General features: G+C 37.3%; 7 protein-coding genes and 1 long non-coding RNA gene across 11 annotated transcripts in view; 2 read left to right on the top strand and 6 right to left on the bottom strand.

The window, feature by feature from the left end:
• LOC110854884 (phenolphthiocerol synthesis polyketide synthase type I Pks15/1) overlaps positions 1–6591 on the bottom strand; it is an 8715-nt gene extending 2124 nt beyond the window's left edge. Inside the window, exons 1-4 of the mRNA XM_022103312.1 lie at positions 6253–6591; positions 5772–6119; positions 4831–5596; positions 91–4256 (exon numbers count right to left, since the gene is read on the bottom strand). Of these exons, the coding sequence (XP_021959004.1) occupies positions 91–4256; positions 4831–5596; positions 5772–6119; positions 6253–6591 (5619 nt within the window). The remainder of the gene's footprint in view (positions 1–90; positions 4257–4830; positions 5597–5771; positions 6120–6252) is intronic.
• A 26202-nt stretch (positions 6592–32793) lies between these two features.
• LOC110854883 (carboxypeptidase Q) lies at positions 32794–38186 on the bottom strand. Of its 3 annotated transcripts, none has more exons than XR_004835848.1 (6): positions 37789–38186; positions 36778–37176; positions 35280–35416; positions 34665–35218; positions 33403–33572; positions 32794–33317 (listed from the first exon to the last, which is right to left on the bottom strand). XR_004835848.1 is itself a non-coding variant. In XM_035855785.1 (6 exons), exons 3-6 carry the CDS (start codon positions 36863–36865, stop codon positions 33482–33484), a joined length of 870 nt encoding a protein of 289 aa, XP_035711678.1. In that variant the 5' UTR covers positions 36866–37176; positions 37789–37902; positions 37989–38186; the 3' UTR covers positions 32794–33481. The 3 variants fall into 3 exon arrangements, 2 of the variants coding, with proteins under 2 accessions (XP_035711678.1, XP_035711677.1); XM_035855785.1 differs by having other exon boundaries at positions 32794–33572; positions 37789–37902; positions 37989–38186; XM_035855784.1 differs by having other exon boundaries at positions 32794–33572.
• On the bottom strand, positions 36990–38153 carry LOC118432885 (carboxypeptidase Q-like). The gene is made up of 2 exons (XM_022103311.1): positions 37789–38153; positions 36990–37176 (listed from the first exon to the last, which is right to left on the bottom strand). The coding sequence occupies exons 1-2, from the start codon at positions 38151–38153 to the stop codon at positions 36990–36992; spliced, it is 552 nt and encodes a 183-aa protein (XP_021959003.1).
• An 11268-nt stretch (positions 38187–49454) lies between the features above and the next one.
• Positions 49455–51286, bottom strand: LOC110854815. Its single transcript, XR_002548377.2, has 2 exons — positions 51229–51286; positions 49455–49520 (listed from the first exon to the last, which is right to left on the bottom strand). It is a non-coding gene; the product is annotated as an uncharacterized LOC110854815 (long non-coding RNA).
• A 1142-nt stretch (positions 51287–52428) lies between these two features.
• On the bottom strand, positions 52429–55558 carry LOC118437087 (zinc finger protein 320-like). Its single transcript, XM_035855876.1, has 3 exons — positions 55258–55558; positions 54778–55185; positions 52429–53923 (listed from the first exon to the last, which is right to left on the bottom strand). The coding sequence occupies exons 1-3, from the start codon at positions 55369–55371 to the stop codon at positions 53531–53533; spliced, it is 915 nt and encodes a 304-aa protein (XP_035711769.1). The 5' UTR covers positions 55372–55558; the 3' UTR covers positions 52429–53530.
• An 877-nt stretch (positions 55559–56435) lies between these two features.
• Positions 56436–57739, bottom strand: LOC110855027 (zinc finger protein 768). Of its 2 annotated transcripts, XM_035855870.1 has the most exons (4): positions 57613–57739; positions 57406–57542; positions 56936–57343; positions 56436–56867 (listed from the first exon to the last, which is right to left on the bottom strand). In XM_035855870.1, the coding sequence occupies exons 2-4, from the start codon at positions 57517–57519 to the stop codon at positions 56565–56567; spliced, it is 825 nt and encodes a 274-aa protein (XP_035711763.1). In that variant the 5' UTR covers positions 57520–57542; positions 57613–57739; the 3' UTR covers positions 56436–56564. The 2 variants fall into 2 exon arrangements, with proteins under 2 accessions (XP_035711763.1, XP_021959154.1); XM_022103462.2 differs by having other exon boundaries at positions 57406–57682.
• Positions 57740–58866: 1127 nt separating this feature from the next.
• Positions 58867–60766, top strand: LOC118437096. The gene is made up of 2 exons (XM_035855888.1): positions 58867–59151; positions 59859–60766. Exons 1-2 carry the CDS (start codon positions 59064–59066, stop codon positions 60374–60376), a joined length of 606 nt encoding a protein of 201 aa, XP_035711781.1. The 5' UTR covers positions 58867–59063; the 3' UTR covers positions 60377–60766.
• Positions 60767–62356: 1590 nt separating this feature from the next.
• Positions 62357–63231, top strand: LOC118436917. Its single transcript, XM_035855581.1, has 3 exons — positions 62357–62650; positions 62718–62880; positions 62959–63231. Exons 1-3 carry the CDS (start codon positions 62412–62414, stop codon positions 63229–63231), a joined length of 675 nt encoding a protein of 224 aa, XP_035711474.1. The 5' UTR covers positions 62357–62411.
• Positions 63232–71128: the final 7897 nt, after the last annotated feature.

Here is a 71128-nt window from a genome sequence, read left to right as displayed (position 1 = left end):
ATCGGCAAGGGCAGGGGATAATTCTCCATTTCTGTAAAAGTTTAGCACCGTGTGAGTGAAGGGTATACTACTTTGCTTTGAGTAACTTACGTGGTCGTCGGGAAAGGATTTCTCTGGTCCAAGTGTAGTTGAATAGTCCCATTGTAAGTCCTCGAGGGCGCAGGATTGAGGAAGTCTTAATTGGACAGGGTTCTCTGTTTGGCTTAGCGGTAGGGTGGCGAAGGGAGACACGAATGGGGCAAACTTTCCTACATGGCGTACTCCCCCTCGATAGGCTACAAATGGCTCCTCGCTACGACCTCGTAATTTTTGTCTATTTTTAATTTCCATGATTATTTCGTTGGCCCGCTGGTTGGCGTCTTCATCGTTATCAAGGTCTATCCACACTATGTCAAGTTCCAGCATTTCGTTTGCGAGAGATCTTGAGAACCCACGTATTGCTCCAGCAACCGGATAGCGGTCCTCTTCATCTCGGATTGGCATGATTCCATGACTCACAAGGAAGATTTCCACCTTTCCAATCGATAGTAGGGCCTGCGAAAATGCAAGGAAGTGCTTCAATTGTTCTCGCTCCTGATTCAACTCCCGAGTATAGTACGTGTGCGAATGTGGGAAGCAATACACGATCTTGTCGCCTGGTTGTACATAAATTTTTTGATTATTAATATTGCACCTTGTCCCATGTCCATTATTTGAAGCTTGTAACTGGTCCGCAAAGTCATCATCATCAGTTGTAGAAATTATAAGGAAAGGTGATGGCTCATCTTCGTTGGCCGTAGCGATAATTACTCCAACATCGAAATCAGTATTTTCTACAATTGATACCTTTTTATACCCTGCAGACTGAAGGGATACCTTCCATGCTTCTCCATCAATTAGGCAGTGGCCTGATCTAACGTCGTCCTTGAAGAGCCAATATCCCTTACAGTGTCCGAAGACGATATCTATGAATGCACATGGGCGGAGTTGTTCGGCGACGAATATGTTACCGCCCTGTCGAAGCAATAAACGCAGATTGCCAAGCACTTTTCCTAGATCAGTAGTGGCATGCAATACGTTCATCGCAATTATGACATCGAATGCTTCTTTTTCGAAGCCCTGTGCAAGGACATCTTTCTCCACGTCTAGGATACGGAAGTCCACCTCCACCCCAGGGACGTGGGGTAAGGAATCTTCTGCTCTATTGAGGAAATTTGTCGAGATGTCCGTGAAGGTGTAAGTTGACGAGGAACCGTGAAGATAGTGTAGAAGTTCTCGTGTAGCCGCACCAGTGCCTGCCCCAACTTCTAAAATGCGCAAACCTGTATAGTTGTTTTTCATGAAAGTGGCAAAGATGGAAATTAAATTTTCGGTTAGAGTGGAACACAGCACGGTAGTCCGGTACAGCCGTTCCGCGGAGAAATCAGGGATTGAAACTGTTTGACTATTAACATTTCCAGTTGGTTGTTCCAATGTGGGAAGGGAGGGAGGGAAGAGGTGATGAAGAATGGATTCCGTTCCACGAAGAAAGTTGTCCAATTTCGAAATGTAAAACTCCGTAAAAGCCCAGTCATCTCGCAAAATGCTGTCCTTATGATGTAAGGGATTCTCGGTCATACCAAAGTCCGAATGCGGTAATGCGACGTATTCTGTTGCGGACACTTCATTCAAGAGGCCTGCCTGACCGGCATAGTGAAGCAGCCTTGCCAAAAAAGCTGGTGCAATGTGACATAAGCCGAGACGGGAAGCAATTTCGCCAAGTGTGAAACTCTCGTAAGGTAAGAAACAGAATCCGAGCAACTTTAATGTTACAGCAATTCGTGTCCTTATGTATGAAGCAATTCGCTTATACTCTTGAATTTCTTCGCTATTCCGGGAGATTGCCTTAAAGGTCGAAAACTGTTCATGTATTCCAGTGCTGCTCATGGAAATAATATTTAATTTGTTCTCTGCAGTCCATTCCTCTATAAATAGAGGTAACACGTTGTCCTCCTCAGCACGGTTATTGGTATTTGTCCTTACGTTAGTCATTCTTTGAATCGCTTCTACGGTTGTGTTGATTGTGGTCAGGTTGGTAATCGAAACCTGGGCATGCCATACTGAATCATTTCCGTGGACAAACAACGTGCTGGAATTCAATCCAGCCTGGACACGAAGCTGATGATCACAAATAGGCTCGAGGTTATCGCCAGCAATATGGTGGGACAGTACATCCACTGACGAAATCTTTATCGGCACCCTCAAAGTTGCCAGAGGACCTGGTTGTGCAATAAGAGCGGCCTGAATTAAAGCATCCAATAGTGTGGGATGAACCACAAAGCTTCCGACTTCATCTCTATCATGTTCAAGTGTCGGTGGTGTTACGTCTGCTGTGACCGAACAACTTGCGGGGAGGTTGGACGATTTTAAATTCACCAATGATTTGAATTGCGGACCGAATTTATATCCCAAGTCTGACATCTCGATATAAGGTGACGGCATTGATGCACCAGTAAAGTTCTCCAGATATTCTTCTTGGTTTAGCGAGCCAAAGCCAGGTTGAACTACTTTGGCATTTAACGATGCGTGTAACTGCCACCCACTGTTCTCAGTCTCCCGCCGGCTGGATATGCAGATGTTGAACATTTCACCATCGTAAATCACATTTGTTTGGATGACTGACATCACATCTAGGGACAGAACTGTTTTAATGACTATGTCGGACAAGTTGATTCCACACAGCTTTTCCTTTCCTATGCTAAGCGTGGTCACAACCGCAAACCCCATCTCCATATATCCAGCTGCAGGAAATATATTGTGGGGCCCTATTTTATGATCCCGCAGCCAGCTTCCCGCTCTGTCCAGCAAGTCCTCCGTAGAAGTTTCAAAGACTGACATACGATTTGTTATCCCACATTGAGCCACCGGGAACATTAAGCCAAGCAAAGGGTGAATAATTTTAGATTTATATCTAACTCCAGCCTCGCATCTTTGAATTGCTGAAGTGTTGAACCAAAAAGGACCCTCATTTTGGAAAGGATATGTAGGTAGAAGATGAGGTACTTTTTTATGCAATATATTGACACCAACCAAGCTGGTCCAGATTTGTGTCCAATCGAGCTCAACACGATGTAGGTACAGAGTAGCGATGGCCTCCGATAAAGTGGTCCAATTCGGAACATTTCTCCTGATTGAGGGAATACAGACGAGCTCAGGGTCAGAGCAGTTCTTCACCATTATAGGACTGATCGCAGGTTGCGGGCTAATTTCAAGAAATAATCTAGCACCAAGGACAGCGGTAGCAGCGACAGAAGATTCAATAAATTTTACAGGTTGTTTAAAGCATCTTGACCAATAAGCAGCACCCAAGTCTTCCGAGTCCTCCAATTTCCGTCCATACGTTGACGAGATATACTCAACGCTACGATGTCGGGTAGAAAATGCTAATTTATCCAGTTCCATTTTAAATACAGTCGATCCTTTCTCAAACGACCGTGAATGATAAGCATGATTAACGTGATTAATAAGGGTGGATTTTATAGCATAATTTGTGCGGACGTAGGTGGCAAATTTTTCCATGGTTTCCTTGGGCCCTGACACAACTGTCTGATTCGAAGAATTAAAGGCTGCAATGTCGATCCAGTCTTCCTCGGATTTATTCCCCAGAATATAGATCGATGAATATTCCTGAATCATTTTTCTTGTCAATGACTCATCTGCCATGAGGACGACCATACGCCCTGACTCCATTGTCTCCAAAACATTTTTTCGTAGGGATGCCATCAGTTGCACTGCGGTAGCTAGATCCAGCTCACCAACAGCTGTAGCTGCGGCCACTTCCCCAGATGAGTGACCAACGACACACAAGTTGGGTTTTACACCCCACTCGATCCACATATTAAATAGTGAGTACTCAACAGCAAACGTGCAAAGCAGAGGACAGAGGGGTATATGAGTATCACCCTTTAGCCATTCAAGGAGGTTTATCCCTGTGAATTGGATGAAGAGGGAGTTTACTTCATCAAAGTGGCGACGGTAAGAAGAGCATGAATCATACAACTCTAATCCCATGCCGACATATTGACAACCTTCGCCAGGAAAGAGAAAAGAAATAGGAGTATGTCCAGCGGTCGAGTTTCCTTTGGGCTTCTTTCGACCAACTGACTCGGAGTTGTCCAGCCGCAGAGCTTCAATTAGATCGGAACGGTTGCTACCCATTGAAACTGATCGATATTCATCAAAGTGGTGTCTACACGTGGCCGCCGAGTAGCAGTAGGCTGCTAATAGGTCGTCGCCATCTACAAAAACAAAAGAATTATGAATTGTGTTAGTTATGTATGCATGCAAAAAGTAATTCGAAAAATATTCATGAATGATAAAATCATTTCGCAATCCGGATTTTTCGAAATTCTAATTTAATCCGCTTTGAAAAAATAAAAACGACGCATCAAAAACGCACGAAAAATTTTAGCTAGCCTGAAAGTTTGGCCGAAATCGCTTATTTCAACATTATCTACTCCGCACTGTAAACTTTGTTGCTAAAAATAATTGCGAAATTATGGATTTTAGTAGTGCTACGATTTCTAACAATATGCAACGGCATAAGAATATTCGTGTTCTCTTTCAGAAACAAGTGGTCAAGATTAAAATTTCAGGATTCTTGAAATTTTAAAATTCAAAATCAATAGAGGCTTTTTTAATAGCTTGGTGAAATAATTTCTCCGCAGTCATTTTACCCGCCGGCAGCGGCGCTTGAAATCGATTAAAAATCTCTGATTGGAGCTCTGACTTGGTGTAGACATCATCAAAAGAAAGAGTCTGAAGGATTGCGTGAAAGGATTCGGTCAATTATTAATTATATTTCAAAATTACCCTGCTCCACCAACAACTCCAAAGCCTCGGCATGCTTATTTCTCAAATCTGTAAGTGCGGTAGCAGACTTTGCTGATATGGGGAGTATGTAGAGCGGTACACGTTTGTTGAAGGGCAGATTACTTATTTCTGTTGGTAGTTGACGGACACGTTCCACGATTAAGTGAGTATTAGTACCCGAGATGCCAAATGAAGAAACGCCGGCAAGTTCCCCCTTCCAGCCAAGTGACTCTCTCGGTATTATTAGCCCTTTAAAGTCGATTTCTGGATTGAGGTCGGCAGTTAGAAGTTGAGGTGGAATGGATTCGTGCTCCATTGACAAAAGGACTTTGAGCAGGCCAGCCCCTCCTGACACGCTTTCCGTATGGCCAATATTCGCCTTGATAGAGGTAATGATCAATGGTCGCGTTCTTTCGCCTGACGATATTTGGTATGCTAGTCTAGTAGATGCAACCTCGACGGGATCACCCACGCGAGTTCCGGTTCCGTGCATTTCCACCCAATCGATATCCACCGGATTGACCTCTGCATCTGCAAGGGCCAGTAGCATAGCTGCTGATTCGCCTTCCACGGTTGGGGTACCTACGTTTCGGCTTAGAGTATCTTGCGAACATCCGGAGCCCTTGATGACTCCAAGAATGTGATCGCCATCCTTTATAGCATCCGAAACTCGCTTAAGAACGTAGATAATTCCACCATCCGCCCTTGCAAAACCGTCAGCATCTGCTTGATAAACCTTACACCGACCAGCGGGGGATAATACTCCCTGTAATAACAAAAGACACAATTTAAACGAGTACGATTAACCTTATAGCCCATAAAAAATCACGTGATGCATTAGAGTTATTGCTATACAACACATAAAAACAAAATTTTGCAAAAAGGATTGTCAATAAATCAAAAGTAGGGTCTAACTTTTATTCGTTACCCTAGGAATTTACCTGGAAATCGTGGTACTCGTAAGGTTTCACGATGAGATTTGCTCCGCCAGCAAGGGCCAAATTTGACCTTCCGCTTCGCAAATGACGAATAGCGGCATCAATTGCGCAAAATGATGAAGAACATCCGGCCTCAATGCCTTCGGTCGGACCTGTTATTCTGAAAAATTGAGCAATCCTTGCTGCAGCGTTCCCTATTGAGCACCCCAGGTAACGGCGTAGCTCCTCCCCTCCTTCCGTAGATCCAGAAGACAACATCAGATCCTTATACTCATCCCTCCAACTGCCTACATGCACAGAAGACGAAGTTCCACGTAGGGAGTATGGGGGAATTCCGGCGTCCTCGAGGGCCTAGAAAGGCACAGATATTTGAATATTTAAGACCAAATTTACAGAATCCAAGGAAAGTCGACACATCAAAACGCAGGCTTTCCAGCAAGAATGTCACCCAGCTAATACAAATTATCAATTTTCCAGTACCTACCTCCCAGCTCAATTGTAGCATAAGCCTGGCCTGTGGGTCGATGAAACCCAACTCCAAGGGTGACAGTCCCCAAAAATTGGCGTCAAATTTACCCACATCCCAGTCAATGAAACCCGCCTTTATTGGCACACTTTCCTTTTTAAGCCTTCGACACCCCTTCTCCTTTGTCCACCTGTTGCTTGGCACCAAACCGACCGAGTCCTTTGCACTCATCAAATTACCCCACAACGTGTGCCTATTGTTGGCCCCAGGCAGACGAAATGCCACCCCAACAATTGCGATTGGTTCCTTAGATTTCCCCCCTGCCTCTCTCTGGGCTCCCTTCACGTAGCGGAACATATTTTGAAACAATTTGTGCTTCAAACGTATTCAATGAATGATACAAACAAGTTTGGAAGAAAATCTTTAATTCGTTCCTGGTGAAGAGTAAAAACAGCTCTGAGCTTGGCAAGGAACAAGGGCTGCTATTATAAATGTTATTTAATTTTTGACTTCCCTGTACAACGACTCAAGCTCAATCGCACCTTGTAATTAAAAAATTTAGTGCCAAATTTCACGCTTTAAATCTTGGCCCAGATTAAGCAGAAATCCTCAATCTGATTCAATAAGGTATGCAGGATGCGGTATGGGGTGATAGGTATCGCCGACACGTACGCAAAATTAGCGTTTACATATAAATTTTTTAACTGAGGTACAAATTAAAGAGTGGTGTGATACAAATAAGGTACCATGTAGACCATGCGGAATAAAATGCGGCGGTAAAAATAAGGGCATTTTATTAACACTTGAAGTTGAAGCATTCACACTAAAAAATAAGATCTCTTATTTTGTGGACAATATGGAATTAATTTCTACGCAAAATGCTAAGCTTATCACAATTCACAAGATTGTATATCGTGTCAGTGTAATTCGTCCAAAACTACCTAAGGATGCAATCCCCACCCCACCAAATAAAATATTGGAATATATGTGTGACATGGGTGACAAAAAATGTACCCAGAAACCCTTAGCGAACACGCCGCCTTAAGGAGGGGTCAAATAAAAGGTTTATGTATAAAGTGTTTCAGAGACGGAAATCCGAAATTGTCCTTAATCTGCCAAACCCTTTGGGTCATGGTGAGTGGGAGTTTACGTAGATTTAAAAATCTCCTGGTCACGCCACTTACTTAGGTACAGTCAGAAATGAAAAATGCTTGGTGTTATTAGATATAAAGTAAAATTTTTAACTTTGTCCATCCGTCCGTCCGTCTGTCTGTGAGGAGGCAAATGGGAGAAGAAATCGAGATAACCACGATGGGTTTATGAGCCGAACAGGAAAATTCTATGAATTTTTGGGGTCACGACCTAGGCTCCCCCCTCCCCCCCCCCCCCCCCCCCGTCTCGCCTCAGGCGTTAGCAACACATAATCGGGCAAATTTCCGGTTGCACCCTATTATTACATGTCCTTCCTACACTCTAATTTTGACACTTGGGTTATAAGAGTGTAGTTTGAAGGCTAGTACCTGAAACTACCTAAACTAATAGTACCTGATATTACCTGAAACTGAGAGGATATTAAATATTAAATCATCTCGCTTCAATAATGCACTTCACTTTTTATTTTTATCCAACATCATAAAAATATATGAAGGTACACTCTTAGAATTCTGACAGGTATTTTTTCTCGGTTCTAAGGTTGTTATTGCTTGCTGCAAAAATTATGCCGGTCCGTAAAATGTTCTCGCACACGGTAAAACTTAAATATGGAGGTATTACTACGCGGTATTACTTATCATATGAGTCACATATGAATTACGATTTTAATTTGTTTTAACATTACATTCTTAAGAGTCCATAATACGTTTTAAAAAAATTTCCTTATACCTTGAGGAACCTTCTCGAAAAGAGTTTGGTAGAAATAAAATCACTTTGATGGAAATTTTTATGGAAATCTCCTTGGCTCAATTTATTACGAAGAGATCGAACCACATTTGTTTTACGCTTTTCATAATAAAAAATTTACGCTCATTGCAATTTGCTACGTAGAATAAGAAATAATGCGCAATAATTCTGTGCATATTTATTAATGGATTTAATTTTTTTTGTGGAAAGGCTGTATAATTTAGCTTAGAGTTTAAATAATTCGGAAACAAATCGTCACACACAGAGGTACCGTAGTGCTCTTTTTTGGGTAGTAATTAAGGAGACGTTTTGTGTCAACCTGCTGGGAATAAGTCAAGAACCCGTGTGATTGGGATGCGAGTTCTTAAAAAACGAAAAATTAATTAAAAAACTCAATACCTCTGTATTTTTATGAGCACAATAGTTAACATGTAGTTAGATACATAAATATGCAATATTTTTAACTCAAATTGTAATGTATGTACCAAAAATTTAGATATGGGACAAATTTTTCATGTTTGACAATCTGAATTTGTCATATTCACATTTGCAATATTTGTCATATATTTTCAGAATAGTGCTAAAATTTCATTTCGTTGTTGGATTACAGAAATATGCACAAAACTAAATGACGGTAAATAAGTATTAGGAAGAATAAAGTTATAGTGGCAAAAATAACTCGGTAGTGACAAAACGTCATATTTGTCATAAATTCCAAATTTGTCATTTTTGTCATAAATGTCCGCCACAATGGAATTGTGGCATTAGAACGGTTAAATTGACGAATATGACATATATTCGCTTGCCATTGACAAGTCTCCTTCTAATTCATTTTTCATATTAAAAACCAAAAAATCGTTCGACATTAAACTACCTACATAGCGTGTTGAGTAGTTTCTCAAAAATAGAGGGTGACAAATAGTTTACAAGATATTTAGAGTGCACTAATTTCTAAATAAATGGCCTCATGGTTAAGTATACTCTTAAAATAAAGTGTTAATCGTCACGTAAGGGTGTGCATATGTCATGGGGACAATGTTTTATACCGCTTCCCGAAAGGTGACAAATTGTTACTGGCTGGTATAAAATTTAACACCATCAAGTGAGAAACATTATTCCTTGCCCGGCGAAGTCACATATGTACACCTTTTTTTGTTACGATTAATACCAGGATATTAAGAAAATGTAGTTAAGTAGGTGCACTCTTAAAAATATTGCTAACCTTTTTCAAGTAACGAACCTCTTAATTCTAAATACCGTAAGGTATACTAAATCCAGAGAAAATGTTACCCTTTATTAATTTAAAGATGGTCTGGATTTAGTAAAAAATTATTTAATGTAGGATTCAGGGTGCAGCTACTTTTCAAAATGGCAACATTATTTATAAGAGTGTAAATATAATTTAATTTTTTTCCTTATTCGATGATTGTTTTTGATTTGATGTGCGTCGTTAAAATTAGAAAGTACTCACTTTTAGTACCTCGCTAGTTTAAAATTCAATTAATTGTATTTATATTAAACTTTTATCCTCTTCCACGCATTGGGGAGAGCAATATTAGTTATATCCAATTTTTACAATTTTTAAACAAATTTGAAAATATTTAAATTTACAATTTTCCATAAATTGTAACACAAAAATCAAAACCTGGCTACCCCATTTTGTCTAGATTAGCTTTTTTAGTTGGATTTTGATCCCATGGTGTGACAAAAGTTCTTAAATAGATAATTTTTTTTAATTTGCTCAATGCGCTAGATTTTTAGTCACACTTGCATAGATTATGTTTCTTAAATTTAGTTTTTATTCTGAAATAAAATCAGCCATCACTTTGTGCACTTTCAAAACCAATATTTTTTGGAATTATGTACATACACCATTTGTACGTACTTTTTTCTCGGTTTATTTATTTTGAAAAAGCTAACACACAAAACAAACCGCTCACTAACAACCGTTCGCTGTCTTGTTTCGGTTTGCAAGAAAAATTAAAAAATTCATTCATTTTGAAACGATCCGAAACATTGTGACCCATAATCTGGTCACGGTGTAAGTAATTTTCGAATATTAAGCTATGATGGAGCAAAATTATTAGACACTTCACGTCAACCTGCGTATGCCCGTAACCGCGTAAACTTACTAATCGTAAGGTCAGGTTCCGAACAAGAAATATGCCTTTTATGTTCACAAGGTTTTGCAAGGTTCGTAAACAAAAATGCCTTCGAGATGTTCCTGAATTTTGTAAAAAGTTAATAAGTTTCGTAAGTTTGTGTAATTACGGACTTACATACATACGAAGATTTACGTGAATAGCGTCTGTATCTACATCATTTCGATTTCAGATAATTTCATTGGTAAATGATTGTGAACCAAATATTTCTAGAAACTCATCATGATAAGTTATTTATTATGCTTAAGTGCTTATTCGGATTTGGAGTTTCTAAAGTAAAAAAATCAAGTTATAATTACTTATTACTTATAATTACTTATTTATGTACTTATTAATAACCTCGTGTATGTATGTAAATATATGGGTATGGATGCATGGATGAGGTCCATTAATCGTTCACTTTCCATAGTTAAGATTAATTAATATGAGAACAAAAATAAATACCTGCACTCTTCGTATATGTGTTTTTATACGCTGATTCATTTCCGAACTTCTCGGGGACATATTTGTACGTAAGCCCATCAAGGTTTCCGGTTTAACAGGCTAACGCTTAAAATACGTAAACCTCTCAATTCTTTACATATCCAACAAATCTTAATTTGTGAGATGTTTACAAAAAAGTAAATTGCTTTTTAGCTTTTTCCAGAAGGTTGTTTTTTGATCTGCGAAGGAAATAATATAATAAATAAATAATAAATTTAGGTTGAGTTTGTACATATGCCAAAAATAGTTCCTCAGTACGGCAAATTTTTGAAATTAGACGACTTTATTCCTCAGGAACACTAATACAAATATAAATATTTAAATAATCTACCTTCAAAACAACAAGTTACTGTGTTTTATAAAAATACTTTTCAACATGTGAAAGGTACCTTTTCTTTTCCCAATAACTGTAAGAATTTTAAAATATAATATAATTATTTTGCATGGTAAAAGTAGCCCAGAACAAATTAACTAAAGAAGCGATTATCTTCCAACATTTACATACTGCGCACTTTATACTTTTGTCTAAAGAAAAGGGTTTCGCTTGGGTAGGGCTCGCCGTTAAAGGCATGATACAGCTCAAAAATCTATTCCAAAGCAAGTCAAGAGCTTTGACTGATTTTTAAAAGCTCGATTGTACGACTGTTGATATGAGTTTGATATTGGATTGAAGAAAGCAACTATCTGGGAGTGTAATGGTGAAAGAAATTTCAAAATCGGAGTAAAATTGGATTTTTGGCGTGGATTTGAGTGAGTGAAAACTGGAGTGAAAGCGTTTTTTGGGGATTTTTGAGTGGGTGTGGCGGGCGCAAATGTGGCCATGGAGTCAAACCAATTCAGGGTTTTAGTACACTCATGGGACCCTACCACATATCCAAAGGGCATCAGGATCTGTTATTATCAACCTCGCAAGCTCCCCTCCTAAGATTTCCCTTTTTAGGGGCTTGTTTATAGTGAATGAGAATGAATTTTCTGCGATTAGAATGAAAATGACTGCAAGACTCCGTCATTTGACATGAATAACCGACAACCGTGAATGAAGGGATTTCTCACTCATTTCATTTTTCATCCTGTGTATGCGTAATACATGGGAAGTAAGAAATGAAGTCGGATCGGATGAAGTGAAATTAAATGAATTGGAACGAAAATGACTGAATGACATTCAGTCATTTTCACATTCGGTGAATGTGAATGAAAATATTCAGTTATATGTAAATCGACTTGAATGAAAACTAAATTTTTGAATAGGTATTCATCAAACGTACCGACCACTTCCGATCCAATCCAGTTTGACCCGCATCGAGTACGGGTTGGCGGAAGAAAGTATACAAAGTATCTTCCGTCGTCACGCGTTTCTCCCCCTGCTCCAAGTCTTGATCGACCCTGCGCCAAATTTGACCACGCTGGACACCTCGGGACCATTCTATCCCAATTTGGAAGCATGCACAAATCTCAAAATTTTGAAATTTTGCTTCATAAGATGTTCCCATGTGAATTGTCCCGAGTTCAGCGTGACTCATGTGACCAGGATGTTGGGACAGGTGAAGGATTCCGTGACCGAGGTGGATTTGAGCTGCACCGATTACCCCCGTATTAACAAGCAGCAGGTAGAAATCTTTTCCATTTTGGAGACAATAATCATCACAAATTGAGCAAATTAAGTTACAAGATTTCGCGAAAATTTAGCTGTTTAGATTTTTTTCTTCACAAAATTTAAACAATTTAGCCATGTAAATTCGAAAGTTAAAAAATATTTCGCAAAACCACTTGGAAAATTTTCTAAATTTGTTGCCATGTTAAGTAAGATTTTGCCGTAAGTACATACGCCCAATATTTCCGAATTTTATCAACTCCGCATGATTTTCATTTACCGCAGGACCCGAACCATGGCGTTCTCCCCGTCCTGTCGAAAGTTGAATCGCTCAAGTTGAACTCGTTAAATGCGCACGTGATCCATTCCTTTTTTGACGAGGATCACTTTCCTGCCCTGAAAACCCTCTTGTTCGAGAACTACATTTATCATGCGAAGTTATCGGAACATCTCACGGTGTGGAAGAGACACCGAGGAGTACAGATTCTCGACTTAGAAATGGATTATAATTGGACGATGGACGCCGAATTTTCGGAAAAGCTGGTCCAATTGTTTCCCGCCGTTACGAAATTTAATTTACTAATGCACGTGACCTGCGACACGACCAGTCCAGAGATTGATAGGATGATGGAACCGTTCCAACTCTGGGATCTTGAAGAGATCGACGTTCTCGTGTCGCGGGCAGATGGGTCAGAAGTGTTGGTTGCTGTTTTGAGAAACATGGCAATGTGGAAAGGTAAATACTTAAGGGCTGAGGATGGGATGAGGATGTACATAAAGATTTGTTATCTCATTCTACCCCGATTGAGTGTATAAAGCTAAATTTCTAAAATTGCAGTAGCTTTGAGTTAAATGAAACGTCTTATACTTTCATGCACCTTTTACTATCGATTTTGCAAATTCGTTAAAAATTTGCAAATTTATAGAAATTTATCAGGTTAGATAAATTAAACGATAGTTTTGCACTACCAGTAATTAAATTTATGTACATTAACCTATAAAAAATTTACATTAAGCACAAAATTAATGGAGTTTATTCCACTTTAGAAGTTTTCATGACTTCAGGGTTGACCGAGATTAAAAATCTATGACTGCATTATTCCACCTTAATGTTGGTGAAAAATGTGTGTGTATAATTATTCTGAATCTTAATTATTACCTAGGTGCTAAAATTGTCCACTTCAGCAACGCCTGGATCGAAGAGAGTATCTTTTCTCCCTCAATTCCTGACCTAATCTTGCATAGTGAAGGATTCAAGAGTGTGGAAATCTCGGGGGGTGTGGTACGCTAATTAAATCAACTACTAATTTGTACTTGTACAAATTAACTGGTCAGTTAATATTTTTATAAATATATTTCCGGCTTTACATACAGGAACCGGAAATTGTGGAACGATTGCAACTTATTTTTCAAGAAAGTGGGGCACCCATTAATTTAACGGGAGGTGTGCGACGCAACGTAGACCAGTGGTGAGATTGAGGTTATTAGTTTTGAATGAATGAATTATTAACGAATTTTTTATGAAAACCTGACTTTCGTCATCACAATACAATACAATATGTGCATACATATTTAAGTAATAAAGATAAATACCCTCCACGTTCTCAAGGGTGTCATCAAGCCTTCCCTTTGCAATGCTATATTTAGCACTTATCTTCGGAAAGGGTCAAAGTTCTATAAAACTTTATTTTAAGATTTATCCAGTCGTATCTGACTTGCATGATTCATAGCCATACTGATAAATAGCTAAAAAAAATGCGACCTTTTCATCACACCAGATGAACCATCCCTCACTTTATTAGTTTTGCTTATTCATTACAGTCGTATGTAATTATAAATCAATCCCAATAATAAATACTAAATCTTGTGCTAAGTATTTACTATCCTCGTACTTCGGCGTGTCACCCCATTTGCATAAATCTCACTATGCCCATTTTCGGAGATAAATTCGGGCATTCCATGTTGAATAAACTATATGTCTTCCGCGAATGCGTCAAAATACGCAAATAAGGTAACCGGTTATCCAAATTCGACAGTATATTGGTCAAAATATTATAATGTAGTGCAACAAACGGTGTCCCACGTCATGTGTGCGTGCCCGATCATAAATACGTATATTTACATATTTATGTATGTATATCGTCTAACGCTAACAAACATAAAGGATGGACTGTATGGACGTACATACATGCATTCTTAGAAATGGGGTTACGATTATAACCAGAAAGTAAATGTATATGACTCTACCGCCGTTGGGTATGAATTTGTCACCAACTGGTTATAAATTTTTTCGCTCTGGTGACATTTAACACTAAGTCGGTGAAACTGTATATTATACAGTTTCACCGACAGTTTCAGACTAATTAAATTAGTCGATGACAATTGTAACCACTCCATGACAAATTTATAACCCGGCGGTAGAGTCACATACGTTTAGTTTTTGGTTATTGTCGTAACCCCATTTCTGAGAGTGCGAAAGACACGTTGTCGAGGATTTGGGGGTAGCTGGCTAACCTTTCTAATCTTATTTTTAACGGGAGCACGGCCAGCGGTACGGACAAAAATTCTGTTAAAAAAATTAACCCCACTACGGACGGCATTGTTGCACTCTTAGAAAATTGATCTTAAATCATTCCTGGCCGAGTACAAATATTACTCTGCATGGTAATAAAAAACGGGCAGTACCTTTAAGTAATGATAAATTTACCAATTATAAAAAACCGCTAACTAACCCGGTCAGTAGTTATTACTAAAGTAATACCAGTGCGCATGAGTCTGCCAGATTTTTAAGTGTGTAGTTATTTTTATGGAAATGACTCATTTCAAATGAGTTACGACGTCCAACTTCTATTTATGTACAAGGATTTGAATGCAAGAATCGTATTTTCATAGGCCTGTATATATTTATAGTTAAAAAATGCGACCTTTTTATCACACCACACCAGAACCACGCCAAACTCTACCAGTTAATATAACTCGCGCTTTAACGTTTTTTTTTGTATGTAAATCAAGCCAAACTAATTTAAGTTAGATTTACACTTCAAAATAATTAAGCGGTTGGTGAAAATATTTGTTAGCGCTTGATATAACTTTTCTATCGATTGCGATTTATAGCGATTCGTATGAATTTATGTAGTACAGCGAGACAAGATCCGTAACCTCGATAAACAAATTTGCTAACCTTCAGATGGATATTAACCCGGAAAAGAAATGTCCCGAATGCCAGAAAACGTTCGTCACCAACTATGCCCTTAAGAGGCACGTGGTCTCGCACGACCCGAATGCCAAAGTGAAATGTGAGGTGAGTATGTCAATTTATAAAATATTTTTCACTGTCACCCGACCACATTTTGCAATTTTGATTCTGTTTATAAGATTTGCGGGAATATTTTGAAACATCCCGCCGCCTTGGTCGTGCATGTGAGGAGCCGACACACCAGGAGGGCCCGACCCAGTTGCGATCTTTGTCCTTGCGTGTTTCGCGACTCTACCGCTTTACGCGATCACATTAACAACGTCCACAGCACGAGGGAACGACCTTGTTTTCCCTGTTTGTTTCCCAATTGTGGGAAAACCTATCGATACAAGTGCAGTGTTTTGCTCCACGTGAAAAATGAACACACCGAGAACCCGGCCAGATTTCCGTGCACCCTTTGCGGAAAAGAATTTAAAATCAGGGATCACCTTGAGCGTCACATTCTCACCCACACGACCGAGAAGCCCTACAAATGCGCCACTTGTGGGAGGAGTTTCGCGCAAATGGCAATCATGAAAAAGCACGAGGTAATATTCCATGGATACATATTTAGATGCGGCCACTCTAAGAATCCCGGTAACTAAGTTATTACCAGGCGAAGTATATATGTATGTGACTCTACCGCATGGTAATTAATGTGAGTGGTAGAAAGTAAGTTACAAACTAGTTATATTTTCAAACTTCGCGACTGGGGTTATTATCGTTTTGGTAGCAAAATGTCTACCACTCTGTAACAAATAGATTACCATGCGGTAGAGTCACATAGATACTACGCTTGGGAATAAATAAATTTAAAAAAATAAAACTAAGGCGAGAGGCGCTATTACAAACACGAAACAAGCCCTCCCACCAACACCCCCGTCTCGCCGTGGCCCCATTAATATTTTTATATCTGGGAGGGTGTAACCACAGTTTTATTTTTTGTAATTCTTTCCTGCATCATACAACAATTAAAGAAAACAATAATGGGGGATATATGCCAGCATGGGTGCATGTCATTTTCGTGATAATGTCATAAAATTGTCACACAAATGTCGGAAATCAAACTACGAAAGCTTAATTTAACTCGTTTACCAGAGCAGCTAGCTCAATTCCAAAATTTCTGAATGCAGATTTGGAATGTATTTAATTACATGATTGCCTACGTTAAACGCTGGTTTTAAGAAGTAAATATTTCATTTTTTTGTACGGCTGTTGATGAACAGAGTCCGGGTATATATTTCCCAAACTTTTTCAACAATATCAATGGATTTGAAACTTTAGGATCTTGGTTCTGGTAGGTAAAATAGATTTTCTTTAATCAAAAATATTTAATTAAAAAAATGTTTTTATACATATTTTGTCGATTTGATTAAACATTTTACACAAATATTTCGGGGTTTTTAAGAATATATCCGGACTGTTGATTAATGCTAGACTACATACTATATAAGTATTTACATAGTGGGGTCATAAGTTCTCGTGAATGCATTTCCGGTAATAAATCCCAAAGTATTAGAGCTATCTGTTCGAAATTTTTATGGATTAACAAGGTATTAATATTGTTTAGAAATCATAACTTCTTTGTCAAGATTTCGTCCACGGGCAATTAGACAAGACATAACTCGTGACGGCCACAGGTTGATCGTGGTACGCGCCAATTTTCGTGCAAAAAGTATTTCAGACTTTTCACCGTTGGCAAAAAATTTAATAGAAAAAAAGGCCAGATATTTGTTGTACAGAAGTCTGACATCCGTTTAAGTATGCGGAAGTCAATACGAAGTCATCACCGTGGTGTGCATGGGAGCAAGTTGGCTGGAGAAATGAAATCTCTGTTTTTTATCGCAAAGGGTACAAGTTGAAGCCAAGAATTATTTTCAGAGTGTCCTAAAGCCAAACGTTAATAACCTGAACCCTGGACCCTCCGAAAATCGACATTGGACCTTTCAACAAGACTCTGCTCCTGCGCAAGGTGCAAAATTGTCCAAAACTGGCTTCAGACGAATTTTCATGACTTTTTTTCATCCGTAGAACGGTGCTCAGTATCTGCAGACCTTAATCCCCTAAATTATGACTGGTGGTGAAAATTATAGGTACAAGTATGCTCTAAATTTCACCCAAGTGTGGAAGGGCTGAGGTCGCACTTACTGAAGATCTGGCGCTTTTCCCTGGAAATCCGTGCGTGCCGCGATCGAGCAGTTTTCGCCACGACTTATGTCTTGTGTACAAGCCCGTGGAGGAAATTGTGAAAACGAAGTTATGATTTCTAAACAAGATTAATACCTTGTTCATCCACAAAAATTTCTATCAGATAGCTCTAATACTTTGGGCTTTATCACCGGAAATGCATTCACGGGAACTTATGGTCGGACTATGTAAATTGAAATTAATGTAAGCACTGCAGATAATAGGTTTTAAAAGTGCAATGCAATATAAAATTGTAATATTTATCAATTTAAATGCAGTTTACAGTAGTAGTTAAAAGTTTAAATCATAAATTGCGGTTACACCCCCAGATATAAAAATATTAATGGGGCCACGATAAATTTTACTAAATTTTAACTACATTGCTGAAATCCCCTTGGCGAGCTGAGAAAATTGATATGTCACATGACCAGGTTTAAATTTATCCCTTGGATACCGATAGCCACACCCACAGGGGGTGTGGCATATTTAAATTTGAAATACGCCACTGAAATCTCCTTACCCGCCTGAGAAAAATGATATGTCGCATGGCGTGCATTGGTAAGGTATTGGCAGAAGCGCCGATAACCACACCCCATGTCGCCATGGGGTCTACGACAATGGAATGTCGTTCACATAGGGGGCCTTGGTAAGATTACGTGTATTGGCGACGTTGAATTTCGGAAACTACGGTGGGGGAAATTATTTTACTAAATTATGTGTGTTGATTTAACGGTTGACCACCCCCACAAGCACTCCAAACCAGGGGGTGCGGCCTACTAGTCGCTGAATATTTCCGCCAAGAATTTTCCCCCAGGTCCGTCAAATCCAGTCGTAAAATTTTAAAATGCGATAAAGAAGTGTTACTTGTTTTTTGACCTTGTGACCTGGATTTCGAGGGGGTGGGGCCGAATTTGAAAAATCTGAAAATATATATTTCTCCCCAAGGTCCAAGGTTTCCAAAACGGGCGCCATTTTGAAAATCCATCAAGAAATGACCGTGCAATTAATTTCGAAACTTTACATGTTATAGCTTATGGAGAGGTCGGCCATTTAGCTTTTTGGATTTATTAACATTGGCCGATGCTCAATACTTTTAAGATGCACCATAATGTGTTGTCGTTTTTGTAGTGTAACGTAACATGTGACATCCCCATCTTGTCCCGTGATGCATTCTGAGTATGGAATTCTGTCACATGTATTGCGCTGGGAGCATAGATCACCGACAATTCTGGGTGCTTCGATGCACGATCTGAGAAGAAATAAGTGGCTTGTACAGTAGGTTCCGTTTTTCCAATTTGAAACAGTTGGAAAAATTGTTTTCAGAGCAATACGAAAACAATCTTTCCCATTTCTACCAGTTTTTCCCACTGTTAGTTCCCTCGCGACATACTACTTCTAGAATGACTGGTAACACAATAAAGGGTGTTAATAAAGTCCGATCACATGCATTTTTTGGAGCGTGGTTGTTACAAATTCAGCTGGAACTTTTGAACCAGTGAAGTTATTTATTTCAAATTTTTACCATGAGAGGAACAACTAAACGTGTAAGTCATGAGCATCTTAGAGTTGAGATACAAACATTGCATCAGCAGGGGCTTAAACCTACAGAAATTGTGCAAAAATTGGGCTGCAGCCGCAGAACTGTTTGGAAATGGAAGAATACAAATTTTGTCCACGACAAAAAGCGACCAGAGCGACCCAGAAAGGTGTCACCTACCACAAAAAGAATGATTAAAAACAGACTTTGCAAGAAAACCGGTAGTTCATTACGTAATTGAGCAAGGGAGTTAAATGACTCAAAACGCTATAAAGAGAAGAAGAAGCAAATTAACTGTGTGACCGTGCAAAAATTTGTGAAAACTACGAAGTGGGGTCACACAGCTTACAAACTAACCAAAAAAACCTCTCATGTCACAAAAATATATCGATGACCGTCTGAAATTTGAAGAACTCCTTCAGAAAAGTGCCCATTTGAGTGAAAAAAGACTTGGTGAAGAATTGCGCAGTCACATCCTTTGGACTGACGAATCTATTATTGAACTATATCCAAAATTGAACCAACAAAATGTTCGTTACAGGACAGAAAACAAATCGGATGTACCATCAAGAGCGATCCCAAAATTCGGGCTTAAAGTTATGGTAGCGGGTGGATTTTGTGCACGTTGCGTGACCCCTCTACATATCATACCAAAAGGCCAATCAGTCAATGCAAAGCATTATATGGAAAAAATATTACCTATCTATTTCGATAGCATGGGGAACAAGGAAATATTTCCGAATGAAAGAAAAATAGTTTTCATGCAGGATGGTGCTATAGCCCATACAGCAAAAGCGAGTTTGAGTCTCATCAAGACGCAAGTTTCAACGGTCTGGAGCAAGGGGGTGTGGGCCGCTAACGGCCCAGATTTGAATCCCCTGAAGAACCAGTGGTCCATACTTAAGGAAAATGTATACAAAGAGCCACAACCCCGGACGAGGGAAGAGCTAGTAAAAAAAAGTTCAAGATGTATGGAATTCGATTTCCAGAGGCACGTTGGAAAAATTAGCACAGAGCCTTAAACAAAGAGTTGAGGGCATGGTTAAAGTAAATGGTAACAAGACCAAATACTAAGGTAAATATGTCGAACATTTTTTGTAAGTATCACGGGTAGTTTTTTTTATACTAGCCTTCACTTTTTTACAGGAAAAATGGGATCGGACTTTATTAACACCCTGTAGTATAGAATGAATAGGTTACATACCTCCCATCCTCATGAGGGTACGAATCACTCGCACACGCGCACTGATGCGCTTCGCCGCACACCCCCCCAGGAATATTGTCACATGGCGCGGCAATCGAGCATGGTTGGTCTAGTAGGACCGGTTTGGGGATGCATCTCTCCAAATCATGGCTGGGGTAATGTGGTGGATCATCAACGTGCATACTAATGCATTGACACGTATTTCGTGTAACTTTTTGCATACATAAGGTTTGAAATAAATATGTGCTGTTGACTGTCACATGTTCAGACCGAGGAAGTTAATAAAGTGCCATATAAAGGTATATGTATATCGCATATGTATATGCATGCCTACAGCCCAAAATGCATATGAAATAAATGTTTTGAAAAAAACAATAAAGTTTTTTTTAGTTAAGTTAAGTTTACTTTATTTCTCAACACCGGAGCAATAAAGCATTACGAATTTAAGACATTGTTTATACATAAGGAATTGAATAAAGTAATAATATGGTGGTTATATTTCAACATATTTTTAAAGATTTTTGAGCTGTCGAACTTCCAAAAATGTATGGAGACAAAAAGAATGACAATTTCGCAAAGCCAGTTTTTGTTTTGAAGAATATCAAGATTTGGGGGAATCTTGTAGCATTTCCTGTTACTAGAATCAAAATCGGCCGGAAATTTTCGTTTGGTCAGTGTTAGTGGGATATTCCGCGTAGTTGGCAGATGTTGGTTGGAAATATTGTTGAAGACGAGGTGATATCGACAAGGGGCGTCGGGCGATAGAATTGATGCCAAATTTATAATGGGCAATGCTGTCTTGGCTTCGATAAAAATAAAATTTACGGTGCAACCTAACGCGAGGAATAACGAAGAGATGTGAATTAATTCGGCCATTGTTGGCAATTATAAAATTTTTGTGGAAGGACAACGCGTGATTTGGGGGTCTGTATGGCCACGGATCTTTTTGCACTCGATTTGAGCTTAACTATTGTCTTCCTGGCCCACCTACTACCCGTGTAAGTCGAATGAAATAATAACCCCACTGGGGTATTCGATAGTTTTTTAACCAAAAATCTCAAAAGTAAATAAATAAATAAATTAAATAATCACGCAAATTTGGCCTACATTTAAATATTTTGCTTCCCCTATGAGATGATGGATTAGGAATGGATATTTTGTTGACCTTATGTTACATAGTAGCTTCATTTCCTTAATTGGTTGTATTCAGCGATTTGCAACCGTTTTGAAGAAATTATCCCGGATAGCTTAAAAAATCAGGGTGTCGAGATCTTCGGTTTTCTGGCCTCAAAAGTGGTTGAAGGTCATTTTTTCAACTGTACGTTATTGATTCATTATTACTCCATAATAATCTTCAAAATTAAAAAATAAAAGCCCGTGGTCATCCAGTTCCCAAAATCACTATAAGATTCAACAACAAAAACCTGTAAGAGGAAAGTATTTATCATACATACGTACATATGTCAAAAGATAGATAGGGAAATCTGGGGAATATACAGAGGTTCAGACATGTAATGTTTAATAAAAATTATTTATGGTCAAACGATTCGTTGTTTATGGGCGGATGAAATATTGTAAGTTTGATGAAAGTCACTGGCTATGTTAGGACAAAATGTCTGAATCATTTGAGTAAATGGATGTATTTATCACTTCGGAACCAATGTTGTCAAAATGAAAAATTTGGTAGTTGATGTATCGTCTGTTGTGTCGGATTTGACTTTGTGCAAAATAAATACCTAAATCAGCTGTCAACCTACAGTACAGAATAGCTTACATTTATTTAAAAGCTGAGACACTAGTCCCGTCAAAACTTTTGGCATTAATAACTAGGTGGCTTGGACATATTTTAATCATCATGATTGAACAGTGTTGAAAATGTATAAAACTAGTTTGGGCTTTCTACGTACATATTTATGCAGGTGAGCGTGTCATAAGAACGAAAAAGTTCGTGTTCGGTTTCATTGAATAATTTATTGAATGTACGATTCGTTGATGAAAAAGCTACAGAGCTGAATTTGAAACCAAGCTTGATGATCTAAATGATAAATCTGTATGGATATTTATACCGTGTCCCATGGAAAGTTAGACAATGATCCTTGACCTGTGGAGTTCGACCGGGTTGGAATATTTTTATACAGTCTTCAGTGCAGGGTAGGTGGTAGTTATACCAACCAGTTTTTGTCGCGGAGGATTGATCACATCCCCTTCTAGCCCTCCAATTCGAATTTCCGTAACAACCCTCGAATTTGCGATTTTCACTCGCTTTCCAAATGGTCTTGCTGATTTTTTGCCGTTAGCATTTGAATACTTCAAGCTTTTTCGCACTGCGGTTTAGGTTAGAGTATATAGTTTTGCAAAAGGCTTAAAACTTTTCGATTGGTCGCAATTGAGAGGCATTTGAGGGGTTGTCTTTTTAAAGGACAAAATCGATTCCTTCAGCCCGTAAGTGCGCGATACAAACTTTAGCGTAATGGGAGGTTGCGAGGTCCGGCCAAAATAAAATTTCATTCAGATTACGTAGTTTACTTGTCCAAAGCTGTGACCGCTTCAAAAATTCGTTTTTGTTAACTTTTGTATTTATGGTACCTTTTCAAGTATAAGGTGGCGAAATGTCGCCAAAACTGTCCGGCCACAGCAAAACTCGGAATTTCACAAGGAGTTTGGTTTTCACTCCATATTCACGTTGATATCCACATCCGAGGGGTTGGCGGAGTGAAAAAATGTCTATCCCGGTGTCTCTGAGAGATCAAATTTGCCGTAATTCTCGTCATAAATATCGATAATTTTTAATGACATTTATCGACACTCTTTTTTATAATATTTTTGCACTCTGCTTTTTTGATTGTTAACGCCCTTTGGGAGACTTTGTTTAATTTTTTTCGTAATGCTCAGTTTATGAACTTTAATGTTGCGGAACAAACATTTTGAAATTAGCAGTACCCGAGCAGCGCCACGAATTTACGTGGAACAGTTAGTGCTTAAAATTGTTTCTATGTTATTCGAGTTTTGATGGGTAGCTATAATCAGAGGTGGCCTGGAAATTTTTAAAAATTGAACTTTTTGGCATCCTCATACTTCGAATTAGAAAGGTAGGTTGCCGTTTTGTGACAGCTTTCCGCGTTGAAGTACTGTTACGTCATGTTCGAGTCACGTCAAGTGTCAATTTTGTGGTTGTAAAAAACTCGATTCGCGAGTTTTTCACTCTGACCCCGATTTCTATTGAATTTCGTCGTTTTAATAAAAAATGCTTTACCCCTGCTGAAAGCCCTTGAAATTGCATTTCAAAAAACCAAGATAGCTAAGCAACAATCTCCACTAATTGCGCAGTACACTATATGAACCAACTGTCTAACGTAACCTGGGACATGCCTTATGTACTTATGAATACATATACACATAACGAACACAAGTTCCCCAAAGGATCGACACCCAAATTGCAACATTTTGTTAATTTTTCCAATGATTCAGCCGCAAGGCACTTATCGGGTCATGCGTGTCCACTATCTTTTTATGTATTTTGCATGAAAATCAAGTTGTCGAAATGTGAAAGGTTTCGTCTTTGGAACGACTAATAATTTTGATCGCCCAAGTAGGAATTTGATAATTACAATGCAGATTGAGCGACCGAAATAAAATTTTAATAGGAGTTAGGATTCCGTGAAACACAAAAAACAATCTTCAGTTCGTGGTCAAATTTGTTTAGGGAACGTCCATAAATCACGTGACCGATTTTTGGACAATTTTGACCCCCTCCCCCCCTTGGTGACCAATGGTGATAAATTCATTACCCCCCCCCCCCCCGCGGTCACGTGACAAGATACACATTAAACCTAAAGTACCATAAAACGCATGAAACCTATTTTTCGCCAAGTATGATTTCTTTGGCGGATCTTCTTTTCCCAAAAAGTTTTTTTCGCCAAACTGACCTATTCCCGACAGGACAACACAGGGCACAAATTAATCCAATTGTGAAATTAATTCTGTGCCTTTTAAAATCCGCAGTTAAATTAAATTTAAAAATTATTGAAAGAATTATTCAATACTAATGAGAAAGTAATTTGACATTCATGACATCTTAAGAACAACTGCATACACTTATTATCTGAAAGAATAATGGTACATAGTTCTATGAATGTGCACTGAAATTTGGAAGGGTGGTATGTATATGCAAACCCAAGATTGTAAAGTAAAAATTTAAAAATAAGCCGTATTAAGAATTTAGGATAAAAGAGGTTTACGATTAAGTATGTAAATACATAGTAGCAAGTTTATTTACAACCGAAAATAATAGAAAAACTTTTCGTGGTATGTAACGTGCCTGCCGACCATTACCCCCCCCCCTTAGTGATAAAAAGTGACAACTTTCAGACGCCTCCCCTTTGATCGATCACGTGATTTATGGACGCTCCCTTAATAAATTAGTGCATGCATGACAAATGTCTGACACAAACGCTTCATGCTTAAAAACATGGTACGTAACGCAATGTTTTTGATATACATACTCGCATGCATGGAATATATGTACATCTACCTATATATAAATTGGCCCGTTGAGTTATGTCTGAATAAATACATTGTGGAAAAATCAAATTTTTGTACGAAGCCGGGATGCTATTTGTATGTACTAATTCTGATCCGACTTTCTCTCAAAATATGTAAAAATATTCACGGCAGACGGTCTCCCATATTACCTGGACATATGTAGCTACACATATTGCAGGGTTTGAAATCCTCGGTTGTCACGAAACCTATGCTTTTAGGAAATTAGTCATCACCAAACTTAAAGTTCACCATTTCATGGCAGATATGAACATGAAAAATTAATTAGCTGCTAATATCAGAGAGTGTATGCTTATCGTCCAACCAGAGGTACAACCTAAGAAATCTGGTGATAGAATAATACCGCGTGGTACGACATGAATTACTTTTTTCAAGTGGTAATATGCGTCTGTCTGTGCATAACGCAAATTAAACTGTGGGCTTAAAGTTTCTGAAAAAAAATTAACTTCAAAACATAAGTAGTCAAAACTTTTTATTGCGTGTATAGAATATTATAATTTTTTGTACGATTATTAACTAATATTTAGAGTGTCCGCCACCAGCTTCCAACATTTGTTCAATGCGTGAATTGAATGACTGTGCCAAATTTTCCAAAACGGTAACCGGAATGCTTTCCCACTCATGTTGAAATCTTCTGAATAGCTCAGCGGTTGTGGTTGGATATGGCGGTTTGTACGCAGAATCCTTAACAATGGACCATAAATTCTCCAGAGGATTCAAATCTGGTGAATTTCCGGGCCACACCCCTTTCCCCCACACTGTCAAAGGGAGCGCCTCCAAAACTTTGGTGGTCACTTTTGCAGTGTGTGCTGGTGCTCCATCTTGCTGAAAGGTGACCTTCTGTTGTTGGGGGAATAAAGTTGGGTCCTTCATGGATTTAATGTAAAGTGGGAGGATCTTGTCTTTGTAGTATGCAGCGTTTACGGTACCTCCACTTACCATATGCAGCTTTGTAACTCCTTGAGCACAGAAGCCGCCAGCTACCATAACTTTTAGACCATGTTTTGGGGTCAATATTTTCGGGATTTTTTTCGGATCCGCTGTATAGTATCTTTGATTTTGTCTGTTACCAGTTGGTGACACCTCCAGCCAGGTTTCATCAGTGAAAAGAATGTGAGAGCGTTTTTGCTGCGCCCGTCTGTCGTCACCCAAATATCCCGTTCTCTTGACTGTTTCGCCGAATTTTAATCGGTCCTGAATATTTTTTTGAGTCAAAATCTGTTTCTTAGGTCTTTTGTAAGCCGTTTTGCCCCATTTTTGTTTTTTTACGTAATTTCGAACCGCAGCACGACTTATTTTCTTCCCCTTCTTTTGATACCTCGCCGACTCGTTCAGCTTCTTTAGTGTTTTCCTCACAGATCCACCAATTTTCTCCTTCAAATTTCTTGTTATTTGCGATTTTGAAGTGGGGGAGAGTTCTGTGGGTCGGCCTGACCTTTTTTTGTCCACCACGGTACGGCGACCTTCCCACAGTTTGACCGTATTGTAAGCAACTCCTAGTTTCCTCGAAATTTGGGAGGCACCATATCCCTCGCTCAATAGAGTTTGAATCTGCACCCTTTTCTCTTGTCGACTCCTCATATTGTTGGACAACAAGGGGAGAAAAAGTTTGTTTACACGACTCAGCTGGTTTCCGAATAATATTGATTTTTATGAGGCGAGCTCACCTGATTTCACTCTTTTCAGAAACTTTAAGCCCACAGTTTATGTACCTTCGGCATAGCATGGTAAACTTAATAGCTCGGTGGTAAACTTTTACCAAACCGGAAACCAGTTTTCACTAGTGTCCGTGTCTTTGCAACTTCCACACCTATATTTTTCAGGCGCATGTGTTCTAAACTTATTTACATGAAATTGCATATTTCACCAACGGGTAAAATGTTACTACCAATTAGCGGAAAATATAAATGCTGGCAAGAAATCTCTATAAAATTAGTCCTACTTTTTACTGACAATTCGACGGTGTGAGGTGGTTGTCGCCGATATCCACCGGAATAATTTTAAATTGTTCACGTTCAAAAGTAGGTGAACCCGTATTTTTTCATTTTTCTGAATGGGCATGTTTACGCCCTTGAAGGAATTTTGAAAAAAAAATTCAGCCAAAATTCGGATTTTTAAAAACGCTGTAAATTTTCGAATTTTAACCCGATTTCAAAAATGAAACCCAATTTGTGTTCCGAATTACATCCCTGAAAATATAAAAATTCATTTTTATTTTGTGGGTAACAGCAACTCGTTACCCGCGGCAACCCCATTTAGCTGAAATACATTTTTAAGATCATTAAACTTTTAAATTTTGAATAACAAGTTCATAGCATAATTTTCCGTCATTGGCGTTTAGGAACAGCATTTGAGTAACCCTATCGAGAAAAACGGATCCAGGGAGGAGTTTGAGAGCAGATGGTTAAACAGCGTGGACATAACCTAATCACAAAATTCCAAGGATATGTATTCGTCAACGGACCCTGGCTGTTATACAGGTCGATATATGTATTAATATCCCATCCTAACCTTGTACATGTTTGTTTCGCGTTGTCTGCCTCAAACGGACGCCAAAATTGTATGCACATTCGACTCCAGGTGTGAACCATAGCGACACAAAAAAAAACTTACAAAACTTGTACTTATTTAACTGCCTCGTTAAAAAATGCATTCCATACTTATCCTTTTGGCTCTAGTAATTAGAAACAGGTCTGGGTTGAGTAAGTTTGAATCGCATTTCCTCCTCGAAAATGAGGACGACAGGATGGAAAACATCTTGACCGATTCGTCTCGTCATAGTGTAAATTTTATACGAAATTTAAATCCTCCCCCAAATAGCACTCCCTTCGCGCAACACGCAAAGCATGTTAAAAGATCCCCTCGTCCAGAAATCCTATTCATTTCAAACCCGTCATTATTAAATTCCGCCAAATTTAGCACTTTCATCAACTTTAGAACCCAATACATCCTTGTCTTTCTCCATGACCCGTTGAGCTACGAGAAAAAGCTGTTCAATGCTATCGGGACATCCAAGATCATATTTATCTGTGATGATGAAATTTTCATTCCGTGCTTTCCCTGTCACGCTTTTAAATTTGTTAAGAGGGACATTTTTTCGTTAATTCAATTTGGCACCGTCAAAACGAGGTCAACCTGCAGAGAAATATTCTCCTCACCATCTTCAGCGGCCCGTATGTTTCTGATAGAACAGCTTCTTGTGGCCCGAGCCTGAGTAAATTCCCCAGCTTCGGGTGTTTCCCATACTGCGTGAGAAATATGTTAGGAACGGGATTTAATTTCACCACCGTTCGCAGGTCAAGTTTTGGCAAGTCTGGCATTAAAATCTTGTCCATCATAATGATTTTGATGAATTCTTATATTCTGGTTGCAGTGATCATGTTTACAATATGAGACCCGCAATGTTTTTCACCTTTACTACCAAGAAGTTTAGATTTTCCATAGTCACTCAATTTCCGAAAGTGGAAAGTAGTTTTAGTAATATTTTTACCCCATTTGATTACTGGACGTGGACCTTGATTTTACCTTTTTGCAGTTTAATAACTCTTGTAATTCAATTTAACCGGGATATGCGCAATCTCCCTAAAAACAAGGCAGAATATGGTGTCGTATTCCTCCGCGATTTAATGTCAATCACGTCAATTTTGGTGAGTCAGTACGGTAGATGTATTGTGAACTCGTTGCAAAAAAGGGGAAAAGTTGCTCCGATGATTTTAGTGTGGTTTTCGGGGTGCTACATTCTTATGAAAAATTTGTACCATGGATCAATCACGTCAAGTTTGATAGTTACACCTCTTCCCGTGGTTCCCAGATCTTTGGAAGATTTAATGAATTCTAGTCTCAAAATAATCACAAGCAGCACGGTTTACTGGTCAAGGGACGATTATAAACCCCATATAAAATATTTTGAATCCACTATGGTATCCAGGTGTATTTACATTTCGCCCACAGCGTATAATTTCACTGCGATTGTGGATAAAATTTCCAACAAGGAAATCTTGGCGACCAAAGACGCGGAAACTGCGACGGACAACACATTCGCAATTCTAGAGCCGGGCGATAACTTAGTCCGATTGACGTCATCGCTAAAAATAACCGAGAAGCGGTTGGTCATAAACAGCCGGGACGACGATACACCTCTAACGTATGGCACAATAACGTATGGCAGAAAGAATTTTATTTCAACCGCAATATCAAAATTTATCGTAAGATTGACAGAATCAGGTATATACGGGAGATGGAAAGCACTCGGGAGTATGGCACGACGGCTAAACAATATGCGAGATTTTGGAGCAGATTTGAGAAAAAGGTTATTTTTAAAATTCAGTTCCAACTTTAAAGAGGGAAACGTTCAAAGGTCTAGTTCTCAGGGGGAAGCATTTCCCGCAATGTTTTATGTTCTCGCCTTATGTGGCACGATTATAGCGATGGCGGTTGTGCCTTTGTTGGTTGAGTGTCATTTTGGGGGTTGGTGGGCGGAGGTTGACGATTGGGTAGATTCAGAGGAGGAGGAGGAAGCAGAGGGACAGGGGGACATTGTCCTGTCATAAATTCCGGAAAATTTTATCTTACCCTTTTAATAAGCCCATCATCCTCACATCTCTCTAGATCAATTAGTTTATATCAGAGGTCAACGCCGACGGTTTACGCGGCGGCGGCGGCGTGAAAATGTATATTGGTCGGCGGCGGCGGCGCGCCGCGGCGGGGTGATCAAATATGTTAAGCGGCGCCTACATAAATTGCTAAACGTATATACGCTAAATAGGAAGGATCTGAAACACGCTAAATTAGCATTGCTAATAATCTAAAATCTGCAATATTTCTTGGAGAATATATCTTTTCACTAACAAGGGAAACCTCCGAGGTGCCGGTTGAATCCAGGGTTCCCACCTATACCAAAATGACCACAATATGCGATTTATGGCGTAAAGTGGTGAAATTTACGTGCAAAAATCACTTTTCGTCAATCTGTGACGATATTTATGACGAGCGTGTGAGCATGGGTATCATAGAGTTTCATCATGAGACGTCCGGCGCCCGATGCCTCGCACAAGTTGCTGACTGGCTGAACACATGGTCTGTATTCTCTTTTTCAGTTTTTCATGAAAACAAATCTTTCTCTATTTTCATTTGGTTTTTAAAATTCTTATGCACAATAAGACCTAAATAAAATTTGTGAGAATGTGTTGCAACTGGCTAAAGATAAATTTGGAATACACGGTAGGCCAACCACGACCTACAATTTAAACATTGCAAAGAAAGTGTTCTCATTTGTGGAAGACATTGTCAAAAATTCTGGGACTGATTTAGAAACTATAAGCACATTAGAATTTGATATGGACGGGGACATAGATACATATACAGATACATATAGTGAATTAGTGTGTGATAGTGATACTTTAAATAGTGATAGTTTTGATGTTGAACAGAACTCTGATAGCCTTTCTCAACAAGTGTCGCAAGAATGGGAGGAGGAACTGGTTGACGGTGTCGTTTTTACGTATCAGGAAATGGTGAACATTCTTCATTTTTACGATAATGTTAAAAAAAATAAATTCAACCAAACGAAAGGACGATTTAAGAAAATTAAACACAGCAAAACAATTACCAGATTGCGAGCATATGTAGAGAAGAAGAGCACAACATTTCAGAAATTCAAACAGGTGGAAAAATTTGTGCTTGAGCGATTTGAGAATGCGAGATCATCAATGATTCATGTTAATGAGATGGATTTAAGAAGATGGGCGATGTCAAAATCAAGGGAAATTGATTTAAAATTTAAGGCGAGTCCAAAATGGATAATGGACTTCAAAGTGAGAAACAGAATTGTTGGGCGAAAAATAACGAAGTATTTAACGATGGGTGAGCATCAAAATCTCGATAGAGTAGAAAACGAAGCATGCGAATTTGTGCAGACGCTAAATGAAAATCGGGTAGGAATTGAGGAAAAAAATATTTACAACTTTGATCAATCAGGCTTCACGTACGAATACACGCCAAGACGGACCCTTTCGCACAAGGGTGAAAAGGATACGCTCGGAATAGTTGTGTCTCAAAACGCCAAATCTCATTCATACACAATTATGCCTTTGTTATCAATGAGTGGAAAATTTTATGGGAAACTACTAGTATGTCTTCAGGAACCAAAAGGAGTATTGGGTCCTCGTGTCGCTGAAACTTTACGGGTTCCAGAGAACATATATTTAACAGTGTCAAAATCGGGAAAAATGGATAAACAGATGATGAAGCGATGGATCGATGATTGTGTTCAGCCTTTGATAAGCGATCAGCAAATAATGCTTATATACGACTCGTGGGCTGGGCAGGTCGACGAAGAAACGTATTCGTCCCTTGGCGAAAATTGCAGAAGAGAGAAAATTCCGGCAAAAGCAACGTCACTTATCCAACCACTTGATAAGTACATATTTCGTCAGTATAAGATCTTCCGACGACTTATTTTTGAAAGAGTGATGCTTGACGAATTGGCGTTGGACATGCATAATCGGGAGAATGTGCTAAAAATGCACTCACTTATTTTTAATCAAATGCAATCCGAAATATTTGTGCCAATGTGCAAATATGCTTGGTACGCTTGTACATACACAACAGAAAAGCAAGACTTCAAAAACGTTCAAGAATTGTTATTCTCATCAACATATGATAAGTGCGAAATGGATTCATGCCCCATGGAAAGCTTCATCAAATGCGCACACTGTAACCTACATCTCTGTTTCGACCACTTTTTTGTTGAATACCACTACCACTCACTAAATAACGACACTAATTCACATCTACATGATCCTGCACAGAATTCCGAATAAGGTGAGAATTAAAATTATATTAATTTAGAATTTGGATAAAGCGAGAGTTCGTTGCCATCTCCGAATCGCACGGTTAGCCGCTTGAACCTACTCTCAACCGTGGTCACACGCTCGTCATGAATATCGTCATAGATTGACGAAAAGTGATTTTTGCACGTAAATTTCCACTTTACGCCATAAATCGCATATTGTGGTCATTTTGGTATAGGTGGGAACCCTGGATTCAACCGGTACCTCGGAGGTTTCCCTTGTAAGTGTTTCTTCATGCACTTTAGACAACTTTTAGAGAAAAATTGATTATATTTGACGGTCGAATTTTGACCTTTCCAGGTGCTCATTAAAACTGTGTCAAAGATCACGGCTTTTTCATTTCACGCAGTTGGTTGTAACATTCTTACATAATTTTACTATACATTTTAGGTGTTTAAACTAGGTAATAAGTCTTTGTTCCTATTTCTTTGCATCAAGCATCAAGCAGTAAAGCATCAAGTAGTAAATTTGAACTTGATGGTATCGTAAATGTGATCTGGTAAATTTCAAAACGAAAATTTTTAAAATATCAATTTTCAAAATTAAACAAAATTAATATATTTAAAATATTTAATAAACTGTTAAAATTGTAAAAAAGTTAAAAAAAATGTTTAAAAAAACACTAAATTAAAAAAATCATCAGATTTAAATGTAAATCGGCGGCCGAATATTGGCGCCGGAGCGCCGACCAGATTTTCTCGGCGGCGGCGGCGCGTCAAAACGGTGCGGCGTCTGGCGGCGCGGCGGCGTATAATCGGCGGCGTTGACCTCTGGTTTGTATGTATTTCATTATTCAAATGGGAAAAATATTGCTTTGAAATCTTGTGAAAATGAATGCAAGAACTTTGGATGTAATTTTGCATAATATATTTATAGTCATTAGTAAGATTATTGTTTACGATTTGAACAGATAATTTTAATTTTTTCAGTGTCAACGACCAATTTCATTCCAATGTGATCAATCACTATATGTCCAAATACCTATGTACATATGTAATATAAATATATATTTAAGCATTTATGTACCACAAACTCGTAATAAAATTTACCGAAAGTCACAACCGTCCATTTATCGAAACAATTAGAATAATAATTAGAACAATAATTAGAAAACAGGTTGTATTCGCTGATATTTGTTGACAGTTGAATAAAGGTTGACAAACATTTTGCTCAGATAGCTTTTTGAAATGTTGACCTTCCTTTCCGCTGCAGCCATTGTCGTTGATGGATAATTTTAGAAGATTTTTTAAATGCGATTTTTGACTTTTGTCGTCACAAGTTTTTCAGGTCGACCAGTGGGGACTTTGAATTTGAGTTCATTGGATTCCTCGTACTTTTTTATGTAAGAGTTGACATTTGAATGAGGAATACATTCTTGCTTGAAAAATTGCCAAGTGATTTTAGAATCATAGTTTGTTCGATTTTTGTGAAACCCAATCACTCTTTTTTCAACTCTTACCTTTCAACCCAAGTGTTCCTAGTCTTAGCCGTGACTCAATAATTGGTGACATATATCAATGGAAAGCTTATAACTTGGTCTATTCAAAAATAATTTTTTCGAAATTTAATTTCGCTGTGTTCCCGCCTAGCGCACCTTTGATTGGGCAGCCCGCGACGTTAGTGGACATCCTTTATTCAGAATTTCAGACATTCCAACTTTATTAATTAGCTACAAACTAAACAATTACAAAGAGGGTGGTAGCAAGTATTTATTTTTGCACAAAATTTCAACAGTTTCAACAGTACAGTAAACGGCCTTCAGATTAGTAAATATGTATGTATACCAGAGGTGGGCAAGATCAAAGTTTTCGGAGATCAAGATAAAAGATCAAGATCAATTTTTGAGTCTCATAAGATAAAGATCTAGATCAAGATTAATCTGCCGAATACTAAAGATCAAAGATCAAGATCACGATCAAATCAATATCACAAGATCAAATTAATTCCAGTTGCAAATATTTTTTTATACATAAACCGATAAATACAACTGTGTATAATGAATGTAGTGTGTACTGTGCACGCTACAAATACTAGAAAAGTAACCAAAATTGGTTGTCTAACCAATTTTAGTTATTCAAAGCTGACAGCATCAACGTTGTTATAATTTCTTATGTTGTACATACAACAAAATGTTTGCTGTGATGTTCTAAGTTGCTTCATTTCTTGGTGAATTAAGCAATAGTTGAAGTATCAGGTCGTCACAAATTGACGCAAATTGTTGACGGATTAATAATACTCGCATTTAGGAAATAGATCGACGTTTAAAGAACTGGTTCCATTAATCAGTAAAAAAAATTCAATCTCATAGGAATGTTTTTCATTCCCTTGAATGTACATTGAGTAATTGACCAAGGCATTATTTTTCAAAAATTATCAATATGTTTCAAAATGCTACTTTTCATGTTTGGAAGATCAAGATCAAGATAGAAGATTTTACCGAGCTAGATCAAGATCAAGATCAAGATCAAAAGCTTTGACGGACGATCAAAGATCAATATAATATCTTGATCTTTGATCTTGATCTGCTCAGATAATGATCTTGCCCACCTCTGATGTATACATTTTTAATCGCAAATAATGAATAAAATTTACTCAAGATTCAATAAAATTGATACAGATGGCTCAGTAAAATTTATGCTATCCAAGTAACAATTTATCTAATGTTACATATGACATGCCATTTCAAGTTTTACTCAACTTTATTTAGAGCGTAACACTTACCGTGGCAACATAAATTCCAAATCGGCCAAGACAAACGATACCGCCGTCCACAGGGCTAGACACACGTCCATATCTTTGGAATCTATGGCCGTCACAGTGTCCGCGTTTGAATGGTGGTACCAAAAATACTTGTCCGCATTGGCCGCGATTACGGCCCCTGGAACCCCCGTGGCTTGCATGAGCGGGACAATGTCCGTTTTTAGATGGGAGAAATTTTGAACTAGTTTTGTCTCTGGGATGACCTCGGGCTCAAGTAATTTTAAAATTTCCGCCATAATGCATCCCGCTTCACTGGTTCCGTTGAATATTAAACCATTTGCGTCAAAAATTCCGGAATCAGCTTCTTGAAATATGCTGTATTTTGTTTTTAGCTCGTCTAAATGGTTTTCCAAATATTGTTTTGCTCCCAAAGGAACCCTGCCAACTTCTTCGGCACTCCAAATAATTGTTCGGATCGATCGGCGTGGTCGTAATCCAAGTCTTTGAAGAACTTGGACCGCATACAACGAGAGGATTACCCTATAGCCATCGTCCAACGCTCCTTGTCCAGCATCCTAAAATTATTGCTTATGTTATATTCATAGTGAGGTGATCTTAGCTAAACCCTTAACCCACCAAACTGTCAACATGTCCTCCAATTAGGACGAATTCATCCGGTTTTGATGATCCTATGTAATCTCCGATAGAGTTTCGTGTCGTAATATTTCCAACATGTTCGTTCAAGAGCTTAAAATGCACCTCAACTTTTTCTCCTGTACAAAAAAAGCATACATGTAATTATGAAACTAAACACACACTAATCCTAAGAAATCTGGTACTAACAAGGGAAGGTCCCCGACTGCTTATCGAGTTAAGCATTCTCATTATATACATTTAATGCAGTATCTAATACTAGTGACCCAATCTAATAAAATTTTCGTGTAAAAATCACTTTTGGTCATGATATGACGATTTTTGTAACGCATGAAATCACACATTTCCATGCAAATTCTTGGCGGAAATAGTCAGGTCATCATATTCAGCGACTAGTAGGCCGCACCCCCTGCTTTGGAGTCACTGTGGGGGTGGTCAAATATCAATACTAATAACCACACCCATAGGGGGTGTGGCTTTTTAAATTCAAACTACGTTACTTAAATCCCCTTGGCGAGCTGAGCCAATTGATATGTCGCATGACCAGGTTTAAGTTGATTCCCTGGATAGCGACGGCCACACCCACAGGGGGTGTGGCTTACAAAATTTTAACGACGTCACTGAAATCCCCTTGGCGAGCTGAGCCAATTGATATGTCGCATGACCAGGTTTAAATTTATCCATTGGATACCGATAGCCACACCCACAGGGGGTGTGCCATTTTAAAATATGAAATGTGCCACTGAAATCTCCTTAACGTCCTGAGAAGAATGATATGTCGCATGGGGTGCATTGGTAATGTATTGGCAGAAGCGCCGATAACCACACCCCCTGTCGCCATGGGGTCTACGACAATGGGAAGTCCCTCCTATGTCGTTCACATAGGAGGTCTTGGTAAGATTACGTGTATTGGAGACGTTGAATTTCGGAAACTACGGTGGGGGGAAATTTTTACTACATTAAGTGTGCTGATTTGATATTTGACCACCCCCACAGTGACTCCAAAGCAGGGGGTGCGGCCTACTAGTCGCTGAATATGATGACCTGACTATTTCCGCCAAGAATTTAGCCCCAGGTCCGTCGAATCCAGTCGTAAAATTTTAAAATCCGATAAAGAAGTGTTACTTGTTTTTTGACCTTGTGACCTGGATTTCGAGGGGGTGTGCCCGAATTTGAAAAATCTGAAAATATATATTTCTCCCCAAGGTCCAAGGTTTCCAAAACGGGCGCCATTTTGAAAATCCGTCAAGAAATGACCGTGCAATTAATTTCGAAACTTTACATGTTATTACTTATGGAGTGGTCGGCCATTTAGCCTCCCTTGCTCAGTACTTTCTGGATGAACGATAGTACCATATAGTAATAAAATACCTTGGTATTACAGCTTTGCCATATCCGTAGCAAATTTTTACGGACCGGTATAACCTTAATGCCAAGTGGCAGCAACTTTAATTCCGAGAAATACAAATTACATACATACCTTTTTTGTAGAGGCGATACAACAGATCTGCATCTTCAATGGATATTTCTGCCGATGGGATTGGTAAGGAGCCCCCCTCGTAAAACATGAGGCCGGTGTGCGGGTTTCCAAGCGTGAATGTCGCATATGATCTTATCAATGTTCCCACCGCACCCAGTTTCGAAGCCTCAATGGCAGCGAATTGACGATATTTTATTCCATCGACAGGATTGTCAAAGGGTTGATTGAAAACTATGATTTTGTTTGATGCATTTTGAACAGTTTTTTAACTCGTCAAATCCGTTGACGGCAATAATTTCTGCTGTCATTCCTTCCTTCGGAGTTGAAACGGATGGTAAAAGTCCAAGTAGGGATATCGTTTTGGGATAAGGTTTCAATAATTTCAGTGATTCATCTCCTCTGTTTGATATGTACAAAAAAATCGTTATAGCAATCCAGGCAGGCCTTGGTAACATTGCAAATGCTGTAAACTTTGCAAGGTTACACACTTTTCAAAAGTTTATTTACAGGAAAATTAGGTAGCAAATTTTTGTAAATTTGGTTAAATCAATGGCGTCTTTTTTATTTTTTCCACTTTGTAAAATTATTTTATAAACACAACTTCATATCTAGAATATATAAACATCTACTCAATTCACGCAGTCCTTGGTAACATTGCAAAATCGGCAAATTCCGTAACTTATAAATTTTTACAAAATTATGGAAATCTTTGTAAGGAAAATTTACTTACAAAAATTTTTGTAAACTTCAGTACATAAAATTTTGAATAATTATTTGTTAAAAAAAACTGACAAAGTTTATAAGTTATGGGTTTTGAAGACAAAAGACAGGGTGAATATTGGCCAATTGCGTTAATTAACGCAATTGGCAATAATAAAATTTTTCGACGCTTGCAAAATTTCGTAACTTTCGTAACTTACATGCATATTTTACGATACGAAGAATACGAAGGATACGAATGAATTTGGCTTTTCTTTCGGGTTTTATATATAAAAATATGTATGTATGTACCTGATCCATTTTGGAGCGATGACATCCTCCGAATGTACATTTTCAAACCCAATTTCCGGCATAATTTTCAAAACGTGGTCAATAGATTTTTCCAAAGAGTCCGAACCAGTAAGTCTGGAACCGAATTTGTCCACAAAATCGGTCAAATGATTGAGGGCACTTCCTTTAAATGAGCCCAGCATAATTTCTTCATTTATTACCCGGACTTTATTTTTGTAGGTACGAATTTCTTCAAGAATGGAAGACACATTTTGACAATTTGGATCCCCTTTTGGTGGCTCCGATAAAGGTGTCAATGCCAAGACGGAGGAGTAAAATGACAAAAACAGGGTGAAAATCAGAGCGAAAATCATTGGAAGAGACATTGTTAATTTGAAACAGGTTAATTCACAAGCCGAACGACGACTGAGATTATTTCAACTAAAGCAGTCCAGTTTATGCAAACAAATATTTACGAGAAGGGTGATTGGAGGTGACAGCGTTGACGACCTCTCACACGTTAAGATACATACATAATATTTTCAGTTTTATATCAGGTTTCTAAGAAAACTCATTAGATTACATACGCATCACTGGTGTGCTACGAAGGGTGAGGAATATGTATGTATCCATTTACGTGGTAAAGTAAGCAATTGACTCTACTTCGTAATCGTGGGAAATTCCGACCATGCTGATTATGAGCAAAATCAAGTATGTAGATAGTTTGTACATGCATAAATGTGAAAAACCTGTTCTGTATTTTATATATTCTGACAAATTGTTTTCTCACCTCTGGGACTATTTTAATATTGCAGTTTGTAAAATATGCATAAGAGACAAGAAAGAAAACTAGCCTCATCTTGCACCTAGAACTTGCAGAGTGTCTATAACTCTCAATTTAAAGGTTGTGACATGATACGAAAAATACTGGTACTTACATATACCGCGAGAATCAGATTTTGAGATTATGTAAACTGGACAAGTTGAGATCTAAAAATCCGTCTTCCCGACAATTTTATCATAATTCATAACGACAAGACTCAAGCAACAATGAAATGGGTCAAATTTATATTGCCCAACAAAAATTTATATTCTTCCAACCAAAATTTGTTTTCTTCCAACTAAAATTTATAATTTTCGCAACATTAACATTTGCAACCAATCGATTTTTTTGTCCAACCAAAATGTAATATCACCAAATATTACATTTTGGTAATATTATTACCAAATAATGAGCGTACTCACGTCAACCTTCGTATATCTCGAATATCTCGCAAATTGAGCATAGCAACATAACCTGCGAAGTTTTGCGAGATATGCGAGATTTCGCAAAAATTTTGCTGGAAAACCATGGGATTTTTTTCGCAAATTTACCCAGCAATTGAGCATGTCCTTATTTCGTAAAGTAATTCTGCCAGAGAAATTACAGAAATGCATGGAAACAATGCCAAAATAGGTGTATTTCTGTAGATTTGCGAGATAAAAGAGTTTTGCGAAGTCATAATTTGCGAATCCCCTCACGACAGAAATATTTTGATCTTCGCAAGTTTGCTAAATGAGTTGCGATGCGAAATAAGAAGTTGCGGTGAGTACGCCCAATATTATTACCAAATAATTTAGCATCCAAATTACATAATTAAGTGAATTGAAGTATCCAAAACGTTTCCATTATGCTTGAATCTAAACATAAAGCTGAAAGCAATTGCATTTAGCGATTTCTAAAACATTTACTATTAAACGCTGTAGAAATTGCAATTAAATCTGTAACTAATGGGAACCAAATTATGTATAACACAATAAAATAGTAGCTGTTACAAATTTATGAAATTTTTGAAATCATAGTTTTTCAATCCCCTAACCATAAAAAATAATGTTTTTAGCTTAGCAAGATTTCTAATTGAGCTGCAGTGCGAAATTAGTCCTTGTGCGAATCCGCTCAATTTGGGTAGATAAATATGAAAATATTAATTACCTTTCACTTTGCAGTGAAAAGTATTCACTTTAAATGAATGGAAGTTAGGGGACGTTCATAAATTATGTAATGAGAAAGTGTGGATATTTTACAACCCCCTTTAACGTGTGTCACATATATAAGCACGATAGATGTCATTGGAGCCTTGGGGTCCCTATCGAGTTACATAATATATGAACGGCCCCTCATAAATACAGTAGGTGAAAATCAAAATATAACTAACAATACTAGTTTTTTTCGAAAATACAAATTATTCCAAGGGCACACTTTAACTTTAACGCATATTAGGTAATTTTCTCGCCAGACCGTGAAATAAATTTCCCAAAACTTACGACTCCCCAAAATGAAGTATGCGATCCAATTTTGGGATTTTTTTGGCCAGAACCCCGCGTTGATTCACATCTGTCATACGTTATCCTGAACTCACCACGATAAAAGGTCATAACTCGTATTCTCTTTTCTAAAATCCATGACATACTTTATGCTGGTTCCCTTGCGCTATTATGAGAACAATTTGCCTCCCCACATAAATAAGTTTAATCTCAACCCCTCCAAGAACCATCCAGTACCCAAAAATTGAGCAGAGTACTCGTGAGAAATAACAATTCAGTAAAATGGTGGACAAGAAATGTATCTATTCCAAATCTTGTATTCAATTTCATTAATGTGTGAATGCAGGGGAAAAAGTATTACTTTCATTCAATGCATCTCAATAACGTTTTAAGCACCAGAGCAATGGAAAGCTCTCCTAGCGCTGTACGCGCTAAACAAATATTTATTGTGAAATGATGAATGGAGGAAATTGCCTTTTTCACCCTCCGTGAATAGAAAGGCATTCAAGTACAAAGATAAACAGTTTGGTACGTGATTAATCATGTAGTGCAGCCGGGTAGAGAATCTCCCCTTTTTTAATCACCCGGCAAGACAGGGTGCCAGTTCTGGATATTTATTATATTTGTGAATTTGTGAACTCTTAGAAACTAGTGTAGAGTCATTACCGCTTCGAGTGCATATGTATGTATGACTTGGTCGGCACGGTCATAGCCGACTTTACCGTTAGGTGTTGGGATTGTATTGAAAAATTTACAATGTGCAAGGAAATTACTATTTACAAAATCAATAGCCCGATTAATTACGGTTTTTTGTAGTATACTTTTTTCATGCATGTGCTTGGGGGCCATCCATATATTAGGTTATCAAAAACTCTCGATTTTAGTACCCACCCACCCCAAGTATATACATATTAAGGGATACGGAATGTTAACATGGGAAAGATAGTAAGACCTGATCCACACGCGCTCAAAAATGATTACGTAATATAAATATGGACATTCCCTTGTATAATTTTTCTAAAGTATGAGTCTCAAAAAACTCTATAGTGGGTCCAAAAATTACGATTATCATAGGTAACTGCTTAAGCAAAAGCATGCACATTTTACATTAAAGTAGTTAGATGAACGGATTGTCTTCTGTAAATATTCTGCGAATACTTAGCAGGACAGATGTCTAAATAAAAAACACGATGTTGGGAACCCTGTTTTAGTTACTACCCTTCTCAACCGAGAATCTCTCTAAGATAAATACACTAGAAAGTCTTCTTTCCAACAGTGGCAGTTTCCAACTTCTGGCAACAGGGCCCGTACGCCTGTGATGAAAACTTAGGGAAACTCGGAATTTTATTACTTAAGAGATGTTAACGAAGAAGTGGTGAAATCAGACTTCACCTTTGATGACGTCTTTTTGAACGTCCTCCTACCCTTTGATCGAAACCGACGCCAACTAACATAAGATCACTCCCATCACATCGGTCGCTTCACTCCTGGACTTTCCCAGGGTCAGATCAGTCATCCTTCCGTAATCGTGTCCGGTATTTTGTAAAAGTTTTATAAAAATTTGACATCTCCATTTTCTTCCGACACGTCATCAACACTGAAAAGTTACGCAAATAACGTTCTTAAATCTCAAGGTCAGTAGAAACCCTGTGAATAAATGAGATTAGTTTTGTGCTGCAAAAACTAAAGCCAAATACATATATCTAGTTAAGCGAACTCGAACAAAGAAGTAAGTTTTGTCACCATTTTACATACATACATACATATTACATAATTCTACACACATTTCTGTGCATTGGTATATACATATGTACCAATGCACATAAATATATGTATACATATATTTTTATCGGAGAAAGAGAGAACGAGATGCGCCAATTTAAAGATATGTATATATTTCTCTCGAATTTAAAAATATGCATCTGACTGGTTGTGAGAATTTTCAATATTAAACTTAATACATACATACCTAATTTGGTACTTGTACATACGAAAATAATTTTGGTTGGAAAGGAAGAATACAATTTTTGTTCACAAGCTTGCACATGAAAGTTGATGTTTTTATTTCGAAAGTACAAAACTACTCAAAATATTTGGTCTATGAGATGCTGTGGGTGCGTTGAGGAATTCATAAATACAACAATATTTTATGTAGTATCTTAAGCTGTAGTATATTTATTTTAAATTAGATTACGTACATATAGTAAAAATGAAGGATTTTTGAAGTATTTCAAAATATATATATGTCCAATATTTCAACCCTACAGGTACCCACTCACCGAGATGGAAGATATGTACAAGCCCAATAATAAAGCTAATCAAATCGTCGAACGTTAAAAAAAAATCAAGGAAAAAAGGTAAACGATTTGGCAATAATGAAATCAGTACATACTTAAATAAAAATTACAGATTGAATTTGACCGTGAAAAATTCCATTTACAATTATGTAGAAATCGAAGTCATCAACGACCCTACTTTCTCCCTCAACGATTGAAGACTCTGCAGCCTGATTGCAAAGGAAATGTCATATTCGGGGTACTCCATGAGCTATGGTAATGGACCTGATGTCGAAAATCGATTTTTTGAAATCCTTCAAGTATGTGTTAGAGGACCTTAAAATATGCAGAAAAATCATTTTCCCCGAATTTTTGAGGTTTCCATGGGGCTGATAGGAGGGGGTGTGGCTTCCGTTGAGATACCACCTTTACGCAGCCGCTATTGCACACAGGGGCTCCAAATTTTACATGAAGTTACCATGGGCCAATACAATTGCGGGTCTTCTTCTCTTTTTTTGCAATTAGGTCACAGTGACCGTTTTTAGGTCAAAATTCATGGCATGTCAAATTTGTCTGAAAAGTCAAAGTCTCACATAACCCCATAAATGGGGTATCGTTGGAAAGGTCCTGGCAAGAGGATTAAGAATATATATACTTTGTGGGGTGTATGACCACTCCTTGGTGTTCCAGAGTCAGAGCAATATTTTTGAGTTTGTCCCATCTATTTCTATATTAGATCCCCAATCTGCTGCTATGTTAAAATCCGGCGAGATTGAAAATTCACATTCTTCTGCCTCTAGAAGGTCAGGGGGTGGCCAAACATCCGACAAAGTATATATATTCTGAATCCTCTTGCCAAGACCTATCTAACGATCCCCCATGTATGGGGTTATGTGAGACGATTTTCGTCAAAATTTGAAATAATGCACATTTTGACCTAAAAACGGTCACTGTGACCTAATTGCAAAAAAAGAGAAGAAGACCCGCAATTGTATTGGCCCATGGTAACTTCATGTGAAATTTGGAGCCCCTGTGTGCAATAGCGGCTGCGTAAAGGTGGTATCTCAACCGAAGCCACACCCCCTCCTATCAGCCCCATGGAAACCTCAAAAATTCGGGGAAAATGATTTTTCTGCATATTTTAAGGTCCTCTAACACATACTTGAAGGATTTCAAAAAAATAGATTATCGACATCAGGTCCATTACCATAACTCATGGAGTTCCCCATTCGGTACTTAAACAAAACCCCCAAAGCGTGGCCTCTTTCAGAACAAAACAAAAAAAACAAGAAATACATATTATGGACCATTCTACTTTTTGCACTTCCCGTATCAGGTTCACGACTGGAAAAAGGTTGCAATTTTGTCACATAAGAAATCATATTGCGTCGCGAGGTGTTATTAATCCTTGTAATTTTATATTTTCATAATTTTAGTAATATCTACGAACTAGCTATACCATAGAGGGTATTCATTTTTATTTCGCATCCTTTGTATTTTTCATATCGTAAAATAATGTATGATGGTTACAAGATTTTGTAGACCTAGTAAGGTTTTGTACCCGAAGGTCAGGCTAGCAAGGTTATGATTTTTACGAAACTTGTCCCCTGGTTTTTTATTCGTAAACTAAGTATTTTACGATACTAAGGATACCAAGAAATACCGAGTATACTAATATTATCTCCAGTTTACAAGCTGTCATTCCATTTGCACAAGAATCGCAAAGCTCATTGCTAGCAGAAATGTAGATGTGAAACATAGTGGACCGATAAAAACTCCAATTATGGATTTTAAATAATTATCTAAAATTAATTAAAACTATCTCACCTTACTTAAACCTGCTCCTAATATTCCGTGATGCAACTAATATGTAACAAGTTCGTCATGGTTACCTAAATTGTATAACCCAAGAATCACATTGATTGTGAAATCCAAATAACTCAATCGAGCTCAATTTTACCACTGAATCGTTTTTATTTTCTAAGTAATTATGAAGACCTGATTTTTAGATACGAAATTGCAAATGCCAGCCTATCTGGAATTTGAGTATAAGATCTGAAAGTAAGGAACGGGGTAAAAAAACTTCCTTCCTGCACCTTTCCGTCTTTCACTCTATCTAATAATGTTTCGAGAGTCGCATTAGCTATAAGGTCATATAGTGCCCAATAGGTGAAAAAGTTCATCAGGTATGGCTAGGATAACGGACCTTTGCAATATTGTTCTCGCACAACCCACGCGGGACACAACATACAGAGTGTACACAGGTGTGTGAGCATGGCCATTTCAAAAACTCTACTACTCACTATAGCTGTCGTCACTATTCACAAACAAACGAACTGCAGAACTGGCAGTAACAGTCTGCATTCATTATTTCCCGCTAAAAAATTTTAGAGAATGTAGAGGATGAAATGAAGGTTCCACCAAATTTAAATCCATGTTGTTCTAGTATATGTACATAACGGTCGGGGATGATATATTTGCGCCGCAGGGGCTGTTTATTTATGACAAATTTAAACATGGCATGAGATATAGGCGCGCGTCGTAAATTATTCACTATTGGCATATTTTTACATTGCTGGAATTTAAAGCTTCTTTCGCACAGGACACAACTTGCATCACCTGTTCAATCACTCCTCTCTCATGCTCAGGTGCGTCCATCTACTCTATGTAATTTAATGTAATAATGCAACCGCAGCATATTGTGCCCAATAGGTAAAGAGGTTCGTTAGGAACTGCCTTAATAATCGACGTGTACAATATTGATCTTGCACAAACCATGCGGGGACATAACATACAGGCTCGACACGTTATTATCCACACATTATTTCCCGCGTGCGTTATCTTTCGCGATTTTTCAATTAATAATGAATCATTTGGTGCGTGAAGGGCGATTTAAGATTTTATTTTCAAAAATTACATTAAAAGTACCAAAAAGTCAAAGGGTATAAAGACTTTTTTCCTGTCGGAATTTTGGATATAATTTCACCGTGTCGTTGCTTGTGCCACGCCGTCATCCAAAGTATGGTTCCGGAAACCTTGCATCATAGTAAGTAATTGTGCAAAATTGCAGTTCATCCTCTCAAGCTTCTCGAACAATATGAGGCTTTATGTACAAAAAGTATGAGGGTATAATGACTTTCTGCCTATACTGTACTTCTACTCGACAAGTCCAAATATACGTATGAATTTATATAAAGGGTGTTAATAAAGTCCGATCCCATTTTTCCTGTAAAAAAGTGAAGGCTAGTATAAAAAAAAACTACCCGTGATACTTACAAAAAATGTTCGACATATCTACCTTAGTATTTGGTCTTGTTACCATTTACTTTAACCATGCCCTCAACTCTTTGTTTAAGGCTCTGTGCTAATTTTTCCAATGTGTCTGTGGGAATCGAATTCCATACATCTTGAACTTTTTTTACTAGCTCTTCCCTCGTCCGGGGTTGTGGTTCTTTGTATACATTTTCCTTAAGTATGGACCACAGGTTCTCCAGGGGATTCAAATCTGGGCTGTTTCCGGGCCACACCCCCTTGCTCCAGACCGTTGAAACTTGCGTCTTGATGAGACTCAAACTCGCTTTTGCTGTATGGGCTGTAGCACCATCCTGCATGAAAACTATTTTTCTTTCATTCGGAAATATTTCCTTGTTCCCCATGCTATCGAAATAGATAGGTAATATTTTTTCCATATAATACTTTGCATTGACTGTTTGGCCTTTTGGTATGATATGTAGAGGAGTCACGCCACGTGCACAAAATCCACCCGCTACCATAACTTTAAGCCCGAATTTTGGGACTGCTCTTGATGGTACATCCGATTTGTTTTCTGTCCTGTAACGAACATTTTGTTGGTTCAATTTTGGATATAGCTCAATAATAGATTCGTCAGTCCAAAGGATGTGACTGCGCAATTCTTCACCAAGTCTTTTTTCACTCAAATGGCCACTTTTCTGAAGGAGTTCTCCAAATTTCAGACGGTCATCGATATTTTTTTGTGACATGAGAGGTTTTTTGGTTAGTTTGTAAGCTGTGTGACCCCACCTCGTAGATTTCACAAATTTTTGCACGGTCACATAGTTAATTTGCTTCTTCTTCTCTTTATAGCGTTTTGAGTCATTTAACTCCCTTGCACAATTACGTAATGAACTACCGGTTTTCTTGTAAAGTCTGTTTTTAATCATTCTCTTTGTGGTAGGTGACACCTTTCTGGGTCGCCCGGGTCGCTTTTTGTCGTGGACAAAATTTTTGTTCTTCCATTTCCAAACAGTTCTGCGGCTGCAGCCCAATTTTTGCACAATTTCTGTAGGTTTAAGCCCCTGCTGATGCAATGTTTGTATCTCAACTCTAAGATGCTCATGACTTACACGTTTAGTTGTTCCTCCCATGGTAAAAATTTGAAATAAATAACTTCACTGGTTCAAAAGTTCCAGCTGAATTTGTAACAACCGCGCTCCAAAAAATTCATGGGATCGGACTTTATTAACACCCTTTAATTAGATACATATATAAGCATGCGTGACATTCGTTGTAAATAAATATTATATAATGATGGTTATAATCTTAATAGGGTTGCCGTTTTTATCCGAGATTATCCTATCCGATCGGATAGGATCGGATACTGTCGGATAGGATAATGAAAAATACGATTCGGATATCCGTCGGATAGGATAATTTTTTCAAATTATCCGACTCGGATTATCCGATGTTGTCCGACGGATATCGGATGATTTAAAAATGACGAGTTAAGTGTAAATTGGACACTTAACACATTTCATCCATTTAAGTACTTACATAAGTATTTAAGTACTTCCAGGCAAATCATAGTAAAGTTGGTAGATGTAAAATTATTAGAATTTCATTCTCTGAAAGTAAGTCTCTGAAAGTCTAGTAAAATAATGAAAATGAATAAGGTGGAAAATAGAAGGTAATTGATATTGTAGTCGTGGTAGGTGGATAAGTCGTCGTCGGCCTTATTGAAAAATTATGTTTGAATGAAATTTGTGGGTAAACCATAACTAAGGAGAAATTTTGAAGGCATTCGGTAGTGAGTAGATAATGCACACTCGCAAGTGGGTTAACATATTATAACCAAATTATATTTGGCTCTACAACTGTAGTACTGCAACTGTTGTACTGCTTGACTGCAACGATAATAATTGTTTCTAAAATCTGGTAAAAATTCTTTTCCACACTGTACTACAATTGCGAGAAAAATTCCTTGCTATTCGGTTATAAATTATTACCATGCCAGACACAAAACGGTCCCCTTTGTGGTAACATATAAAGTTATTTTCCCATTGCTTAGAGAATCAATCTAATTCTGTGGGTGCTTTAAAGTAATTAGTTTGAATATTGACATTGTGATATATTGAACACATAAATATTCAAACTAATAAGGAAAAGTGGAGACTTACAAAAAGACGTTTGTCAAATACATACATACATATGTATCACTTCTAATTCCTACAATTCCCTTAGTAGTTCAGCCTGTGGTCAGTGTACCATGATTTTAAGAGATCATAGATTGAATACCCGAGAATTGTTGGCACTGTTTAAAATTTGTGTATTTATTTTGCTATTTAATTTGATTAACCTATCCTATCCGTCGGATATCCGACGGATATCGGGTAGGATAATATTTCTGAAGTTATCCGACTCGGATTATCCTAACAGTGGACTTATCCGATCGGATAAAAATTATTTTTATCCTATCCTATCCTATCCGATCGGATGGCAACCCTAAATCTTAAAAGATAATCCCTAGAAAATAATTGCCACCAGAATTCGAACTAATGTTTGACATAATAAAAAATTATTTATTCTCATGTAAAATATGGAACCCTTAATATGTAAGTGAAAAAATTAATTACTTAACTAAAGGCATAAAATTATTTATTACATATTTATTTTACTCATAATGAGTAAGAATGTAAATCTGATGATAATAAAAACACATCTAAATCCATAATTAAATATGTTATTTCATTTATTATTGTACAATTGCTCCCAATTTGCGTTTTGTAGACTACCTAATTAAATTTTTAGTCATGTTTCGAAAACTTTTCTTCCAAAAGTCATCCCCGCGACGAAATTTTCAGAAATTTATATTCGATGAACCGTTGTGAAGAAGATGCTCAGGATTAATTTGTATTTTAAAATGTAACAAATTTATAAGTAGAGTCAGAACTAATGTGAACAAGCTTTAAGAAATTCATAATGCATCAAAAATTCTAACTAATCCTAAGTTTGCACGAATTCTCAACCGCAATACAACTATTTAAGAACTAGTTGAGATAACATATAATCTCGACCGAAATTGGATACATTGGTTAGGGTTAAATACATGAAAAATGTACATGAAATGAAAATTTTGGTAAAGTTACTTGTAATAATTTTTTTAGTGAAAAACGTTGCCAAAGTAAAGAAAACTTACAATGCGATGGTGTGAAGTGTAACCCTCCGATTTTGTTGAAATTTTGGGATTACGTGGTCCAAGTCGATACAACCAACGTTTCTTGGGACAGTTTGTGCGATGGTTGGATTTGACCAAATATTTGAGGTCAAAGTTGAAAAATGGGCGATTTTTACCAGGAGGAGGAAGCAAACCCAACTTCTATTCTCTTCCAGTGCTAAAAATTGCACATTTTTTTAACTTTAACCTCAAATATTTTTCGAAATTCTGACTATTTACATTAAGAAAATCCGAATTATTTTCTGATTGAAATCCGATAAATTTGGCTTTAACAAATTCGAAGTAGGATATCCTATCTGGATTTGGCAGCCCAGAATAAATCTTTCTACAACCAAGGAATTTTTTTGGTAATACTTCGTTTTCCGGATTCAAGGACCTGTTTAAAATTTTTAGAAACCGTGGAAACATTGGTACTTCGCAAGTTGACGTAAAGAGTGTCGCAAAGCTTTCCTAACTTTGATTTTTCCCAATTTTTGATATGTTAAAGATCTTTGGTGGCAAAATAATATATGCATACACTCTAAGAAGACTAAATACTGTCTTGCCGCGGTGGGGAACGAATTCGGCCTCTCAATTGCTACAGTTTATTTGCTTGCCTCGTGTGATCTTTTTGAATGAATTAAAGCACTTCAAACTAATGGAAAGATTTGTTTATTGAAGTAATTTTGCAGTAGCGACCGGTTTCATAATCTTTCATCAGGCTGCATACATACATAGGACTGCCAATGACTTGAGTTGAGCTGAGTTGAGGGTTAACTCAACTCAATAAGAAAAATCACCGACTCAAACTCAACTCAAATTAGTCTCAACTCAAACTCGACTCAACTCAGATGTTGACGACTCAAACTCAACTCATATGAGTTTGAGTCGACTCACCTTTTTTAGAGTAAAATATTTATTTAAATAAGTACGTGCAAAAGGGGTTAAAAATCTCGTTAACCTTCAGATTTTTAAATAAAACTCCCGTTGAGAACGATATTGGTATTCACATTCACCAATTACAATTTTCATGATTTTCTACAGAAGATTAAAAATTTTAATTTAAAATCTAAATACAACTATAAAATTGCTGTTAATTTTGATAAGCTAATCAACAAATCGGTATACTTACGGCCCAAGCTAAGTGTTAGTAGCTAATAACTTTAAAACTACTGGAGATAATGAAAATCTGATAAGTGCGTTGGATTCCTCGTGCGATTTTGCATATATATCATAAATCAGTTTTCAACTGCTTCCAAAGCATATCGGCAGAGAAAATCTAGAAAGGACGCGGGCGACGATAATTTTTCACCAAAAAAATGGGAAGAGAAATGACGTATTTGAAAAATGTGACAGGAATCGAACGTGCACTTTAATTTAGTTCAGCGGGTTATAAAAACGTTCATGAGGACCCCATCGACTAAGAACAGTCGAAGAAAAATTTTTGAAAAACCTCCAAGGACCACACCCATCGTGAAGGCGCTGAAGGATAGAATCCTAAGAAATCCACGAAATTCCTACGGAATATAGCTTCACAGCTGACATTGTTGACGCAGATTATCCAATAAGTGCTCAAACTGAACCTTAGGGTTAAGGCTTTGATATGTGGTACTTGCCACCTCTTGATGATACCCAGAACGAAAGCCCTACTAATTAAATGAGGGGCTTTCCTCAAGCGGTACGCGCCGAAAAAGTGAAAAAGATTCTTTTTACAGATGAGGAGATTTTCACGTCCGAAGAAGTTTTTAGCACATAAAATGCTGTAATCTACGTCAAATCTGTCAAAGATGTATTTAACTTAAAAATTAACTGGCTTTCCATTAAAATTTACTAGAAATTTGTAACACAAAAACTGCTTAAGCTACAGCGTTTCAATCTACTAACACTTTACTTGGGCCACCTAGTATAATTACGACGTATGTGTATGTGTATTTAATAGTGTAATTTTTCATTTATTTTTTCTTACAATTGCAAATTTTTCCATTTTTTTTATTTCACTCAGCCCAGTAAATTTAATCTTGAGATATTTGGAGAGAAAGTGATTCACGAGGATCCGAATGTGAAAAATACATAAATGTGAATAATTTTATCACAAATCGCTATCTAGAGATTTAGCAACTTGCTTTCATCAAGGTGAAAATCTCGAGATGGACAAACTGGCGGTAAAAAATCCTTAATGAGTTGACTCATGAGTCAACTCGAACTCATTTTCCGTAACTCAACTCAAACTCATTATTTTTCGACTCACTCAAAGTGAGTCGAGTTAAACTCTCGACTCAAACTCAACTCAACTCAATGAGTCAAATGAGTTGACTCGAACTCATTGGCAGTCCTATACATACATATGTGAAAAATGGCAAAAAATTGTAATTAAATTATTGTAGACTTATTGTAAAATTATTGTAAAATGTATATATAATGACTTGATACCTTTACAAAGTGGTAAATTTAATAAATGAAGATCTCTACTATATAAAATGGTTCAAATTCATCCCTAAAAATATATGAATTAAATGCAAAAATGTATAATAGTAATAATAATAATACGTCGCTACCAAATACAATAAAATTTACCTGAAACAGGGAGTTTTTCTTAAAAATATTTATAAAAATATATTTAGTAGTATTTATTTAGAATTGGAAAGACTCAAAATCCATGTGATTGTGTCAAAGTAAAAGACGGAGTAGTTTGTTGGGCAGAATTTGGCGTCCTCGGTGATGATATGTACATATACATATTACATACTAAATATTATTACATAGTTGCCTCGTAAGTGAGTATCTTTCTGTAACTTACTTTAACATTGAGCGTATGCAACATGTGTGTATATATATGATCACTTTCTTTCATAATAAACTCAATGGTGAGACTATTTAGAGTTGGTAAAGATTTGTAATATGGCATTACAACATACGATCTATGTAAAATGGAATCATGAGTTTCAGTTTTGACCTTCATATTACAAAGAATTTCTGGGTGGTGTAATTTTAAATTATCTATAATTAAATTTCTACACTTAGTTAATAAATCTAGTCTTGATATTTGAGCTAATCTTTGTCGCGTATTATCTATACAATCATTAGGATAACAACGATTATGAAATGTATTCAGCATGATTTCAATCTCCGTTTCTCTGTCCTCTATTTCGGAACAAATTTTTATAATTCGTAATCCTTGACTATACGGTAATGAATTCAGAAGTTGTTTAGGTAAATTAGAAAAATAGTGAGCATATAATGGGCGTGACATTGGTTTCTTATATAAAGTTGTAGAAAGCTTATTGTTTGATAAACTTACATTAACATCTAAAAAGCAAATATCGGTTGTACTATGTATGTTTTGTATGTTATACAAAATTGGTCAAAACTGGTTATTGTTTCTCTTTCTTCTCCATTCTGTTTAAAATATATATGCCAACTTAATTTCCTTAAAGCCTCATCAAAATGTTCACCAATTAATTTAAAATTAGGTTTTGTTGGATTGGAGAAATTTAATCCGAAAGACAGCACGAATTGAACAAAAGTAGGGAGAATAAATGTAGTAAAATTAAAGAGTGGGGGTTCACTTTCCTTAAATTTCTTAAAAGCTTTATATAATTTATTGTAGTGAGTTCTGCTCAACTTTGCCTAAAATTTTAAAATGGTATGCAAATTATAAAAACACCTTTTCCGTTTCGGTTTATTCTTGTACAAAGTAGCTTCCGTATCTCATGTGAACGCTGTGTAGATTTTTGATGGTGACTTTGTGGTAGTATTATTCAGTGGTGGTTCTAAATTAGCTCGCGAAGTTATAGATGAATGTGACAAATTGCTCCTTTGTTGTGGTGGGTTGTTATTTTTTACAAAATATGAGTTAGAATTGTGTTGTCCATGATTTTTAGCATGAGAACGCTTGTGTTCATCAAAGTGTCGTCGACCTTGATGCTGGACAGAATTATGATTTTGACGATCTTGGTGCAGCCTATTTTGTTGGCCGTGACTCATTGGGAGCTGTGCTGACTTATTTGTATTGTTGGCATAATATCTCGACTTGTTTTGATATCTTTGATTTCTCCAGGGTCTACGTTTTTGATAAGAGTGCAACTCCTCCGGAATATTGGATCTCACTGAGCCTTCAAAATGTATTATTCTGTTTGAGATTGACTCATTTGTGAATTGAAATTCATTGTTTTCGATGCTTCGCATTAGTGAACGAGCGATTCTATTCGTTTTGCTTTAGCGCAAAATTCCTCCTATCTCCCACAATTGAAGGGCTTTTCGGTGCATCCGAATGTGAACCCCAGCCTTGTCCTGCATTTAAATTCCATACCACATAGGGTGCACGCATGTTTGACAGGATTTTGGGCATGTTCGGTTTTTTCCTGTCGAGAAAGATGGCCCTGGATTAGGTTGGTTTTCTCACAATTGGTAAATCTGCATGGGAAACGAGGTCGTTCCCTCGAACCGTGCAGGGCGTCCATGTGCCTCGTTTAACTGGCCGAGTCGAAAAAAATCCCATGACAAAAACCGCAATTGGGACGTTCTCGATGGGTGTGAATTCCCCTCATGTGAGTAGTCAATGAGGTCGGATTTTTGAAAACTTTCCCACAGAGCTAAGCAGTCCATTTTACGGAGAAAACTTAATATCAGCTTAATACATACAATGAGATAACCATAATACAAATATTCATCGGTATTATATGCTTATTATGTAAAAGCTACGCTAGTAAATACATACTACGCAAAACAATAGTTACACCAATAATTTCTTTTCCAGGGTATGAATTCGACCGAAGTGTCGTACTAAATGTTGAAAAAAGACGAATTTCTTCCCACAAAAGTAACATCCATGCTTCTTAGCACCGTGCAATCTTTTGTGCTCGTCTAAATTTCGATTTGAGTTACTCCTGTACTCGCATTTGTCGCAGGAATGGATCTTCTCCTTGTTCGCGGGGTGTACCGCCTCCGCGTGGCGGGTCAAATGATAGGATGTCGAGAATCTTTTGTTACATAAGGAACAAACGTAGTTCCTCTGATTTCCATGAATAACCCGGACATGGTTTTGGACAGCTTTTTCACTTAAGAAAACCCTTTCGCAAAGGCGGCACGTGACACTGTTTCGGCTCGATTTTTCAAGGTGGGTCTCCTGTAAAGAAAACGTTGTTGTTGAATCTCTTCTAGTTGACAGATGCTGCGCAGTCACAAAAAATACCGTACCGGTAAGTAAAATTCTTTTCAACACATTTGAAGACCTCAAATCGGTGACCAACATTTGGAGAAAGTTTAACATTCCCAAATTTGATGACCAATAATATGGGTGGATTAATCAATAATACTATTTTCTAAATGTTGTTCACCGATTTGGGGTCTTCAGACGCGTTCAAAAGTTTTTCTCGCTTGTACGAGTATGTTTTTGACGGCGTACTAAATATCTTTTCACTATTACAAAGGAAACTTCCGATTACCCACCATGCTTTTTAGAATCTACTAGATGAAGGATCCATTCATATTTCCATGTAAAACTCATATTCGGCGCCGTGGCGTCGCGCCAAACTTAAGAATCTTTATTTTCGACCAATTTCATACATCCATAACTTCTGCAGTATGTGTTGCAATTTCACAACTTGTTGTTTAAAGTTATCACAAAGGTCGAAATTTCATGAAAAAAAAATGAATTTGTTAATTTTGAGATATTTTTACGATTTTATCGACATTTGCATACGAAAGTTTACCTTTTTGTTATGATTTTAATATAAAATTATGAAAATTCGTGCATGATTTGATAAGTTATAACGGTTTCCAAATTAAAAACATTAAAATTCGGCGAATGTAACGCGCCGCCACGGCGCCAAATTTCGATTTTACATGGAAATATGAATTTCATCAAGGGTCCTAAACTATAAAGAGAACTAACCACAGTGCTTACATAAATTTGTATTGCTAATTTTCAACTAATTTTTTCCACCAAATTCATAAGTACATATTTATGTACATACATACCTCGTGCTCCTTCATGGCTGCTTTATGCGTGAAACTCTTCCCACACGTGGCACAATTGAACGGCTTTTCGGTCGTGTGGGTTCGAATGTGAGACTCAAGTTGAGTCCTGGATTTAAATTCTTTCTCGCACAGTGTACACGGAAACCGGACCGGATTTTTGGCATGTTCAGTTTTCACATGTCGCGACAGATGGGTCTGGCATACGTAGGTTTTCGCACAGCCGGTAAATTCGCATGGGAAGCGGGGTCGTTCCCTCGTGCTGTGAAGGGTTTTAACGTGACGGCGTAAACTGGCAGGGTCACGGAAGTCCCGGTGGCAAATATCGCACCTGGGTCGGTCGCGCTTGGTGTGTAGGTTTCTCATATGATTAGCCAAGGTGTCGGGGTTTTTCGAAATCTTTCCGCAAATCTGAAATCCAAATACAAATTTTGAAATGTGTCTGGTCGAAGTTGGAAGTTGGTGGTTATCTTAAAAATTTACCTCACATTTCACCTTGGCATTGGGGTCGTGCGTGACTAGGTGGATCTTAATGGCTTGGTTGGTTTGGAACGTTTTGGGGCACTTAGGACATTTCTTTTCTATCGGGACACCCATCTAAATTGGAGTTTTGAGAATTTATCGCTTTTTTAGAACGTTTGTTGGCTCAGTATTCCAGAATTATGAATTAAAATGTTGTGTTATTGCAAAAATATCAAAGTGTACCGAAATGTTAAAAATTTTAAACAACTTTGCTAACTATTTCAAGGTATGTGCTTTGCTTCGTGCTTGGTGTATGGGATAGATTTTATACTGAATATTGTGGTAACTGTAAGCAACTCGAAATGTGAGGGGTGGTGCGATAGAAAAAGGTTACATTTTTAAACCATATTTAGACACGATTCAGGAAAGCCAGATACTAGTTAAATCTATAGTTGAGGGATGTCCATATATTAAGTTAACAAAGAGATACCGCTTTTTTAGACCTTCCTCCTACTTCGTCTATACCCTAAATGCATACGTTGAGCTTAATATGAGTAAGATATGTTACCCAAAACTATCTACCCACCTTTTTGACGACGTAGCATATGAACGGTCCCTATTGTAGAATTTTTGTCTCTTTCCATTGTATTTATGGGCCCGTGCTAAAAATAGTATTAGAAAGTTGGGATGTCTGGCCACCTCGACAATGTGCTTTTATTATCCGTTGGTTTGTAAATGATTGTGTGTAAATTGTCGGACACCTCATAATGACTTACGTAGGTAAAAAGGGAAAATTTACTAAAAATGCACATGCCAGACATATTTCTTTTTGAGACTTTCTTTTAAAAAGTCAAGCAATATAACTATACACAAAGTTTGTGTATAGAAGTGCTCAAGCTCAACTTTAACTTGAGCACTTCTGCAGAATTGAAGGAATGTCGAAGGTTTAACCTTGACAAAATCGCACATATTTCAGATGAGAAACTTTATAGCGTCCACCTCTCTGCGTTCAGCTTTTCCACTGACAGGTCATCAGATTTGATCTTCTATGAAAAACTTTCATACATTATGAATGCAAAAGCTTATTAAATGGATATGGATATCAACTAAGGCTCCACGGACCACTTAAGTATGTATACAGTATTTTATAGCTTTCTGAATGAATAAATTGTAAACTTAATAAATTCAGTACTCGAACAGTTAATGGCATTAAACAATAAATTAACAAATTTTGTATTTCTTGTCCCAAGTATTACACATAATGCGACTCCAGTGACCGAGCAAACCTTTAAAAATACATAAATTTCTTCCCACTTGTATCGCATTTATCATGCATGAGTTTTAACACCATGCCGTATTTTATGCCTGTCTAAATTCCTCTTCGAGTGACTCCTGTACTCGCATTTGTTGCAGGCATGAATCTTCTCCTTGTTCGCTGGGTGTACCGCGTCCACGTGGTTTTTCAAAATGCAGGATCTCGAGAATTTTTTATCACAAAATGTGCATTCATAATTCCTCTCATTTTCATGAACTACTCGGATATTCTTTCGCAACCCGCCACTCTCAAGGAAAGTCATCGTACAGATTTTGCACTTGAAAATTTTTCGTGCAAATTTTGGCAAATGGGTCAACTGGAAAATCAATACACAAATTTTAAAATGAAACGTGTCCGATGCAGGCTATTAATTTACATATGTACCTCGTGTTGCTTGAGTTTCTGGCTTAGTGCGAAATTTTTCGCACACGTGGTATACTTGAAGGGCTTCTCGGTCGTGTGGGTGCGAATGTGAAACTCAAGGTTTGTTCTGCATTTAAATTCTTTTCCGCAAAGGGTACACGGAAACCGGACCGGGTTTTCGGCATGTTCAGTTTTTGCATGTCCCCAAAGGTGGCGCTGATTTAGGTAGGTTTTCGCACACCCCGGGTATTCGCATGGGAAACGGGTTCGTTGTTCGGATCCGTGCATGGCGTCCATGTGTCTCAGTAAATTGCGGGAGTCGCAAAAATTCCGGTGACAAAGGTCGCAACTGCGACGTTCACGGGAAGTGTGAATTCTTCTCACGTGCGCAGCCAAGGTAACCAGGTTTTTCAAAATTTTCCCGCAAATCTAAACAATGCGTTGAAATGGTTGACTTAAGTGTTGCAAATTTTAATTTAAATAAATCTTACTTCGCATTTCTTCTTAGCGTTTGGCTCGTGCGTGACCACGTGTTTGTCAAAGCGTTGCTTGGTTTTGAAGGGTTTTGAGCACATGGGACATTCAAATTTATTTCCGGGATCCATGTGAATTTCGTTCCAGCGAATCTCTTGATTCACAAATTGCACTTAGGTATTAGAAATGTTTTGGATTTATCAGAACCAAAATTCCTGCCTCACCGTCACCTCGTCGACCACCGTCACCTCGTCGTCTTTTCAGGTCTGTTTTACTACTCAATATCTAGAGTTTGAAGAGTGGGCACGTAAATGGTTTGAAAAGGTGGTACTTTTACCTTTGGCTCGATATTTATAGATCAGATGTAAATATGAACATCCAGGGTAAACAGAAATGGTAGGTTGACTTCACCTCTTTTTATAAAAAATAACCAGCCACGTTTTGAACCAGCGCACAGATATGTATGTGTTTTTTACCCTTCCAGAAATGGAAACGACGACTGCATGAAGTGTATCAGATGCCATCCATAATTAGTAAACCACGCAGTGTCTGCATACTCTTTTGGTAGAAATGCATTATTTACATATTGATAAATATGTAAATAATGCATTTCTACATACATATTTGTATAACTTTCCACTTCAAAAATTTCGATTTTTCCGTTACATAATTTTGAATGACCCCTAATAAAATTTGTTGAATACAAATTATTGAGATCACTTTTGGCTATGATTACACTTTATGCTACATTTTGAAGTTAATTTTGAATTTTTGAGTGTCGCAATTTGGGTTTAAATTTAATCGGTCATTTATTAGTTTTAATTTATGCGCATACATATGTATATATTACCATAAAGGCAAATAAAGGAATCTGTGTTTACACTTATCGGCTATGCAACTCGAAACCATGTATTTATTTATTTTACATGTTTCTCATTTAGTTAAGCCTTCCGCAGAAATGTTAAACATATTGAAGATTTCACGATATGAAACAATTAAATGCACACATCTTCACATCTTCTGTGATAATTTATCATCCAACAAATATTAACTTCACTTTCAATAGTAATCATACATTAATGTATCTACATATCTATGTATGTGCATATCGCGTGTCCTAAATACACTTTAGACCGCAATGCATGAACTTAACATGAGTAACAAAGGTTGGACTCATTTTACATGCTTACTCAGATTTTTAAATGCTTAACTAAAATTTAAAAATCTGCTGAACAGTGCACATGCAGCTCAAACCGTGATTTCCATATCTTATCACTAACGGTGCAGAGTTCTCCGTGAGAAAGATTGTACATATGAAACTAGAAACCAGGCAGAAAGATTTTATTGTTAAATATGTATGAGTCAGAATTCATGACTTGATTATCTATGCACATAATCCATTTATGTATGGACAACTGTTTTGACTTATTTATGAAACTGTCTTAAGTTTTGTAAGCCTCATTCGGAGTCAAGTTCTCGATGAGACCATTTCTCAAATCAGGGATTAAAGTTTGACGGAGAAATAAATAAATTACACTTTTCTTTACTCAAGAACTATTTAGTTATATATGTATGTACATACTTTTCGTTACATATATCGAACATATCTAAACATACGCAATATTGAAATTACGTGGCAAAATTCCTGAAAATTTGCAGAAAATTTAAATCTTTAATGAATAAGAATACTATGAAGAAGAATTACATTTCCGGTGTCCTTGTGACCTTGACATTCGCCAATGTTGCTACATCGCCTAGTATTGGTGAGTAAATGTAAATTTACTAAGTTTTTTATGTGTAAATCTCCTTCCCCATTATTTTTAATTGCTTGCATGCCTGATTTGTTATGTACTTATCTTCCTGTAAAATGAGCAGTGAAAAAAACTGGATAAAAAAATCAAAAACTTTTCTTCAAATTTTCCATAAACGCGAGTAAAAATAATGTTACATATGAAAATGTAAATATGCAAATCTCAATTCTAAATTAATTAAATTTTGTTAATCCAGTACAAAGTTGACTTGATCAGATGTAAAGTCTACGCAGGATTTAAGAAATTAGCCCCGTTTATTTAATTTAAGGTTGAGAAGACATTTACTATTCAACAGGATGACATTATTTTTAAGAGTGAACTTCGTTCTATTGCTTGCAACTATTCAATTTTTACTTTATGCAATAAAATCCCTAAGAATTTCCAATCGTAATTCTCTGCACCGATTTTCCTGCATAAAATTGGTTTAATATTCTGCAGAAAGGCTTTATGTAGAGCGAAATCTGAAGAAACCTATGGAGAATGCGGTTCTGCAGAAAAATAGGGACACTCATTTTGTTTAGGATTATGTAAACAAAATTATGCAGAATATGTACGATATGCCTAGAGTTTTTGTCGATTACTGCAAAATTCGACATAGCGATTTCTACTTGGAAACTTTATGTTTTTACGAACTAATTTTTTTCACTCATTGTGATCAGATTTCGACTGGGACGACTACCGAAAAATTACCCCCCGTCCGCCCCTCCTGTGTTACCAATGCTCCTCTGACCCCACCTCCAACCATGTTCCGGTGCTGCCTTATCATGAAAACTGTGCTGGCGGGGAACCAATCCCCTCTCATCTCGCCATCCCTTGCGAACTCGACATCCCACCAGCCAACGTGGTCACCCCCTTCGACACCGTGGAACTGGCCGACCGCGACAATTACATAAAATATCTCCGAAGTGAAAAATATAGCGTAGAATGCGCTAAATTTTACGATTCCCGGAGCAAAACGACGCGAAAGGGGTGTGCCTTGATGCACGAGGTGGACAGCAAGAATTTGAAAGGGAAGGAACCCAGGTTTGTCAAGGGATTCGTTATTATGGGAAATTACTGCTTTGAGAGTCACTGTAATCATGGCAACGAGGTTAAGGTGGCGTCATTACTCGGAATTTTTGGAGTGACTTTTGTTTCGCAAATTTTATGGGTGGTTTTGATGCAAGGTTTTTCTTAAATATTTTACCAATATGGGCTCTTTTTTACAAACAAAATATTTAAAATATTAATCAACATTAATCATATTATTTATAATTATGTAGATTGGAAATTGAGGGTTGACAATTTTGAAGGTGAACACATATTTTGTGCATGAATTCTAACAAACCGTATCTTTAATTGAGCTTAAATACATACATAATAATAAATACGGTAGCTATGTAAACGTCAACAAGCAGAAAAATAATTACATACATATTTATGGACCAATTTATTAAGTTCCTGATAATTATGTAAATAATCATCTACAAATAATTACTTAAATAATGAACTTACTTATAACGTGTGAGTGAATATTTGCCTCGTCATATTTATTTTATTAATAATAAAATGAATCATGCAATAAAAATATTTGAAGACGTATAAGACTTATTTCTCGGTCAACTTGGTAAACTAATATACATATCTATTTACATATAACCTGAGAGGCAAGAAGGGTCAAATGGACAAAATTAAATGAATGGGGATATGTACTTACTTATTACCAAAGCGGTCTCACGTTCCAGTATTATTTAATGCGACTCGTTGTAAACGTGTTAACATGCTGGCGAATTGGTGATTAATTTTTGAACTTTTCTGGAATGAAATTATCAAAATTTTGATTTTCCTCTACTCCCATCTCTACCTATCTTGCAGCCTCAAGATAAAAAGAGGGCGACAAATTGAGCTACCACAATACACTGATATTTTGCAATACCAGTAATATGGACAATGAGACCTATGAAATTAATAAAAAATAGCAATAAAATACAGTATTATTGTACAAGTGAATATATACTATAATTTCTATTGGTGTCATATTTTAACTTAAAGGTTTTAAGTAGACAAATGTTAAGTATGTTTAAAACTCGAAAACAAATAAATAGTTATGTAAGTATGTATTATAAATGTGCTCATGTGATGTGTTCTTCGTGTCAAAGCTATGTACCTTTTCGGGTAACCGAATTTGACTATTTTTAAGTTATAAGGTAATAAATATTTAAAGTTCGAGAAAATCCCTGGATTTCCCAGGATTTTTCAGAGCCAAAATTTGGATTCCCGATTCCCGGGATTTTAAAAATGGTTCGTAAAATTCGTAAAATCGGTATAAAAATAAGGCACCCTTTTCTAAAATAAGTATTTGGAATAAATGTTCAATATTAAAAAATAAAATTTTCCACGTTGTTGTGTTTTAGGGGCGAAAAAGTTATTTAAAAAAATTGTCTTCAACTGGCAGGTGTTTCTCTATCCTTAAGTGATTTTATAAAATACTTTAAATTTGCCATCGATATTTTCGTGCTTCAGCCCCGATAGATCTCCAGCAAAAGTTCTTGAAATTTGGGTCTTTATATGCTAAATTTTATTCAGAATGTTATTCATTTGTTAAGCCTTACCCTCACGCTCGGAGGAGAATTTCGGAGTAGGAATATTCTCTTAAGCTAAGTATCCAAGTGAGCTTTTCACGCGTGAAATCGACATCTGTGAAAATTCCACTGAAATTTCACTCGAACGTATCCAGGTCAGCGATGAAAAAGTGGTGGAATTTTACGCGAGTGAAAATTTCACAGATTTGTGAGTGAAAAAGTAATGAAACGGAGGGGTATTATTCCACAGGAATGAAATTGCAGTGAAAAGTCATGCCGCGAGGTTCAAATTTTTTCCAATTCTCTACTGCTGATTGAGTTTGTTATAAATCAATTTTTATAATAATTATTATAAAGCTCATATTATTAAATTACTATACATATTTTCTGCCAATTAAAGTAGTCGTAATGCCAAGGGGTGGCAAGTCCAATAAGGAGGTAAAACCTCGCAAAAAAAAGGTCGATCTGACAGATGACCAGAAAAAGTGTTTAGCTCGGCAGGTTCAACAATTTCCGGCCCTATGGAACATTACAGACGATGGATACATGAAACGAGATGTAATTTTAACACGGACAATCGTTTCGGAAAAAATGGAATTGCCAGGTATTAGCATTTAGCACAACATTTTTACATGTTATAAATACTGAAAAATGACGTACTTAAGACTCAATCATCTAATTATAACAGTATCTGAGTGCAAGTCTGCCTGGAAGTCGCTCAAAGATGCGATCAACTATCGAAGGAGGCATAAGCCGGGAAAGTCAGGGAAAGGGGGACCTGAAGGAGACGAGGAGGACGATGATCCTGATGCTAATACCCAAATGAGCCTCGAAGCCTGGACTTTTTATGAGTCATTAAAGTTCCTTGTTGATACTAAACCTACTCGCAAGTAATATTTTTACCTTTAAAAAAGTCTTATAGGCAAACTATTTTTGAGTATTAACACTATTCCACAGAACTATATCGAGCATAGTAGTTGACGACGAAGATGACGCTAAGGATCAAGAAAACGTATGTAATAATACGCCAAGTTCAGATGACGTAGAATTTGAAGCTCTCCCGACTACGCCAGCTCTTCCGGAACAAAAGTTCAAACGCCCGGCAAGCAACTACGACTACGTGAGATTAAACTTTACATATTATTCCATTAAAATTAAACAAATCTCAGTTAATATTTATTGTATGTATGTATTATAGATGAGCTGCAAAAGAAATAAAGAAAACACAGATAATACTGACACTAAAGTTATCGCCACTGGTATCGCCGAATTGGTGCAACTTCGAAAGCAGGCCACTGCTTCCACCACGCAAGTCAAGCCTTTGAAGTATGAGTCTATGTATGCAAATTTAGATCGGATGTTGGCAAAATTGCCGTCTAATGTTGTTGAAGATCTGAATATGCAATTTGTTTCTCTGGCATATGGAGAAGTAAAAAAGTACGAACATCACGATATCATTAACACCACTTAAATTTTTTTTAATGCAGAATCAATTAACAAGAAATAAAATTTATGTAGAACGGTAATAAACAATTGACTATTCATTACGAATTAGACCTAGTACACGCATTGTCTGCCATGCTAAAGCACCACGGTCACCATTAACATACTCTTTAACACAATCTCGTATAAGTTTCGCGTTTTCGCTTGTTCTTCCAGCAACATTGGGCGAAAATTGTGAATTTTGGCAAGAATTTGCTGGTAGGTTTACTCTCCAACCTCCTTCAATTATATCACCATTGTCATCTAATTGATCCGCGTATCCGTCCGGACAATAAGTAGATTTGACTTCATTCATCAGAAAGTTGTGCAGTAAACAAGCTGCTACGATTTTCTGTACCCTTTCTGGCTTCATTTGTAGAGATTTTGCAAGCACACGCCAACGGGAGCATAAAATTCCGAAAGCATTTTCAATGCACCGTCGAGCCCGGCTAAGCCTGTTAATTTCAAAATAAACCGTTACAACGCATGTAACCAAGGGGTGAAAGGAGTGTCATACGTCAATGTGAATATCAAATTGTTCGAAAATTTGTTAAGATTGACACTTCTGACGGGTTTTCGACTTTTGTGTCTTATTTGTGTCAAATTTAACAGTTGATAACCCTTATGTGACCTTTATATGACCTCTGAGGTCAAAATGGAGGTCACCATTGAATTCGGGGTTAAATTTCAGTTGAAATTGAAATAGATATGTCCTATGACCTTTACATGACCTCTGAGGTCAAAATGGAGGTCACCATTGAATTTGACATTGAAAAATAGTTAAAAATGACGTGTCACATGTCAAAACTGACACGTGACACTTTTTCGTCACTTTTCGTCACTGTGACGACGTCATCGTCACAGGTGACGATGTCACAGTGTCCATCTTCGAACTCGTCCTGTCCCTTGACGTTAGGAGTTTACGTTCAAAATTTCAAGTCTCTATGTCTTTTCGTTCAAAAGTTATCGGAGCTACGGACAGACAGACGGACAGACGGACATAACGATCTTATAAAGGGCTTTCACCCCTTAATAACAATACAAGTTTCGTTAAATATCAATGTGATGATGCATGCCTTGATTTGTAATTTGTATACCGGTAATTAAATATTCGTTCACTATTTGTTAATTGTGCATTCCTGCTAGGAGAGTATGGCTTAAGTATCCTTCGGTGAAGGGGAAAGGCGTCGTCAGCTACAAAATAGAAAGGAATGGGTTGACCATTAATCTTCGCATCCGGTGGTAGATTTAATTCATCACGAGATAATGATTTTCCAAAATCGCATTTTCTGAAAATATTGCTGTCGCTCTCGCTCCCGTATGCGCCAATGTCAACGTATGTGAATCTGTAGTCAGCGTCACATACACCCATCAAGACAATGCTGAAGAAACCCTTCAAATATAAATGACTTATTTATTGTGATGTCCATTTTTGAATAATTTATTTTTGTTTGTACCTTGTAATTGTAGAAAGAACTTCCACTATTTGGTGGATTTACAATTTGGACATGTTTCCCGTCAATTGCGCCTACGCAATTCGGCAAATTCCAAAGTTCGTGATATCGGTTTGAAATATTTAACCAAATCTGTGGTGTTATTCTGTAAAATTAATTATTAAACATTATACATTTTCTATTTTTGTTAAAATCATGATTTAGTACCACCTTCAAGTATAACGGTTTGAGTGACTTGTACAAAGCTTCACAAGTCCTGTCAATGATTTTGCCAATTGCCTGTTTGCTGACTCGATAAACCGACGCGACGTGGCGTTGATATGATCCTGACGCCAAATATCTGCAATTTCAAACAAGAACAATAATTCTGCGAAATTCTGTTGTAAAGTGACAAATAATTTCGTAACGTCCACTCACTCTAATGGAATGGCCAATTTTTCAGCCGCAGATAGCGAATCCCCACGTGCTCAGGTCTTGGGTTCTAATTGTGGACCAACTAAAGTCAGCAAGTAATCAAAGTTAGATGGGTTGAGGTGAAAGTTCTCCCGAAAGCTGGGTGGGTACTGTCTCAAGACTTGAAACTGGAATTTTAAAATTACTGATTTTAGACGGGAGCGTGAGGAATATTTATTTTTAACAACTTACATCCGATGCGAACCGCCCTTTTATGTTTCGAAGCTGAAGATAAGGATTTATGTGAAATTTAGGTCGCTTCCGCCGTCGTTTCGTTCTCTTGATTAGTACTGATGCAGCTGCCAGTGCAATAATTTCTTCCTCAATTTCAGATTCCATTGCACACGCTTGGTTTAATAGAACTTATAGTAATTACTATTTGATGAAGTTGGTAATTTGAAAAAAGTTATAGGTTTTGAGACAAAACAAAATCAATATTTAAATAATTTTTCTTGTTGATTTTTGGAATAATAAATATAATTTTCGCGGACTGTAAGTCCACTTTGAGACATTTTAATCACATTCTGACTTGGATACGCCGAGGTGAAAATGCAGTGGAATTTTCCCTTTCACCGTCTTTTAACTAGTGTGGAATTTCGCATGAATGAAAAAATTTCACCCGAATTTCACTTCTGTGAAATCTTTCACTTGGATACTAGGCTTTAGTCTCATCCTTCTCTCTCGCTTTGCAGAATACATGGAATCACACATCTCGGAACTTCGCATCGACCCTGTGCGGGGGAGGAGTCGATCTCAGGGAAATGCATCCTCCGGTGTTTAGAATTTGGTTTTCTGCGTCTGATGGTATTTTTTTCAAATTTTTTGGACTGGGGCAAGGTACACACACTTATGCCCCTTACCAGTCTACATAAGGTTACATCACTTGATGGTAAGGGGCATAAGTGTACCTTGCGCCAGTCCAGAAAATTTGAAAAAAATACCATCAGACGCAGAAAACCAAATTCTAAACACCGGAGAATGCATTTCCATGAGGTCGACTCCTCCCCCCACAGGGTCGATGCGAAGTTCCGAGATGTGTGATTCCATGTATTCTGCAAAGCGAGAGAGAAGGATGAGACTAGGAGAATACTCCTGCTCCGAAATTCTCCTCCGAGCGTGAGGGTAAGCCTTAAGGGGTGAAACCCCTTTAAGATTGATATTTCCGTCCGTCCGTCTGTCCGTCCGTGCAATAACTCAAAAACGGTTCAACATATTGACTTTAAATTTTGAACATAATTACTTCTTATTCAAACAAAGGTTAACTTCGAAGATGGACCCTGTAGGTCACACCCTTAAAAGTCAAAAGGTCATGAAATGTCATTAAAGGTCAAATTGCAAACATATATCAATTTGAACTGAAATGTAACACCGAACTCAATGGTGACCTCCGTTTTGACCTCAGAGGTCACAAAAGGTCACTTGAAGGTCACTGAAAGGTCACTAAACATTATATCTGATACATACGTCAATTTTAACTGAATTTTAACGCCGAATTCAATGGTGACATTCATTTTGACCTCAAAGATGTTAAATGACTGTTTGTTAACTGTTAACTGACACCAAAGGTTAAATTTGATACATATGTCACATCACAAATGTTATAAAGTTCTCGGTTTCACCCCTTGGTTACATGCGTTTGTAACGGTTTATTAGCAATATTCACATAATATTAATTTCGTAAGACTATGATTTTTTTCACTCCAAGTGTACTTTAAAGCGCTGCTGATTACTTCAAGGTTTGAAAGACCTCATGAACTTCACAGGTGATTTCGAGTATACAATAATAATTTGGAATCCAAATTATAGTAACCTGTTCCAAATTTTGGAACAAACTATTGAAATAATTATGAAACTGATTTGGAATGATTTTTACAAATATTGAAATTTATTTAGCTACCGTATCGAGCTCACTCACAAATTCATCAATTGATTAACGCGACAATAATATCAAGCAACTTAAGTATAGGGTGTCCAGGCTTAAGTTGGAATGAGAATCATGACCTGTGGAATTCGTCCTGTATAGAAAATTTTGATAAAACCTTTGGTACAGTGTAGGTGGCAATCATACCATTCAGTTTTTGTCGCGGAACATTTGTTACAACACTTTCTTGGCCACTATTCCAACTTTCTGCACCAACCCCCAAATTAGCGATTTTCTACCCGATTGCGAAATGTCTTGGCTGATTTTTTGTCATTAACGGTCGAATCCAATCAAGTTTATCGCCTTGGAGCGAAGGTTAGATTATATTCTTTTGAATAAGGTTCAAATGTTTTCGATTTCTCGCAAATATGGACATTTCGAGGGTTTTCCGTTTTAGGGACACCTTTTCCAATGTTAACCGTGGCTTGAATAACTAATAGTTTTACAGGGAGTTAAGTTTCCATGAATAATTTCCGTTGATAATCTACACTCGCAGGGATGACTGAGTGAAGAAATGTATTTTTCGAAGTCTTGGATGGATCAACTTTGTCGTAGTTCTCGTCACAAATGATGACAATTTCTATTGACATTTATCGACACAGTTTTTTGCAAAATTTTTGGAACTTCATTTTTTGGTCTTTGGTGTACTTTGGGGGACTTTGTTTATTTTTTTCTGTAATCCCCATTTTATGTACTTTAATGTTGCGAAACAAGCTGTTTGAAATTTTCAGTATCCGTGCAGAGCCATGACTTCACTGGGACACGTTTGTGCTAAAGGGATTTTAAATTACTTTCACTTTTGAATGGGTGGGTATGACAAGAATTTCACTTTTGAATGGCTTGGAATTTTTTTGAAATTGCGCTTTTTAGCATCCCTATACTTCGAAATATAAAGGTAGCTTCTTGTTTTGGAACATTCTTCGGTTTTGAAGGGTTGTCACGTTTAGTTCGAGTCACGTCGAGCGACGTTTTTCTGTATTTGAAAAAACTCGATTCGCGAGGTTTGTACTTTTACCCAGATTTCTATTGAATTTCACCATTTTTACAAAACTGCTTTATACCTACTAGTTGCCCTTGAAATTGCGTCTCAAAAAAATAATATAGCTGGACAAAAATTTTCAGGAATTAGGCGGTATTATTTAATGTCGTCTTTTCCAACTTAACCCTGGACACGCCTTATATGCAGGGCCCGGGCTGGGTATATTTGCGCCCTAGGCAAAATTTTTCTTGCGCCCTAACTTTTCCTCATGAGAAAAATTCCCTGTTAAAAATCTACTATTATGAACTATACATTTCAGGAGCACCTTACATATGTGTAGTTCAAGAATTACTAACAAGGGACACTCACGACCTGTCGTTTGAGTCCAGGGCACCCACTATGTTTTTTAGAATCTACTAGGGCCCCAGATGAAGGATTCATTCATATTTCCGTGTAAAACTCATATTTGGCGCCATGGCGTGGCGCCAAAGTTCAAAATTTGCATTTTCGACCAAGTTCAAACCCCCATAACTTTTGCAGTTTATATCGGATTTTCAAAATTGTATGCTTAAAATGATCACAAAAGTCGAAAGTTTTGAGAAAAAAATAAAAATAAAAAATTTATAATTTTTGAAATATTTTTAGCATTTTTTCGACGAACACCCATTTATAAAAAATTGCGAAATTTTGCGAAAAATTAAAAGTGATAATTTTGGAAAAAATTTCATTGGATACAAAAGTTGAACTCCTTGTCATGATTTTTGCCAAAAATTTTGAAAATCCGTCCAGGATTTCAAAAGTTATAGCTGTTTCAAAAATAAAAAACATGCAAATTTGGCGAATTTGGCGCCACGCCATGGCGCCAAATATGAGTTTTACACGGAAATATGAATGAATCCTTCATCTGGGGTCCTAGTAGATTCTAAAAAACATAATGGGTACCCTGGGCTCAAACGACAGGTCGTGAGTGTCCCTTGTAAGCTCAAGAATTATTTTATTGTTGAAACTTATATTCGTACTGAAAGTCCAAATAATAAACCTCGCAGAAATATAAATTTGTATGCAAATGGTTCAACATTTGGAAGAACCATGAGATGAAAGTAGGGCTTCCCACCGGACGGGACAGTCTTATCTTGTCTCGGCAAGACGGGGACGTTGTGACCACTTAAATATGATACTTTCGTCTCGGAATTTATCAAAATTGAATTTAATAGTTGGCGCAATGGTGATATTTGTTCAATAAAATATAACTTGAGGGAGATTATAATTCCCTTAAGCTCATCCTAAGTATTCACCTCATGTTTTTCGCGTGAAAATATACGTTTCGGGCGAAAAGTAAAAATTTTCACCCCCATTTCGGCTCACGGTATTCACGGATTGACTTATCCGATCACACAATTGTTAATCTTAGTTAACTATCTACTATAGTAAAATATGATATATTAAAATATAGTAAATGTAACTTTGGTAACCGGATTTCGCCTGACTCGAAAATTTTTAAATGCTTCCAAATACCCATAAAACTAGATCTTGTTATGTAGAAATTGGAATTGTAACAATTGGACTACCAATAAATCGAGTCTCTAGTTTTTTATGACTGAAATGAATGTGCGTGTATTTATGTATAGGTATGTGTATGTATGTATGTAAACCTTTGGGTGCTTCGCCGCACCCTCAGATTTTGGCGGCCTGTGCAATTATTCTGGTTGCCCTCCCCAATGTCGGGGCCTGTTCATAGAATCATGCTCTCTATTCTTGAACTCATGTTAAGGTTCGAAAAGTTCAAGTTTATGAGAATGATGTTTTGCCCGGAAAAGAGATTAAAATTCTCGCCTCACGCTCATATTTTATCAGCGGTGCCTCAGCGCCTTAGACACCTGTTTGGCCTTCTTACCCCCCTCACGGGCCCAGTAAGAACGCGATGAGTGAACTTATTGTATTGCTTATTGGAGCAGACATGCATTTCTCTGAACTTGTAAAACCTCTTTTGCAGTTTTATATATGGACCTGTTTGGTTAATATCAATTAATTTGTTTCTGAATACAAGAATCCTTTGTGCGCCTTTTGTATAACAATTACGTCAGGGCGCCTGCCGGCGTCCTCAGTACTTGGCGTTGTGAGAAATTGTCAACTACCAAATTTCAGGGCGTGCATGTAGATGACAATATTTATTTGTCAAAAACTACATGACGAACAAAATTAAAGCTAACAAGTTTATCAAATACTCCTCAGACCGTTTCACAACATTCTTCATAAGTTTTTTCTACTGACTATTCTATCTTTACGAATGTAAGAAATTCATTGATCAATTTTCGCAAATGTCGTTTTTATCTAGTGTACAGCCGGGCGCCTTACGGCGCCCTTGAGGATTTGGCGCCCTAGGCAGTTGCCTAGGCCGCCTGACCCCTAAACGGGCCCTGCTTATATGATGCACAACTAAGGCTTGAACTGGTTTACCACGAAACTAGTTTTATTCCTGTAAATATTGCAAATTAGTTCTATTGCGCATAACAAAATACAAATTACGATAAAAATGGCATACAGGTAAAACACAACGACAAAGTTACCTTCCAACTTCAAACTCTTGGCTTTCTCATCCCTTTCCGTTGTAATAACTAAACGATTCAACCCATTAAATTTCATCATTTTTAAAAATCGTATGTATCTTGTCCAAAAATTGATCATCCCTGCTTGAAACAAATACTTGAACCTCACCTCTAATTTAACATCCAAACTATAATCCGTACCCCAACCGAGCTCTTCTTTAAATAATTCATCCTTACTTTTGACAATATTCGATCTTGGTCGCAACATTCTCAACTTCGCTTCATACTCATCAATTTCACTTCCATAGACCACCATGGCCGATTTATTACAAGGTAGAACTCCATCTAGAACTGTAATGTTATGCTCTCTCTTAACCACGAATAATTTGGATAACACATGTTCCACTAAGGCTGAAATTTGCTTCGACCCGTTGCCTACTTGATATATATTTAATTTTCTTGTGAACCAAAAGTACGAATTATGCAGCCTTGATGACTTACGCTCTAAGAATATTCTACGCCTTTGTTCATAG

This window comes from Folsomia candida, unplaced genomic scaffold (genome assembly GCF_002217175.1).
Source record: "Folsomia candida strain VU population unplaced genomic scaffold, ASM221717v1 Fcan01_Sc011, whole genome shotgun sequence".
NCBI lineage: Eukaryota > Metazoa > Arthropoda > Collembola > Entomobryomorpha > Isotomidae > Folsomia > Folsomia candida.
Note: the sequence above shows the minus strand (reverse complement) of the source record. Positions and strands in the feature narration are given on the sequence as shown.

Excerpts from the sequence above, each read along its gene's own strand:
- LOC110854883 (XM_035855784.1), bottom strand. The coding sequence starts at position 36,865 with ATGTTTTACGAGGGGGGCTCCTTACCAATCCCATCGGCAGAAATATCC. Across the intron at positions 35,417-36,777 it reads GTATCGCCTCTACAAAAAAG|GAGAAAAAGTTGAGGTGCAT; the intron begins GTATGTATGTAA and ends TTTTTTGTACAG. Across the intron at positions 35,219-35,279 it reads GAGGACATGTTGACAGTTTG|GATGCTGGACAAGGAGCGTT; the intron begins GTGGGTTAAGGG and ends CAATAATTTTAG.
- LOC118432885 (XM_022103311.1), bottom strand. The coding sequence starts at position 38,153 with ATGTCTCTTCCAATGATTTTCGCTCTGATTTTCACCCTGTTTTTGTCA. Across the intron at positions 37,177-37,788 it reads ATCGCTCCAAAATGGATCAG|AGGAGATGAATCACTGAAAT; the intron begins GTACATACATAC and ends CATATCAAACAG.
- LOC118437087 (XM_035855876.1), bottom strand. The coding sequence starts at position 55,371 with ATGGGTGTCCCGATAGAAAAGAAATGTCCTAAGTGCCCCAAAACGTTC. Across the intron at positions 55,186-55,257 it reads ATGCCAAGGTGAAATGTGAG|ATTTGCGGAAAGATTTCGAA; the intron begins GTAAATTTTTAA and ends TTTGGATTTCAG. Across the intron at positions 53,924-54,777 it reads CAGCCATGAAGGAGCACGAG|GAGACCCACCTTGAAAAATC; the intron begins GTATGTATGTAC and ends TTTTCTTTACAG.
- LOC110855027 (XM_035855870.1), bottom strand. The coding sequence starts at position 57,519 with ATGGATCCCGGAAATAAATTTGAATGTCCCATGTGCTCAAAACCCTTC. Across the intron at positions 57,344-57,405 it reads ACGCTAAGAAGAAATGCGAA|ATTTGCGGGAAAATTTTGAA; the intron begins GTAAGATTTATT and ends CGCATTGTTTAG. Across the intron at positions 56,868-56,935 it reads AGAAACTCAAGCAACACGAG|TTGACCCATTTGCCAAAATT; the intron begins GTACATATGTAA and ends TTGATTTTCCAG.
- LOC118437096 (XM_035855888.1), top strand. The coding sequence starts at position 59,064 with ATGAATAAGAATACTATGAAGAAGAATTACATTTCCGGTGTCCTTGTG. Across the intron at positions 59,152-59,858 it reads TGCTACATCGCCTAGTATTG|ATTTCGACTGGGACGACTAC; the intron begins GTGAGTAAATGT and ends CATTGTGATCAG.
- LOC118436917 (XM_035855581.1), top strand. The coding sequence starts at position 62,412 with ATGACGTACTTAAGACTCAATCATCTAATTATAACAGTATCTGAGTGC. Across the intron at positions 62,651-62,717 it reads GATACTAAACCTACTCGCAA|AACTATATCGAGCATAGTAG; the intron begins GTAATATTTTTA and ends ACTATTCCACAG. Across the intron at positions 62,881-62,958 it reads CGGCAAGCAACTACGACTAC|ATGAGCTGCAAAAGAAATAA; the intron begins GTGAGATTAAAC and ends TATGTATTATAG.